The 72089-nt window shown below is 42.1% G+C and overlaps 1 protein-coding gene and 4 long non-coding RNA genes across 5 annotated transcripts; 2 read left to right on the top strand and 3 right to left on the bottom strand.

Annotated features, from left to right (window-relative positions):
• Positions 1 to 1157: 1157 nt before the first annotated feature.
• On the bottom strand, positions 1158 to 3828 carry LOC309700437. The gene is made up of 3 exons (XR_014274662.1): positions 3716 to 3828; positions 3278 to 3412; positions 1158 to 1962 (listed from the first exon to the last, which is right to left on the bottom strand). It is a non-coding gene; the product is annotated as an uncharacterized lncRNA (long non-coding RNA).
• Positions 3829 to 28892: 25064 nt separating this feature from the next.
• Positions 28893 to 36067, bottom strand: LOC309701478. The gene is made up of 2 exons (XR_014275006.1): positions 32666 to 36067; positions 28893 to 29778 (listed from the first exon to the last, which is right to left on the bottom strand). It is a non-coding gene; the product is annotated as an uncharacterized lncRNA (long non-coding RNA).
• On the top strand, positions 31717 to 37174 carry LOC309701477. The gene is made up of 3 exons (XR_014275005.1): positions 31717 to 31835; positions 36080 to 36137; positions 36323 to 37174. It is a non-coding gene; the product is annotated as an uncharacterized lncRNA (long non-coding RNA).
• Positions 37175 to 46768: 9594 nt separating this feature from the next.
• Positions 46769 to 53976, top strand: LOC309701276 (uncharacterized protein; the record flags this gene model as incomplete). The annotated part of the gene is made up of 4 exons (XM_082525369.1): positions 46769 to 47467; positions 52587 to 53163; positions 53545 to 53790; positions 53936 to 53976. The coding sequence occupies exons 1-4, from the start codon at positions 47438 to 47440 to the stop codon at positions 53974 to 53976; spliced, it is 894 nt and encodes a 297-aa protein (XP_082381495.1). The 5' UTR covers positions 46769 to 47437.
• A 6454-nt stretch (positions 53977 to 60430) lies between these two features.
• Positions 60431 to 71102, bottom strand: LOC309701638. Its single transcript, XR_014275194.1, has 3 exons — positions 70987 to 71102; positions 70577 to 70683; positions 60431 to 60505 (listed from the first exon to the last, which is right to left on the bottom strand). It is a non-coding gene; the product is annotated as an uncharacterized lncRNA (long non-coding RNA).
• Between the last annotated feature and the right edge of the window lie 987 nt (positions 71103 to 72089).

Raw genomic sequence — 72089 nt, 5'->3', positions numbered from 1 at the left:
TGTGTTCCCCAGCCCTCAGCTCAGTTAGCCGCCCGGCCTAAAGCCCAGTCGCCGCCTCCACCACCACCATCACTACACCCAGCCATTCAGGCTGCTACTCAGTCAGACATTCAACCCATAGCCCTGCCGTTAATACACTCTGTAGCTGAGCCACTAGCTGCCCGACCCGCAGCCACTTCAGCCACTCCTCCACCCGTTACACCTCCACTACAACCGTCACTGCAGTCTCTAGTGCAGTCTCCAGTGTCCCCAGTGCAGCATCCCTTAGCACAGTCATCCACTCAATCACCAGCTCCACTTTCCCCTCAACTATCATTACCACCTCTAGCTCAGTCTCCTGTGCACTCACCTCTGGTTCATTCTCCTGTGAAGTCATCAACTCCACTGCCTACTCCACTCTCACCACCTCCGTTACAACAGACATCAGTTCAGTCCCCTGTGCCAGTGCAGACGCCCTCAGTTCAGTCTCCCGTGCAGTTATCTACTTCACCACCATCAGTAGCTCAGCTCCCACTCTCATCCGCATCTCCAGTAGCTCAGCTCGCACCTGAACCATTGGCCCAGTCCCCGATAGCAATACGGTCTTCTGTTCGGCTTAACATTCAGCCAGGGGTCCCAAACCTCTCTGGCTCTACATCAGCTCCTGCTGGAAGCTCGGATGAGCTCATCCAGGACTCCGCGGCTCCCACGCCGCCATCTACCTCGTCCGCTGGGGGTTCCAGTGAGCCCGGCCAGCACCTCCTCGTCTCCGCTGAAGGGCCCGAGGGGCCCGTTCAGCCTCCTGTCTCCGCTGGAGGGTCCGAGGGGCCCGTTCAGCCTCACGCCGCATCAGCTGGAGGGCCCGAGGAGCCTGTCCAGCCGCCACCTGCGACCGCCTCGTCGTCGCCTGGTCCGGCTGCATCTGCCTGTGCTTCTGCTACGCCTGGGCCAGCCTCTGCCTCTGCTTCTGCTACGCCTGGTCCGGTCTCAGCCTCTGCTTCTGGTCCAGCTTTGGCTTCTGCTTCTGCTCCGCCTGGCCCAGCTTCGGCTTCAGCCTGTGCTCCCCCTGGTCCAGCCTCAGCCTCTGCAGCTCCGCCTGGTCCAGCCTCAGCCTCTGCAGCTCCGCCTGGTCCAGCCTCAGCCTCAGCCTCTGCAACCTCGTCTGGTCCGGCCAGCTCATGTGTGTTCAGTGAAATGTGTGTGATCATGAGACTAGTCATTGACATCGTCCAGACTGTAAAAGTATCACAGAAACACAGTCACCTTTGGCACTGCGTCACAAGCCAGCCATGGCTGATGACAGAATCACTGAACAAGTGGCAGCATGTTACTGTTACGACATGTTAATGCTTTGGACCACAAACTCAAAGCAACACGAGCTTCAGGAATCGTTCGATGTTCTGTGATTACTTTGCAGTTTTAGAGAGATTCAAATTCATTGTGTGTTTAGCTACAGGTTAACAGTCTTCACAGCTAAGTTTTGCTTCCACCAAAGAGAAAAGAAAAAATAATATTAGGGGCTTTCCTGAACATACTTAACACTAGTTGTTAGCCGTCTAAGACCAGAATGTCTCTTGCAAAGTGTACAGGTAAATTATTTTCACAATCAACTGCAACATATCTGTTAGTGAGGAGATTACCAGTATACTGGCATCTGGGTTTTCTGGCTCCCTCCTTCCTTAGTTCACACTTAACAACTTTGAACTTCTTGTGACTTTTTGTCATTTGAAGTGTTTCATCAAATATTCCCTCAACACAAATGTTTTTGATCTCACTTGGATTATCAAGGATGAACGTGTTGGTATCTTTACAGCTGTTGTCAACATTGTAGATCTGTTTCCTTCTTATAACCGTATCACAATCCATTGCAGTCATTTTGGCGTTTATGTGCTGTCTTCTAAACTGGCCATAGCGGGTTTCTTCAAGCGTTGAACTCTCAGTGGCAATGAGCAGCAAACAGATAAACAGGATCCTCATTATTACCTGGTGAAGAAAAAACAGAAACAATATTCTGATTGAGAATTTTATCCAGAAAAAGCACAAATTATTGCAACAAATATGTAATAAATTTGAGTCTACATGCTAACTTGTGGTTCCTAAAGTAGAATGGGAAGTGATAGGTTTGTAGCATAAACCACAGTTTACTACACAGCAAAAATCAAGACACAAGTAGGCAAAGTTCTTTGTGTTACTCATGCATGAGGGAGACCTGCCTGGAGCCAAGTGTCTCTCTGAAGAGGAGTGAACGCACCCCCCCTCTTCATGCTACACAGAGTTGTTACAGACCTCCTAGGATGAGACATTCTTTCAATCTACAAATGAATATATACTTCTAAGCATATATAAATATATATTTCTAAGCATAAATGACAATCCAACAATACAAATCTAACAGGAAGCAGAGGCTTCAACTATCACCCAGCCCTCTCCTGTTGAGCCTGCTCCTATTCTGGCTTCAAGCCCAGCAAGAAGCGTCGGATCAGCTGCTGAATGATTGCTTAGTTACTTTGCTTTTGTCTTTGGGTGCTCAGGGACTTCTCATACACTCCTTCCCCTTCATTCATATTCTACTGTTACATACACTATGTTGCCAAAAGATTCTGTTCCTCTGCTTTCACACACACATATAAACTTGAATTACATCCTATTATTAATCCATATGATGTCGGCCTCCCTGTAAATGCTTTCCACAGCGTTTAGGAGTGTATGGGGAATTTATGAGGTCAGCCACTGATCTCACACATTAACTTGCAGTCTCTGCTCTATTTATGAGCAGTTCTTTCAGGTTGAGATCAGGACTCTGTGCAGGCCAAACTCGCTCATCCAGGTCTTTATGGATCTTGTTTTGTGCACTGGTGTGCAGTGACGTTGGAACAGGAAGGGGCCATCCCCAAACTGTTCCCACAGACTATGGAGCATGAACGTATCATAAGTGTTTTGGTGTGTAGAAGCATTAAGAGTATCTTTTACTGGAACTAAGGGGCCGAGTCTTAAATTGCTGTTGAATCTAAATGTCTTATAGTGAGACACATTAGAATTTTGATTTTGTCTTTTCACAAACTGATCGCCAGCCAGAAATCTTTACATCACACAATGAAACAATTTGCAAGAACTTAAACGTCGACTCGGACATGAAATCATCATAAATGTAAACGCTGGAAGCTTTCCTCACATCTCCTCGTGTATTGTGGCTTGGTCTGTAATAACAAATCTGCACTGCGCATCTGAAAACGAATAAAACTCAACTCAAGAACCTCACGACCTTTGCTGCACTAAAAGGCATCCAGCATGAGATTACCTTATTTTTGCTTCACTGATGAGTGAATGAGTGGTTGTTGGTTGGTTGGTTGGTTGGTTGGTTGGTTGGTTGGTTAACCTGCAGCGGTTCAGGCACAAGTGGGTCGTGTGGAGCAGCAGGTGAAAGGCTCTGAAGCTGGCGAAAGATTACAATAAATCAAATACATGACTGAATAGGCAACATCTGATAGTCAGTGTGAATGAAAATGAAAGATTATCTAACATAAAGACTGGTCTCAAACTGTACATGCATGTAGCTTATGCAGGATTTGTGTGCTCACAGAACCCAGATAATGTCAGCATGTTTTTAAGCCCGTGTCTGGATTGTAAAAGTAGGTAAAGTGTGGCAGGAGCGAGGGTTGTTATACTTCCTTGGAGGTGTAGAACATGAGCCTGTTGAGAATTAAATATTTTTATTGCACAAACAAAACATTCTTACCAAATGAGGAGCGAAGACTCGAGATGAGCAGAGTGTAGCTGAGACACGCTGTTACGTTCAAGTCAGTCAAACTGGAACAAAGAACACTTGGTTCTTGTCACTTTCATTTTTATACATTTCAGCAGCACCGCCTTATGTAATCATTTAAATTATCACCTACATCACCAGTGCACCAGTTCTAAGAAAATGTACCACTTCTCTGTTTGTGTTTCAGAAACTTAATGCAACATGACCACAGCATCACGCAAATGTAGTTTGTCACTCATAGCTGGCTTTTCTACTGTTTTACGAAAAAAAAAGTTTTCTTGCATATTTGCAGGCCAAACAATCAGGTTGAACGATCAGGCTTGACGCCTCCATTTCTACCTGTTCATGTTTCCAAAGTAGAATCACTGTGGCGATCGCTTTAAAGGCTGCATGGCTTTCATTGTTACATTGTGTTCATACCTAAATACTAAGAGAAAGTTCATATGTGTGTCCTCATTAGGACCGGGATTTGTGTTGGTGTGTGGGACTGTTTCCTAAGGTTTATACTGTTACTGGTTATAATGTGACAATGTGTTTCAGCTATTTTACAGAGTAACACAAAAGTAGAATAGAATAGAATAATCCTTTAATTGTCCCACAAGGGGAAATTTGGTTGTAACAGCAGCCAAAAAGACAAACATACAAACAAACAGTACACAGGACACAGAACAGAAACATACACAATTTTTCTTACATATTTACATTAAGGACAATGGTTACTATAAACAGAGAGTACTGTACAGTTATTAAATTAAATAAAAATAATTACAGGTAAGAGGCAAACCAGGTTGTAGTGCGAATTGGTTAATTAACTAACTTATTGCAGTTACAGCATTGATGTAAACATCTATGTTTGTTGGGAGCAGTTCTGATTGTACAGTCTGACAGCTGCAGGGAGGAAGGACCTGCGGAAACGCTCCTTCATGCATCTAGGATGCAGCAGTCTGTCACTGAAGGAGCTCTGCAGTTCAGCAACATCTACATGCATGGGGTGGGAGACTCTGTCCATCAGAGATGTTATTTTGGCCAGAGTCCTTCTGTCTCCCACCACCTGCACTGGGTCCAGGGTGCATCCCAGAACAGAGCTGGCCTTCCTGATGAGTTTATCCAACCTCTTCCTCTCAGCTGCCGATAAACTGCTGCTCCAACATACCACACTGTAAAAGATGACAGATGTAATGAGTAAATAATGCATTGCAATACTTTTAAGAACACTGTTCTGTGTAATGCATTACTTTTTTGACTAGGTTCATGTTTCCCCAGTATTGAACTCTATAAGAACGGGCGATGCCTCCAACATGCACAAACATTTGACCCACAGCATGCAATTCATCTGCATGAATGTAATGCCTTTAATATGCTGCTTAGAGATGGTTGTAGATCTCAACGTGGAGCCAATTACAACCCAATAAGAATCAATAAGAGAATCATATTGATAAGTGATATTGAGAATGCCATCCCTACCTGCCTGTGTGTCACCCTACTTGCTCATAGGGGTTCATATAATTGTTGGGTCTTCTGTTGTCCTTGTATTACTGTAGGGTTTTATCGTACAATATAAAGCACATTTGTGATTTGGTTCTATAAAAATAAAGTTTAATTAAAAATAATATTTTTTCCGCTGTGCCTTGGCTCAGCCGGTTTCTCTTTTTGGTAATAACCTCTCCATCTCTGGAGAAAAACCCTTTCACGTGGTACTAAGTAGGCAGGGGTTTAAGGGTATCCCACAGAAAGCCTGTAAAGATTTGGATAGATGCACCTCTGCTTAGATTATATAGATTAGGTGTTGTTGTACCCCAGTTGCTTGGCACACACACAAAAAGAGGTGAAAAAGGTGAATCTCCAACATGAGCAGAAGAATTTTGCAGGGATCCAATAGCACATACAGTGGTCCCTCACTGTTTCGCTGATTTTTTCTTTTTTGTTGCATTTTTTATTTATTTTTTTAAGTGCATTGTATTCTGCGTCCTGACTGGCTGTAGACAATTAGACCATTGTCAATCAATCTCGTGTTGTGTCTCCTGTACAGTACAGAATGCGTTCAGCTGGTCAAATTTACATAAAGCTTCGATCGCTAGCAGTGTGACTCTGACGTGCTGTACTGTATGTTTGTAAGTTTTCTCCCCAACAAACACAACAATGTCGACAAAACATCGTCACCGGCGGGTGCCTTTGGTTTCCTTCTATAACACTGGACTTATTTTTCTACAAGACTTTGAGAGTGTTCAAACAAGAGAGAAAAGTGTGAAAATGTTCATGCCTGCCTGGGAAAAGTGTATAAAGTGTGTAGTGAGGGGTTTTACAGCCTTAAAACATCTATAATAATTGTAAAAAATAAAGTTGGCTACTTCATGGATTTCATCTATCAGTGACTCCTGCGATAAACCAGGGACCACTGTATATGGTCATTAATCACACCAGCACTCAAACCACTTTCTGAAACAGCAAGACTCTAATAATTTTCTTATCAGAGACATTACTCACTCTTAAATAAGCAAGCCTTGATACGTGCTTCATAAAAAACGTACTGGATTTCTCCACAAATGTTCAGTATGTCCCATCATTATTTATTTTCCTGTGTGCAGATCCCGTGGAGAAAACAATGTTGTGGTGAGCTGTTCAGGATTAATTCTAAAGTGTGTGAAGTGTGAAGTGGTTTGGATCTGTCAATGCCCTGTGGAATATCGCTCGCTATCATAATGAACAATAAGCTCATTTTTAACTTTGTTTCTTGAAAGGATATATTTTGCAAACTCTTGAGTCATGAGTTCTGTAGCTGCGTCTTTGGCTCAGTGAATTTGAATATCTTACTTTCACAGCTGTCTGTTGCTTATCTCTGCTCAGATATAGCGTTCTCATTTCTGGTTTTTTAATCAGTATAAAATGGTTTGTAAGGAACTTACAAAGCAGTTTCACCACTGAGCACCATATATGGTTAGTCTTTCTTTTACAGGCATTTATCAGAAATGCATCATCACTACCAGTATGAAGACAATGACTGCAGCGCTATTTGATCAGAATATGTTGTCTTTATATTGCTTGTTTTATGCTAGCATCTTCTTGCAATTGGGGCCTTCATTTGTTTCTCTATTTGGCTCCAGGAAGGAAACTATAAAATACTACAAGGTCAAATATCAACCATGGCTTTCGCTCTAGCATCCACATCACATAGACTATCTAGTCTTTTTATGCGGTACATGATCCCAGTTGTAGCAGAGTAACAAGCACATTACACATTTTAAGATTACTTTGATGCTTTTTTTTCTGATTTTGAAGTTTTCTCAGGTGTATGTTCAGGACAATTACTGGAAGCCACATTTCCTTACCCTTACCTCTAATGAATCTCTGTAGCCAATAAAGGCCCAAATACAGCTGCCCTCAGTTCTTATAACATACCAAAAGTTTGTCATGGCCTGAGGCATCTCATAGTAACGTGAAAGGTATCTTTCCGCATCCTTATGAGATGCTCCAGATTCCCATTTGAAAACAACCGAACGCTGCTCGCAGCAGTAACACACACTTGGAGCAGAGGCTCCTAACATTAACTCTATCCATAACTTTAACCTTAACCCTATCAGGTAGTGTTTTTCAAAGCGATTCATGATTAGAACAAAAAACACATTTACATGTATAGATTCATTCCAAACGGCTCTCATGCCTCCAAACGCATACTGATGACTTGTCACATAGCATCGTTACCTGTTGGGATGAGAACGTGTTGTTTCCAAAGCACCATAAATTGGGGTGTCTGTAGCTCAGGTAGGAAACCTACTAATCAGAAAGTTACTGGTTCAATCCCCCTCTGCTCCAGCCTGCATGCCAAATATCCTTGGGCAAGATGCAAACCCCAAGTTGCTCTCCGATGCATCCATCGGGAGGATGAATGTGTATTAATGTTAGATAGAAAGCACTTACAGAGAAAAAAAAGAAGTGATTGGGTGAATGAGGCAAGTTGTAGAGAGTAGAAAGGTTTTATATAAGAACCAGTTCATTTTTATATTTCAGATTTACTTTCAGTTTTCTACTTTTTACATGTAAGATTGATGTACATGTATCACACCTAACTCGGTGACAGCAAATTTGAACAACTGTAATCATTTTTTTCCGGCATCTGAAATATTAGTTTAGTTTGGGGTTGTTGTTTTTTTTGTTTCCTTTTGGCTCCTGATATTAGTCAACTACTATTTGTCAATGTTGAATAATGATAAATGAATTATCTACAGTTGCCTCAAAGCGGTGTATAATGCAATTTCACCAGCTGAGACCGCATCCTTTTTTTAGGTTTGATAGCATTTTTAGTAGATAATGGCAGATGGCTTGAGCATGAATTTAAGCTGCAGTTTGGGGAAGGTCACAGAGGGGACAGCCAGCGACTCCTAAGCTGTGCAGATCCCTGAGTGCTAATGAGAAGTAAACGAATTGGAAAAAGGAGGGAGTGCGGGGCTCAAAAGCAAGAACATACAGCTTGTAGTGCTGAGTGAAAACAAATATGTTCAAATTATACATTTTCACAATTTATTATCAAATGGTCAGAATTTCAAAGTAGTTTTACATGACGCCATGGACCTCCATCTCTCTGGCTCAAAGACAAAGGCCAAGAGCAAGAAAAAAACAAGAGGATGCAATGACAGAAGAAGCTGTGTCAACACACAGCTTCGATGGAAATGATGATGCAGCTTCAATAAGTGGTGCAAAAGTTAACATGAACGGTGCTCTGAGCTGAAACTGCTTTGCAGCTCCCAAAAAAGTTGATTCTGAAAACGTTACATCCAGATGAAGAGAATCAAAGTTTTCGTTACATGGATGATTGAGCAGCGTTTGATTAAATGAACAATAACTGCTCTTATTTCAATAAAGGAAAAAAATGAGTACAACATAATATCTGAACAGAGATATATCGGACCATGAAAGAACTTTCTGCAGCCATTAACAAACACCAGAATAAACACCCCGAGGCTGCTTTTATTGTTGCTGGCGACTTCAACCACACCAACTTAAAGACAGTCCTCCCCAGATTCCACCAACATGTCTCCTGCCACACCAGAGGAGACAAGACTTTAGACCATGTGTATTCCAACCTGGCTGGAGCCGTTTCTGGTCACCACCCAGAAACGGATCACCATGTACCCCAACCAGAAGCCTTGGATGAACCGGGATGTTCGTCTCCTCCTGAAGGCCCGCAACACCGCCTTTAGGTCAGGATATGCACACGCCTACAGCACAGCCAGGGCTAATCTAAAGAAGGGCATCAAAAAAGCCAAACACCATTATAAAAAGAAGGACACTTCTCCAACTCCAACCCCCGACGCATGTGGCAAGGACTCCAGACCATTACAGACTACAGGACCACCAAACCCTCCCCCGCATCCTCTGATGTCTCCTTCCTCAACGAGCTCAACAACTTTTATGCTCGTTTTGAGCGAGGGAACCCCACAACCACAACCAAAGCAGACATGACGCCAGACCACCAACCTCTGACTCTCTCCCCCACCGATGTAGGAGCGGTGCTGAGCAGGATCAATGTCCACAAGGCTGCAGGTCCCGATGGCATCCCCGGGCGTGTTCTCAGAGCGTGTTCTGGGGAGCTTGCAGGAGTGCTCACAGACATATTCAATCTGTCCTTGGCCCACGCTGTGGTACCGGCCTGCTTCAAATCCACCTCCATCGTCCCGATACCCAAAAACTCCAACCCATCTTGCCTCAATGACTACCGCCCAGTAGCACTCACCCCCATCATCACTAAGTGCTTAGAGCAGCTGGTCCTAGCACACTTCAAATCCTGTCTCCCCCCCACCCTGGACCCCCACCAATTCGCATACCGCCAGAACAGGAGCACAGACGATGCAGTCTCCATCGCACTGCACTCTGTCCTCTCACACCTGGACAACAACAACACCTACGCCAGAATGCTGTTTATAGACTTCAGTTCAGCATTCAATACAATCCACCCCTCACAACTCATCAAGAAACTGACAGACCTGGGCATCAGTTCCCTCATCTGCAAATGGTTACTGGACTTCCTGACCAACCGCCCCCAACATGTCCGGCTGGATAACCACTGCTCATCTACCATCACAATGAACACCGGTGTACCACAAGGCTGTGTGATGAGCCCTTTCCTCTACTCCCTCTTCACCCACGACTGCAGACCTGCTGATGGTTCCAACACCATCATTAAGTTTGCAGATGACACCACGGTGATTGGCCTCATCAGTGACAACGATGAGGCCGCCTACAGGGAGGAAGTGGATCGTCTGGCTGAGTGGTGCGACAGAAACAACCTGCTGCTTAACACCGAGAAGACCAAGGAGCTCATCGTGGACTACAGGAGGAATGCTGACCCACATCCACCCATCCACATTAAGGGGACGGCTGTGGAGCGTGTGAGCAGCTTCAAGTTCCTGGGAGTCCACATCTCCGAGGATCTCACCTGGACGACCAACTGCTCCAAGCTGGTCAAGAAGGCTCATCAGCGCCTCTTCTTCTTGAGGACTCTGAGGAAGAACCACCTGTCCTCAGACATCCTGGTGAACTTCTATCGCTGCACCATCGAGAGCATCCTGACCAACTGTATAACAGTCTGGTACGGGAACTGCTCTGCCTCGGACCGGAAGGCGTTGCAGAGGGTCGTGAAAACTGCCCAGCGCATCGCCGGAGCACCACTTCCTGCCATAAAAGACATCTACAGGAAGCGGTGTCTGAAAAGGGCTGGGAAAATCATCAAAGACCCCAGTCACCCATCACATGGACTCTTCACCCTCCTGCCCTCTGGGAGGCGCTACAGGAGCCTCCGGACTAAGACCACCAGGTACCGGAACAGCTTCTTCCCCACAGCTGTCAGACTCCTGAACTCTGCCTCCTGACATCTGACCCACGTTAACATATGGACTGAACATACACACACCCACAATGGACAACTGTACCCTCAAACACACAATAATAACATGGACTGAACCACCACTCACAACCACTAGCACTTTATATAGCCTCTGTAGAAACTATCTACACCCTCACTTATCTTAACTGCACTACTGTATAGCTCTGTGTAAATAATCATTCTGTACATTCGATAATCTTTAACCCTACAACTGTTTACAACTTGCATAGTTCCCATTTCTGTATAGCTGTATATCTCAGATTTCTGTAAAGTTATTTATTTCATATTCTGTATAGTTTTTCATATTTATATCCTGTTCATAGCCTGTACATAGCTTGTACTCACTACAGCCTGTACATACTTATAGTTATAGAATATTCACAACATACTTCATACCGTGTACATTATAACATACCATAATAGACCCATTTCTGTAATATACTTACATATCTATACTATTGCTAATATATATTGTAATATATCTATATCACTAAAGCACTTCTGGATGGATGCAAACTGCATTTCGTTGCCCTGTACCTGTGCATGTGCAATGACAATAAAGTTGAATTCTATTCTATTCTATTCTATTCTATATAACATGTGCTAAATTAACATTCACTGAGCCAGCCACTTGTTTGCATGAGATCTGAGACACTGGAAGCAGCAAAACAGCTTGTAACATGTTGTTATGTTTGATTCAGGTGGACTAAAGAGTCTAATATGGGTAAACTATTAATGATATCAATAAATGAAAGACTGCAGTCCACTTTAGCTAACTAAATAAGATCCAGAGGAGGCAGAGCATTAACAAGAACACTGTCAGTGTCTGTGTGTCATGGTTCTGGGTCTTTGTCCCAGTGTTTTGTGTTGGTGGACTTTTGAATGTTGCTTCATCATTATTGTTGTGTTCTTATACTGACTGAAGTTTCCTAGTTTACTTTTCCTGCATTCGTGAATTTTCTGATTATTGTTTTTTCTGTGTCTCCTGTGGATGTCAGTCTTGTTGTCACGTAATGTCTGTCATAGAGTTCGTCTCTGTGTTCTGTCCTCGGCGTCCCCTTAGTGTCCCCAGCCCGTCTTGTGTCTCCCTCTCTTTGTGTCTTAGTGCTGTCTCTGGGTTTTTGTCTCCTTTACCTGTTTCCAGTGTCCCTCTCTTTGTGTGTTGTCCTTGTCTCCTCAGTCCGTCGTGTGTTCCCATGTTTGTTTATTTCCATCCTAGTGTCAAGCTCATGTGTCCTTATCTCAGTCTCTGTGTTCGTGCTACTTCTTGTCTTATTTTGATAATCCTAGTCTGTGTTCCCATGTTTGTCCACTCCCGGATCACCCCTCAGTGTATATACTGTATCTGTTTTCCTCTGTCCTTTGTCAGAGTGCCTGTTCACCTACCCCCTGTGTCTCCATATTCCCAGTGTTCAAGGTTTCCGAGTGTTTTCCCAGTTTAGGTTTTCATGGTTGGTTCTGTTTGCTACTCAGCCAGAATAAACAGCTCGCTCTTTTTAAAAGTAGGCTCCAGAATGGATGATGGCATGTTCGCATGTCTTTATGCAACACTGAGTGTGCTGAACTAAAGGTAGGCCTAGTTTCATTTTCATGGTCATTATTATCAAGACAATGATTACGCCTTATTCTGATTATTTCTCCCTTTTGGAGGTGTAACGTTTACATGAGGGGTGTAGGAACATTTCCCCCTAAATATTTTTAGATACATTTTTGTTGAAGTCACAGTTTTTGTCGTATTGATGATGCAGCTAGAATAAGTGCTTTTAAATAAAAGAATAACCATTCAAAGTGCTCAGTGGTGAAACTGTAACTCTTTCAGAGTTTGACAGCTGGACAAGTGATGCCGTATTTAAAGAAACATGAGATGAGTGCAGCATATTATCTGAACAGAGATCATTCAATGAGCAAGAATAAACACTGAAAGAGAAACACTTCACTGTTGATTATCATATGAAGTCTAATGAAAGCTGTTAATCTGTTAATATCCTGTTAATCTGCAAATACAGAACATGCGACTTTAAAGCATCCAGCAAAGTGATAACTGTCCTCTGCCCACTAAGTAGTGACTCTACAAAAGATTATTTTCAATATCATCTTTATATTATATTTATATTATATTTAGTTATTCTCCAGCGCAACAATGTAAGGAGCTCTGTGATTGGTTAGGAAAGGACAGACTGGCCACCTGGATTTTTCTTCACTGCACATTGATCCATAGCTTTGCTCTGTAAAGGCTAACAAAGTGCTTTTGCTTTACAAAGACATTCAGCGTCGGTATTCACTCTTTTAAAATGCCACTGAACACTGGAGTGAAATGGAGCCCTGATCCTCAGAGTTTTATTGTTGCTAACATTTCTTATAGATAGCACAGATAGTGCCCCACTGCAGTAATCACTCATGTCTAGATATTCCTGTCAAAAAGGAGTTTTTCCTCCCCACTGTAACATGGCAAACATAGCAAACGGATAAACCAGCTGAAGCTTCAGACAGCCGTCAGACAGTGAAACACTGCCATCTGCTGGACTCCAATAACAAAGACGCTGCTTTGACGGGTGAGGGAGTTTCAACAAGTCTGCAACGACTCAAGCATCAAACTACAGAACTATTACAGCGGACATGGTGCTCTAATGACTGCTTCATTAACGCAGGTCAGAAAGGATCAAACATATCAATAAATTATAAAACACAAAACGTCTCTTATTGCCCAGGGCTCAGGAAGTGAGTGTGTTCCTTATAGCCTATTAAACCTTAGCAGGTTATTTTGATGTGTTACAGATGAAACAGCTATCCAGTAACATTTAGCTACAAAAATGCTTTTTTATAATTACTTTTTTACAGCTTCGCACTTTTACACAAGTTTTATCATCAGTGTCACAATGGCTGCTGCTAAAATTGAGTACAAGATATTTGTTGGCCTGATTAAAGGTCTTGATGCGTGCTCAATCATCCAGGGAAGTAAATCTCCAAAAGTTGATCCTGTTCTTCTGGACGTAGCGTTTTCAGTCAGAGAAACCAGCCGACTGAAGGAACAATGGGCTGGGAGGTCAGTTCCTTAATCATGATTATGCAAATTCTCATGACCATTGATCAACAACCACTGATCAATGGTCTTGAGTACCATTCACAGAACGGCTGCAATCACAGCATTGTAAGATGGTGACAGATGTACCCTTAGGCCCCCTCCTTGATTCAGAGAGGGTCTTTCCCTTTTCACGTAAATGGCCTCCTTGACTCCGCCCTCAAACCAGCGTTCATTGCAGTTATTGTTGACAATCACATTGTATCGTGTAACCATCCAGCTCACATATTCAATGTAAATGATTTGTTGAACTCAAGACATGATGAATGTTCCTGCATTAAAACACATCCAGCCTAGTGTTCTCACTCTCCCTAAATGGATCTGTTACATTAGTGATATGTGGGAGTTGTGTTTCAGTCTTTTCCACATGAGGACATTTACATTTAGTTTTTGCTTTACTGATGAGTGGCTGGTTAACCTGCAGTGGTTGAAGTATGTGTCGGTCGTCTGGAAGAGTAGGTGTAGAAGACGTCTTTAATGAATGTAATGCTCTGAAGGTGTCAGTGATTACTGTGAATTCATTATAAAAGTGGATTTCAGTGAATAAAGACAGGCCCTCATGGTGAAGCTCAGGAGTCCATAAAGTGTAACAGGAGAGCTGTGTCATACTTTCAGAGATTTTACATGAGCCAGTCTTTCAAAAAATACATAAATAAATAATTCATTCATTCATCCACAGGAAACACAATGCTCATATCTGAAAGTAAACTCTGATATATATCCCCGACTAGCGTTACTACTAAATAAAGGCTAAATAAATGACTAAATATATAAAGACACTCTCCAGAAGAAGAAGTTAAAGGGATTTTATTTATTGTACAAGCAATATCTTCATAAGAATTACAAATTCTGCAGACATATTACCTTCTTACTGAACCTGTATAACTCACACACAGACGTGTCTGCTGCTTATCTTTGTTCAAACATGATGTTTTATCTTCTCTTCAAAACACATTACTCATCTTTCTGGCATCGTGTTACATGAAAACACCTGCATTCTACCTGTGTCATTGTACCACAAAGACAATGATTGCAACACTGTGCTTGCAAAATAGAAGAAATAAGACGACCAGCAAATACATCAAAGATGGTAAAAGTGATTCCATCTTTGTGTCTCCTCCCATTGTTTCCCCAGTCTGTCTAGTTCCCATATTCCCAGGACACCGCTGGACAACAAGTGGGTATTCCAAGACTGAGAGACAGCCAGAGTTGGCAAAAGATCAGACATTCTTAAGTAGAAGTAAAAATACTATTGTTCCAGTGAAAGTTAAAGTACTGATTCAACTTCATTACTCAGCTAAAGCAAAAAAGTACAGGCTCGAAGCGCTTACAGAGAAAAGCATACAACAGAATGCTGATCGCGGCAGTAACACACACTTGGAGGAGAGGCTCCAGCCGTCCATTCCAGCCCTATCCCTAACATTAACTCTAACCATAACTTTAACCTTAACCCTATCAGGTCTTGTTTTACAAAGCGATTCATGATCAGAATAAAAAACACATTTACACATACCGATGATTTGTCACATAGCATCGTTACCTGTTGGGATGAGAACGTGTTGTTTCCAGAACACCACAAATTGGGGTGTCTGTAGCTCAGGTAGAGCAGGAAACCTACTAATCAGAAAGTTGCTGGTTCAATGCCCCTCTGCTCCAGCCTGCATGCCAAATATCCTTGGGCAAGATGCTAACCCCAAGTTGCTCTCCGATGCATCCATCGGGAGGATGAATGCGTATTAATGTTAGATAGAAAGCACTTACAGAGAAAAAGCATAGAAAAAAGTGAGTGCATGAATGAGGCAAGTTGTAGAGAGTAGAAAGGTTTTATACAAGAACCAGTTCATTTACCGTTATATTTTAGTTTTATTTTCAGTTCTGTACTTTTTACATGTAATATTGATTCATTAGATTGACTACATGTATTAGACCTAACTTGCTGACAGCAAATTTAAACGACCGTAATAATTTATTTTCAGCGTCTGAAATATTTATTTAGTTTGTTTTTTGTTTTCTTTTTGGCTCCTGATATTAGTCAACTACTATTTGTCAATGTTGAACTAATAATGAATCTAAGAACAGCTATTTGTCACGGTTGTCCAGCGTCAACCGTGGGGATGTGAGGAAGGAGGAGCCAGGCACGGAGCTCTGAATGCAAGCAGTGCGTTTATTTACAGTGAATGGAAAATAACAATAAATCCGCAGTGCGTTCCCGACTCCCGTGAAATGTCCTCTTCCCAGTGCTAGTGTTCCTTGTCTCCGCTCCTCAGTGTCTGAGCACCCCGTGCTCGCTGCCCTCTCGTCTCCACGCTTCTCCTGGGGAGATAACAAACAGGCAGCCGTAAGACACATACAATGCGGCAGACTATCCGTACTGACTGGCCGAGAGACTAACGTGAAGTCACGCAATGATCCAGCGTCAGAGAGAGCGCCGCCGCATTCTTAAGTAGCTCCTCCGACAAGGCTTGATCAGCTGTGTGATGGTCTTCAGGTGTGGCCAACCACCTGGCAGGGCCACACCCACCAGGCCTGAAGGTGCCTGTAAACAGGTGCTCTCAGAAACGCCGGCATCCACCCACACACACACACACACACACACACACACACACCTGCAAGCAGGGAGAAGGAGGGACAGCACACCAAAAACACACATGTCCATAACTGCTGGGTCGTTTAGACTCCTGAGCTGTGCACGAGGGGTCGACCACCCACTGGAAGGCCGGGCACTAGTTTTCAACCGTAATATACCTGATGTGCTCAGGTAACCTGTAGCGCCATGAAACCTCTGTCACACCAGGGCGCATAAAAAATGATGCTTTAAGAGACTGATGGGATCGGGCAGCAGGGAAAACATCCACAAAATGCTACCTTCAGTTTTTAAGTAGAGTCATTACATGCTTGTTAAAAGCAAACTCTCATATAGTTTTTAATGTGCTTCTTTCATTACAATGACTAGATAAAGAATGTGGCACTGTCTCTATTTAACACTGGCTACCCCAAAATGTTTCCAAACCTTCAACCGTAACTTTCACTGAGAGATTTTTAGATACGGTTATTGAAGCTGTGGGGTTAATTTTTTAAGTAACACGAGACGAGAGGCAGCAGCATACACACAGAGCATCAGTGATAGAAAGCTAGGCTAACATAGGGTAGCTACCTGTTCAAGGAGAAACATGTATAGGCCCATCTCAAGTGCCAGTGAACATCTAAATGATTCAGGGAAGACTTTGGAGAAAGTGCTGTGGGGAGATGAAACGAAATTATGTGGCTTTAACTGACCTTTTGAAATAGGAGTGTGATGCAAAAAATAGCATCCCTGCAGTCAAGCAGAGAGATGGAAACATTATGATGTGGGCTACAGGACGACTTAGTCGGGGTTCCAAACAGTCAGGAAATGTGACATCGTCAGACTGCAGGCCACGGATTGGCTTGTCAGTCGCGGCACTCAATGAGTCATGAGACGGTGTCTTTCACTAAAATCAAAACTGCAGTTTTTTTAAAACCCTGCAACAAGGCAAATAGCTGCACAACACCGTGGTTTCCAAGTGTGACAAAAAGCCACAGATACATCATCGCTGCGACGTCTTCCTTTGTTGTGGCATTCGTGTTGCTCATAAATGACAACATGGACATCGGGCCGCACTCAGACGAGGACCCGGTGCATCGTCTGTCTCATCTCAGCCAGTTTACTTACAAACTCTTTAAGTTTGAATTTTAAAGCCGACAATGTGCACAGGGCAGTGATATTTCAAATGAAGGTAAACTATTCCAATCTCTGCAGCCCCAATTGTGTATCTCACACACACTAAGTTCTCCTCCTGCCTTCAGCCCAACCGTTGAGCGCGATGACAAATAGAGCCGCAGAATTTTGCTGCTGTGTAATTAAATTGAGACGTGGGGTCAAAATTCCCACCTAGATTGAGTGAGATGAAATAGAAATCGGCTCTCCTCTAACTGACTTTATAGAAATAATTACATCAGCTGCATTTATAACTGTTATTAAATAACAGCAGCACACGAGAACTAAAGTGTAATCCCAGCACATTTCGCTTCGCTTGCACTGATTCTTTAGAGATGACGACCGTGGTGGGTAATTAAGGGCAAACAATATACAAGTGGCGTGAAAAATGGAGGCTGCATTACCTTTCCAAAGCTTCCTTTCCCGATGGCCCGCAGTATCTGGAAGTGGTCAAAGTTTACTGTGGAGAAAATGAGAAGCAGTTAGTGAGAACGTGTCAGTTTGAGCTGAGCTATAAAACAGGGAACATGACATGTACAGCACTGTGCAAAAGTCTTGAGCCATCCCTCATTTGCTTCCAGGGATCCGGACTTCCCTGTAATCTTTAACGTGGTATTAAGGAATAGCTCTCCAGGCTTTTTAAAGTGTTTCTGATTTTTAATCCAGGGCTTGTATTTGACCACTTTTTGTCTGTTAAGACCCTTCACACTAATCTCTGAAACATTCAAACATAAACAGACACCTAAGTCACGGAAAGGACCACAAAACTTAACAAAGAACCAATTTTAAATTGTATCTGTACACATTTACTTGCAGCCTATTGCAAAAAAACAAAAGCCCACATCATTTGTTCTCACTTCTTTAGTTGAAGAATGCAGTTAATAACACCGTTAACACAGACTGACCTGGCAAAACACGAAAAAATAAGGGGGTGGTTCAAGACTTTTGATCGGTACTGTATGACAAATGCAAATGTGCACTTCACAATGTATCGCTGCACTTCGGCAGTACTGTGAAGATTAAATGTTTTTTCCTTCCCGATGCATGTGAAAGGTTAAGACTTACATCTCCAAATGTACTGGAACTGATTTGAACCAGAGGACTCAGCCACACTGTTACTATGTACTGCATAAACACGTTTACCGATGAAGGTAAATCAGACGCTGTCCTGACTGTGTGGCTAAATTTTGTGCTGAAAGCATCAAATCAATTGAATATGATTAACTTGCTATGAGAGGTTTTTACTCCAAGTGTGACTTTTTCTGGCTTCATACACCTTTCAGGGTCAAATTCAAGCACTTTGTAAGCACGTTTAATGTCCATTTTCAACATTTTCCAGCACATTACCATAAAAAGGATGCATATTTCACTTCGCATCACCTGAGTAAGACCACGTGAAAGGCCAAATTAATAAGTCTTCTCATCAGATATTGATGCTTCTTTCTTATGTGACACAAAAGACAGGAGGAGACAGATCTTTGCTTGTGTTGTTTTTTAAGTTCATTCATTCAAAACTAACTGTAAGACGCTTAACTACATTGCAGTCTGTGTTATTGTTGTAGACCTAATTATCACCTTTAAAGTGTTTGTGCTAATAACATCATGTAGAGTAAGACAGGCATAGAGAACAGCACTGACTGGGAGAGGCTTTGAACACATGACATACTCAGATCAATTCAACACTTTAGACTTTAAAAATGCACAAGCGTCTTTCAAAAACCCATTTATTTAATCTATCATCATTGATATTATTATGTACAGTTAGAATGTACTGTTCATCTCCCTTAAATAAACAGGCAGCCTTAAAGTGTGAAATAGTCACTTGTCTACTGTCTCAGTGGCTGATAGTGCCCCACAGGCCTCAATGTCAGCTCGAAGCCATTATGTTTCAATTGTTTAATGAGAAACAGATTTTGAATGAAAGCGAGGAAACTTCGCTAGCACAAAAAGTGCCTATTCTTTCTTCCCATATGGTTCAGTCATATTACCGTCATTTCCCCCTAAGCTGTTCCCAAAGACACCAGGTTAATACTTGAAAAGGCTGCAGCGATACACAAAAATATCATCAATATTCTGTTTACTTGGTGACAACGTCGCTTTTAGCCTTCAATCAGAAAGCCTGACGTTGGCTAGTTAAGCATCGGGCTAACGTTTAACGCTTTCACTTGAGGGAAGTAACTCGTATTACTGCTACTGCTGTGTAATCTTGGTTCAATTCACAGCATATTCTACAAGTTACCCTGCAATAACTAACTGTTAGAATAGCGCCACCGTATTGTATCGCACTGAGTGCACTTCAATCCTTTATCCCGCGAGTTTGCTAGCTAGCAAAATAATAATACCAATTTTAAACAAATAACATGTGTAACGTACACACTCGAGAAAATTATTTACTAGTACTTACGCAAACTCCCCCGTTGTGAAAACGTACAAATCCTTCTTGTATTTTTCGTTTTCCAGCAAACACTCATTAAAACGGCCTCCAGGCACATTAGCGCACTCACCCCCGACTGATCAGGGAGGGGGTGGGGGGTCACACACTGAAACAGACTAACGTGCAGAGGTACAGCCCAGGCAGACAAATGTTGCTTTTAGACTTTGCGACTCGTTTTATTTCTCTATCTGATAAGAAAACTATTCAATCAGATAGTTCTTTGTGGTGAATGAAATACGGTTACAGTTTCAAGAAGTTTTAAGCACCAAATCCGAAATCCAAGCACTGCAATATTAAAATCCAATTCAATTTCTTGTTTGCTCCGAAATCTACGACATGACTATATACAGAAAAGCTTGACGTGGTATGCAAAAAAAAACCCCGAAGACAATACAAATACAAATACATGAACAAAAAATGTTTTAACTGTCAGTTATGTCATTTTAAAATTTTCCAAAACTAACATTTTCTTTGATTGACTGATATTAAATTGATTAGGGTCAAGTTTAGTGTGAACAATATTACACAAACAAGCACGTGTGTGCGCATGCGCACATATTAGAATCCCTTCGATCGCTTCTCATATGTGCGCATGCGCACATATTAGAATCGCTTCGATCGCTTGTGACGTGATAACTTTGCTTTGATCCTTTCTGACGTCATAACTTTGCTTTGATCCAAAACCTATAAATAGAAGCGCTCACCTGTTACTTTATGCTTAACGGACGTTGACCTGCAGCAACTAAAACCCTTTTGAGAAGCTTTGAGAGCAATTTACGAGAGAAACCAAAACAAGTTCAGTTTTGTTTCTCACCAATTCACAGCGCAAACAGACACATTACACCATGTCAGCCAACCCATCCTTCGGCTCAGATGAGCTTGGAATATCTAAAGGGACCATTTTGGGAGATCACCACATGGTGGAGGCTTTCCTTGGAGAAGGAAGCTTTGGTGTTGTAACCAGATGTCGCGATACAAAAAACAACAAAACTGTTGCTGTTAAAGTCAACAAGAGCGACCCTGAAATTCTGCTCCAGGCAAAACTGGAAATTTTCATCCTGGAGCAGCTACGACGCTTGGATCCAGACAGGTGCAACATTGTCGAATGGAACGGCTATTTCCTCGATGGAGAGCGCATTTGCCTGAATTTTGAACTCCTCGATCAAAGCCTGTCAGACTACATAGGGGACCGGAATAACCGAGGTCTCCCAATGAGAGAAATCAGGCCAATTTTGCATCAGCTTGCAAATGCTCTATTCCACCTGGGTTCTGTGGGAATAGTGCATGCTGACCTCAAACCTGTCAACATCATGGTTGTGAACCGCAGTGAGTCTCAAGTCAGAGTCAAACTTATAGACTTTGGCATCGCATGTAACACCTCTGCAGTGATTCCTGGTGACTGTGTGGGGACAATTGGTTATTGTGCACCTGAGATTATGCTTGGCACTCCATATGATGAAGCAATTGACATGTGGTCTCTAGGGCTGGTAGCTGTGGAGCTTGCTACAGGGGTGCCTCTCTATCCTGGGGAAGACGATTATGACGTTTTGAAATTCATAATTGAAACCCAGGGTCAGCTACCAGATCATCTCCTAGAGTCTGGCTTGTACACTGACAGCTATTTCATCGAGGATAACCACAAGGAACAGCGCTGGACATTTAAGACCCCAGAACAATTTCAATACGAGACAGATTATCGATCCAAGGAAACTCGATCGATAAAACTTAAGTGTCTCGATGACCTCGAACAACTGCTGAAAGTTAGGCGAGGACCGGAAAATGGCCAAACATTATTTGTAAGGCTAATCAAAGAAATGTTGGCCTTGGATGCAAATCAGCGCATAACACCCTCGGAGGTTCTGAAGCATCCCTTTTTCCACCTTGGCCTCTCAAGGAGAACCCCCTGCACTGACATGAATAGTACAGGGGGAGAACTCCTTGTGCTCTCTCAGCAGCCTTCAAGCTGGAAAAGTCATGGATCGCAAAAATTCAGCTGCAGTTTCCAAAACTCAGTTGAATTTCCTCAAAAAGGAGACATCAACACCTCAGCCAACCCATCTGCCTCTGAAGATGATCTTCAAATAACGGAAGGGACCATTTTAGGAGATCACCACGTGGTAGAGGCCTTCCTTGGAGAAGGAGGCTTTGGTTTGGTAACCAGATGTCGCGATACAAAAAATAACAAAACTGTTGCTATTAAAGTCAACAAGAGCGACCCTGAAATTCTGCTCCAGGCAAAACTGGAAATTTTCATCCTGGAGCAGCTACGACGCTTGGATCCAGACAGGTGCAACATTGTGGAATGGAACGACTATTTCCTCGATGGACAGCGCATTTGCTTGAATTTCGAACTGCTCGACCAAAGCCTGTGGGACTACATTGGGGACCGGAATAACCGAGGTCTCCCAATGAGAGAACTCAGGCCAATTTTGCATCAGCTTGCAAATGCTCTGTTCCACCTGGGTTCTGTGGGAATAGTGCATGCTGACCTCAAACCTGGAAACATCATGGTGCTGAACCGCAGTGAGTCTCCCGTCAAAGTCAAACTCATAGACTTTGGCCTCGCATGTCCTGCTTCTGCAGTGATTCCTGGTGACCGTGTGGGGACAATTGGTTATTGTGCACCTGAGGTTATGCTTGGCATTCCATACCACGAAGCAATCGACATGTGGTCTCTGGGGCTGGTAGCTGTGGAGCTTGCTACAGGGGTGCCTCTCTATCCTGGGGAAGACGATTATGATGTTTTAAAATTCATAATTGAAACCCAGGGTCAGCTACCAGATCATCTCCTAGAGTCTGGCTTGTACACTGACTGCTACTTCATCGAGGATAACTACAACAAACAGCGCTGGACATTTAAGACCCAAGAACAATTTCAATACGAGACACATTATCGATCAAAGGAAACTCGATATATAAAACTTAAGTGTCTCGATGACCTCGAAAAACTGCTGAAAGTTAGGCGAGGACCGGAAAATGGCCAAACATTATTTGTAAGGCTAATCAAAGAAATGTTGGCCTTGGATGCAAATCTGCGCATAACACCCTCGGAGGTTCTGAAGCATCCCTTTTTCCACCCTGGCCTCTCAAGGAGAACCCCCTGCACTGACATGAATAGTACAGGGGGACAAAACCTTGTGCTCTCTCAGCAGCAATCATCGTTTGGGTGGCCAGAATTCTAGGGGAGCTAGAAATTCTTGTGGAAAAAAAGCCCAAAACAATAACATCAACAAAAACAACCAATGAATGTGGTCTTAAACTTGGGCACAATTTGGCTTGAAATCCATCAACTAATCTCTCAATATTCAAAGCGGAGCAGCAGACAACTTACCATCACATCAGTCCTTCAATCAGACCTACAACAAACGTCTTCAGTCTCTCACCCCAACCGGTCGCAGCAGATGGCCGCCCCGACCTGAGCCTGGTTCTGCCGGAGGTTTCTTCCTGTAAAAAGGGAGTTTTTCCTTCCCACTGTCGCCAAAGTGCTTGCTCATAGGGGGTCATATGATTGTTGGGTTCTCTGTATGTATTATTGTAGGGTCTACCTTACAATAATACATACAGCCTTGAAGTGACTGGTGATGTGATTTGCTGCTGAATCAATTCGGAACTAATTGGAAATCTGGATATTAATTAAATAAACCTGCTTTGAGCATCAATTAATTGTTGTTTGAAATTCTTTATAAATATATAAATATAGTGCCACTCTTCTACTGTTTAAATTGCAACTGTTTAAAACTGACTAATTTATTCATACACTTGAGCATAAACACATGCACAGTAAATGGCCTGTATTTGTACAGCGCTTTACTTAGTGCCCAAGGACCCCAAAGAGCTTTACACTACATTCAGTCATTCACACATTCACACACACATTCACACACTGGTAATGGCAGCTACATTGTAGCCACAGCTGCCCTGGGGCGCACTGACAGAACATTGCAGAACCTTCAGCACCTCGTATGAAAAATATTTGACTGTGTGTATGCTTTTAGCGCTGTTTGGATTTGAGAAAATCTAAAATAAATTGAAATTTGTCTTTAGAAATTGTTTTATACATTTCAGTGGTATATTATGCATACAATAGGACATCTATTTAGATTTACATCTTCCACAGAAAAAACTCCACATTACTGAAACTTAGTATACTGGACTTTGTTGTTGTCCCACACAGGTTCAATTTCGAGTGGTAGATGGCTCAGTGCTCAACCAAGATTTTATGATAGTGGGCACAATGAGGTAGATAAGCTGCTTGTAAACAGTACTTTTATGCTCTCTTTTTCCATTTGGATAAGAAAGAAAGAACCAGGAAACAAAGGCAAACAAATAATCTCTGCCTTTATCCCAGATTCACATTATAGGAACAGCTGCTCAATGACCACTGTAGTCTTTGCTTACTGCACTTTTATCTACATCTATGCAAAGTGATCCACTACACCTACTTTTACAGTTAAATCCTTTTATGAGCACTCATGCCATTTTAATCTGAGTTTCTACTCAAATACAATCAGTAAAGAAAAACACAGTCTGTGACGTTTGTTTTGAAGGAAAAGGTATTCCCTGCAAATGTTTATCTGTGTGAGACTATTCAGAAAACAGTAATTTTCAGCTACTGTATAGCTCTGTGTAAATAATCATTCTGTACATTCGATAATCTTTAATCCTACAACTGTTTACAACTTGCATAGTTCCCATTTCTGTATAGCTGTATATCCCAGATTCTGTAAAGTTATTTATTTCATATTCTGTATAGTTTTTCATATTTATATCCTGTTCATAGCCTGTACATAGCTTGTACTCACTACAGTCTGTACATACTTATAGTTATAGAATATTCACAACATACTTCATACCGTGTACATTATAACATACCATAATAGACCCATTTCTGTAATATACTCACATATCTATATTATTGCTAATATATATTGTAATATATCTATATCACTAAAGAACTTCTGGATGGATGCAAACTGCATTTCGTTGCCCTGTACCTGTGCATGTGCAATGACAATAAAGTTGAATTCTATTCTATTCTATTGTATTTTGTTTTATAGGTGAGACACTTGGCCTCTTTTTTCCTTGTTCTACGTTTGTCTTTTGTCCGATTACTCTGGAACACAAGATGGAAAACTGATATTCTCATGTTAAAAATATAGAAAAAGGATTTTATCACCCATAAATGTTAACTTCTCATGCCTCTTAGCACAAGCAGGAGCAGAAGCGCCCTCTGCAGTTTGTGTGTGGAAGTGCAAAAGCTTACAGCACCTGGTATTCCCAGGCGGTCTCCCATCCAAGTACTGACCAGGCCCGACCCTGCTTAGCTTCCGAGATCAGACGAGATCGGGCGTGTTCAGGGTGGTATGGCCGTAAGCGAAAGCAAAGCTGTGAAAAAGACCTTTTATTGGTGGCAAATGTCTCACAGTTTGATCTATATTATTGTGCTAAACTTCATATGTTACAGCGACAACATGCAAACCTTCGTTATTAACTGCAGCTTCAAATTGAGCTGCAAAAATGCTTTTCCCGCAGTAACATCACGATAAGAAGACATGTTCGTTGATTACAGCACAGTGTTAAAGTGACAGAGAGCACACGGTGTGTTGGGTCGATTTGGAAGTCCAACATTTTTGTCGTTTGGACATTTTAACTTAAATATAGAAAACAAAAACGTAAGCGTGTATGTGTCATTACAGCATGTATAAAAACGCCGTTTCTGAGCTGACCTTTCTCTTGCGGCCATACCACCCTGAACGCGCCCGATCTCGTCTGATCTCGGAAGCTAAGCAGGGTCGGGCCTGGTCAGTACTTGGATGGGAGACGGCCTGGGAATACCAGGTGCTGTAAGCTTTTGCACTTCCACACACAAACTGCAGAGGGCGCTACTGTTTAGTAAGAAACTTCATGACCTCTCTTCTAATTTTTTGCTTGTGTACCGTTAAAAAATTAAAACAACAATCATCTCTGCAGCTTATTGGAGACACCTTTGTGATTCTGTTGTAGAGCAGAGCAGAGGCAGACATTTGATACACCCGGGGCTTAGCCCTAAAGGGTAGTATGCATCTGGGACTTGGGGGGTGGGGGGGAAGAAATGACTGAAAGATTAATTGGCTCTGTTTTGAGTTCATATTCATATAGGGAAAAATATATCACATGTGCAGGACACCTTAAAGTAGTTTTTTAATTAAGCAGCAAGGCAGAACGAAGTCGGGGCTGTATCAAGACACGAGGACTAAACCCCAATTCAACCAGACCCAGAACTGATCCGGAATTAAAACAGGACTACAACAGTTCAGAAGCAGGACTACTTAGGATTTAACCAAGACAGAACCAGAATCAGAGCTAGATGATAGTAGCACTAAAAATCATCATAGACCTGCACTACACTTATTTTTTAATTCTACCAAAGTCCACTATTTAGATTCAGAAAAGTTTAGATAATTATTCAGCCTTGTTGTGCAAACAAGCCTGCAAAACTTAATAAATATAGAATTTGAAAAATAACAAACCTAAAAAGAAACACTAGGTACGAGATACATGAGGACCTATGATACGCTGATACTTTTGGTAAACAACCATTTGACTAACATGTGTGTCTCACCTGCTCTTGTTCATCTCTGTTCTGTCCTCTCTCTCTCCCTCTTTGTGCTGACAATCAAACCAAACACCAACATCATCAAATATACAGTTGAAACCAGATATTTACACATTCTTCAGATAAAAACAAAAACACTTTTTTAATTGTAACATCAAATCAGACTAAATGTTTATTTTTTATGTTGATAAATATAAAAAACATATTTGTTAACTTTAAGAGTAAAGAGAGAAACTGTCTGTATTTCTTAATTGTAAATGGCACCAAATTGTATTCAAACTGAGCCACACTTATGGAGCTCCACAGTTCTTTTCCAGGTGTTTTGGTTGACATCTCTTGATGTTCCCATGTCACAGAAACAGGCTCTGTGTTTTGCCTTATATGCATCCACAGCTGTGCCACCAACCTATCAGAAGCTTCTTCAGCTCAGAATGGAATCGTCTGGAGTTTTCTTATTAATTAACAATAAACTTAGTGTATATGTGCTCCTAAATTTGGTGAAAGTGATAAAAAAGAGACAGCGCTCTCTCTTTAACTAATTCAAAAGATATTTCAATATTTATTTATGCAAAACAAAACAAGTTTACTCTAAATTGATGTTGTACAGTAAAAAAATGTTCTTGTGTTTTCCATAAAGTGTATGTAAATATCTGGTTTCAACTGTGAATGTACTGCTGTGTATTGAAATTCCTTTTGTTTTGCATAGAAATATACTGAACAACATCCAAAGCATAATATATAAAATAACATCTACCAGAGTTTTTCTTTGAAAGAAGCTCCTTATGTCCAGTCTTGTATATCAGTGCATAACTGAAACCGATTTATTTAGCCGTGGAGGGAAACAACTGAAAATATGAAATAAACACACATGTAAGCTGAGACTCTCTAAAGAAACAGCATTGTTGTTGTTCGGCTTTTCATTTCACCTTTTGTTGATTCACTTGAAGAGCAAGTAACGTAATATGGGTCAAGTGATCAGTTTGATATCAATCTTTTGTGATGCACCGTCATATTTACATTATTTGTACAGTACGAATGATTTCCTTTGGAACCTGGTCAAACTTCAGTTCTCTGTCTGCCTCGCTGCGCTTCTCCAACAGCGCACTCGCAGGCAGCAGCTGCCCCGCCCCCTCGCTCAGTGCCTGAGCTGGGATCATACCAATATTAAGGGGAAAAGTTCACAGCAAATGTCTTTAGTGGCAGGAAGGATCGATTCTTCACCAATAGTGAATGACTTTTTAGCCTTAGCAATACGGTTAGCCACCAAGTATGATGCTCTCAGTGCACTTGTATTTGTTGTTGTGGAGGCCCTCAGTAATGGCTTCTGTCCCTGTTGTTCCTGCTTTTTTCTTTTAAACTAGTCCAAAGGCTTGTTTTTTAATGTCTCCAAGTGACGAAGCAGTTTTGAAGGCTTCATTGCCTCATTGGAGAGCTGGTCTCCACATATATTATGCAGAGCGGGCTTGGTGCATGGGAATCACTTGTTGCAATATATCCACTTGTTGTCTGTTAAATGCAGCTTTGTTTTTCTTAGTAGTTGTCATAGACTCTTCTTCTGTCTCCTCACTGGGCCTTTTTTCCTTTGCAAAGAAACCCTCCAAAGACATCTGTTTTTTACTAATTTTGCTAGTTTGTGGGTTTAATATTAACTAATGTATCTTGACATGCGTCAAGAGTCAGTCATAGACTGAAGTAACTGAGAGAATTCAGTCTTTTTCCAAATAAAACACTGTTCAGAGTCGGATAATAAATAAAACGGAAATAATGTAAGTTATTTATTTTTTCTGTGCGGTACGAGCTTCAACTCTCTTGACCCGGTACCAAACGACTCAAGGCCTGGTACCGGTCCGTGGCCCGGGGGTTGGGGACCGCTGCTATAGACTACAGTGTACGCTCTACACCTACTTACTGGTTTTTGTTGCACCAGTCTGCATCTCCCAATTACTTTGTGTGTTTCGCTTACAGCTCCGCACCACCCAGGCGGCAAAAAATGTGCATGTTCTTTGTGATCTCGTAACCAATGCCCTCTGCCGTCAAAGTCGAGAATTAGTTAATGGGCATCATGTGACTAGTGGAAGCCAGATCCTTTTATTTAGCAAAATTGGGGTTATTAGTTAAATGTTATTGTTGAGGGGCACAGACAGCACATGTACACAGATTAAAAAATAGTAATGCCTCAAGAACAGGGCTCTTGGGACGTCCAAGAGGAAAGGGGCAAATGCTCAAGCCCCCTCCGTTATGGCAACGACGTTTAGACGTTTAGAAAAGTCTTAGAAATGAATCGCATGCCAAAATGAAAACAAAAAAATTGGATGACATTAAAAACAAAAGAAACAAGAGACAGGGCGCTGAATAAGAACTTGTCAGCTTGTGAGTCTTGTAACTGGTGATGCTCCAAATGTTAAAAAATAAATATATAAAAACCAACAAACACCAAAAAGTGACTTTTATTATATGCTTATTCTGTGATCAGATAAAAAATATTTTATTAGAAGCAAGCTGGATCTAAGAGATTATTTCTACACAGCATCCTACAGTCAGTACAATTAATATGTCGGTATTGGTGGGATGAATATAAAATTCCCTCATCAGAAGGAAATAATAGTTTTATGTTATTTCATGTAACATGTGAAGAAATAGAGGTTGATCACATGTTAAAAAATGTATATACTTATTGCTAAGACAGACTCAAATAAAAACTTATAATGAAGAAGACGTTTCCAGCGACGTTTAGTTAGAGCTGATGATAAATGTTGCTCTTTTGTTATCTCAGAAATGTATATTTGTGGGTACAGAAGTAGAGCGCATGGGGATTTTTCCTATAGTTGCATTATTGGATTCAAAGGTCATTTCATCACCACAATAGTGCACAGGTAACTTTCCTTCACATTTGACCACAACTATTCTGTTAGTGAGAAGTGTGCCTTTATACTGACACTTGGGTTTCCTGGCTCCATTGTTCTTTAGGTCACATCTAACAATGCGAAACTTTGCTACACTCTTTGTCGTGCCATTCGTCTGATCATATCTTCCTTGACCGTTACAAATGGCTTTGACCTGTTTGTAATCACTGAGGATGAATGTGTTAACATCCTTACATTTGTTTCGATCAGCATATATTTTCTTTTTTTTCATTTCTGTATCACATTTTTTCACGCTCATCTTGGCATCTACATGCTGTCGTCTAAACTTTTCATAATTTGTTTCATTCAGTCGCTTCTCAATTCGGTTGGGTTGAAGATTGGCTGGTTTTGAGAGTCCAGTAACAAAGGGCAGCACAAGCAGCAAACAGGTAAACATGATCCTCATTGTTTCCTGGAGAGAGAAAAACAGGAACATTTTCCAGATCAAGAATTTAATGCAACAAAAGCGTCATCACTGTAGTGGCAGAAGTAAGTATTTGATCCCCTGCTGAATTTGTAAATTTGTTCCCTTATAAAGAAATAAACAGTCTCTATTTTTTGTGGATGTTTTATTTTACTGGAGAGAGACAAGAACACCAACAGAAACAAAACACAGTACATGATTTATTTTCACTGATTTGCATATAATTGAGTGAAGTAAGTTTTTGATCCTCGACAACCCAACAAGAGTTCTGGTTCCCACAGACTGGATTACAGTCAATCAATCAGTCCATTACAGATACTCCCAATCTCAGTTTATTATGTGTATAAAGCACACCTGTCCACAGTACCAAGTTCTTCCATTCCAACTCCATCTCCACCACCATGGGCAAGATTGAAGAAGTGTAAAAGGATTAGTTACTGAGGTCTACTCGGGCAAGGGACCTCAGGGACAAGAAAAATCATGGTCAAGACCAAAGACCTCTTATCTTGCTCCATGTAATATCTTGGCTCATGGGGTGAGGATAATCATGAGAAAGGTGTTGGATCAGCCCAAAACTACAGGCCAGTCTTAAGTTTGCCAGTAAACATCTAAATGATTGAGAGAAGGTTTGGGGGGAAATGCTGTGGTCATTTGAAATCAAAAACTCTGTGGCATGAACTGAGCCCACTGTGTTTGGAGGAAGAGAAATGCTGAGTGTAACCCACAGAACACCATCCCCACTGTCAAGCACAGAAGTGGAAACATTATACTGTGGGGCGCCTCGCCACATTGAGGCGGCCAGTAGATGGAGCCATGTACTGCAAAATCTTGGACAAGAACCACTTTCTCTCAGGCAGAAGACTGAAGATGTGTCATCGATCTTCCAGCATGACAATGGCCTAAAACATACCACTGATGCATACTTTAGGTGTGGCTAAAGAAGAAGCACAAGGACATGGAGTGGGGCTAAGGCAGTCTCCAAACCTCAGTCCTGAAGAAAATCTGTGGAGGGAGCTGAAGCTTAAAGTTACCAAACAGCAGCAAAGAAATCTAAAGAATTTAGAGAGTTTGTGGAAGGAGGAGTGGAAAAAAATCCCTCCTGAGATGTGAGCAAACCCAGTGACCAACTACAAGAAACATATTACCGCAGTGCTGGGCAATAAGGGTTTCTCCACCAAGTACTAAGTTGTGTTTGAGATCAAATACTTACTTCACTCAGTGACATATAAATCAATTCATTTATTTTAGCAAATATATTTTTTATTGAATTTTGGTTGATATTCTGTCTCATTACATCAAAATGAAAATACTTAAAAAAATTAGAGACTGATCATTTAATATAAGTGAACAAACTTACAAACTCAGCAGGGGATCAAATGATTATTTCCCCCCAGATAATAGCTTCTTTTTATGACCAGCTTTTTTCTTTTTTGTCTTTTTGAAAAGCTGCTGGCCAACAAAGTTTTATTCATAGATGTTTTTTGCATTAGATAAATTTGCAAACTGAACTCCACGCTTCCAGAACCTCTCAGTTTCTTTGGCAGAGTTTACTTTTCATTTTTAATGGCTTGTTGTTTTTTTTATTGACTTATATAGAAACCCACACAAGTTTAACTTTAAAAACAACTTATGTAACAAAAAAATGAACCAACTTAATGGATCAACATAAATAAAAGGATAATTTCAGTGTTTTTCATCTATTCTTTATGGAGTTTTTCCAAAACATTTTCAAACGTTCAGATCTGTCTTTTATTTTCTTGTTTTAACATTATACATGGTGAACTAAAAACCCTGGAACATGGTTTGAAACATTGAAGGCAGCATGTTTCGCTTTTTGGCAGCTTTTATTTTGAAACTGCAACACTAAGCAGTACTTCTCCACACCTGTGGTGCACGCGCTGCGCAGACCCCGTCGGGCATGCGCGGCAGAGGAGGGGGCTGACTTGAGCAGAAAGCGCGGAGAGACAAGTCGAAAGGAAAAGACAGACGATCTCTGATAAAGCAAAGCAGACAGAAAGAATTTACCTGAGCTCTCTGCTGGACAGGTAATTACCGCAGTTTGGTTTAATATTTTGTTTTAAACAGTGTAACTACGAAGCGAACATAAATACAGGTGATATATTTTCATACAGTTATGTTCCAGTCGGGTTAATGTTTGTGTGTCCTCACCGTAAAGACTGCAGGTTATTGGAAAGTGCCTGAAAATATGTCTGCAAAGCACCCCTCAGTTGAAATATTAATTTTGGCTCGCTATCTACTCTAGAAAATAATTTGCGCGTCTACGTCGCCATTTACGGTTCAATGTGTGGCCGTAAGCAAGGAATTCCTGGTGCTTGAGGGTCATCTAGTAAACGCCAACCATCATTTAAAAATAACCAAAAACAGCTGTCGTTACTTTAATGTAGTCTTTTAAATCATTAAATGATAAAATAAAGAAAATCAAAATCAATATAACAGCTTCAAAAAATTCAACATCTAAACCAGTCATTTTTTTTCTTCAGTAAATATTTTGAAACTTATCAGAGGCACTGGAGGACATGTTGAACAATAATATTGTGTACGTTTTTTAGAGTATTACTGGATATTTTTAAAACAGGCAATTTTAATCATTTACTTACATATGGTAGATATGGTAAACAAGTGAAAATGAACAACAAATTAAGTAATTTAAATAAATTTGATGATTTGTTAACTCTCAGTTGATGAGTTCATGAGGTGTATCTAAAGGCAACTTCTCTACTTGCATCCACACATTGAACCTTACAGAGGGAAACGGTCATTGCACTCAGTCATGACAACATTCTTGTTAAATGTAATTATTATATTAGAAAGTTATGAAACTTTTAAGCAAACTTTTCCAAATGAGGACACTTACCGTATTTTTTGCTTTACTGATCAGTGGTTGGTTGATTAACCTGCAGGAGTTCAGGCACGAGTCAGTCGTCTGGAACAGCAGGTGGTGAAGATGTCTTCAGTAAATGAAATGCTCTAAAGGGGGAATTAAAATTGAACATTATTTGAACATAAATAAAAAAAGATAGGCCTCTGCCTGTGCATGCACATTTCTTATTCACGATATTCATGGTCACAGAACCCAGATGATGCATGTTTTAAAGCCCATATCTGGTTAGTGAATGTGAGTATAAGTGTGGCAGGAGATCGAGTTATTCAAAATAAGCCTGTTGTCTATAAAAGATTTTAAATATACAAATAAAAAGTTCTTACCAAACGAGGAGTCAAGATGAGCAGAGACCAGGTCTAGTGCAGCTCAGCTGTTAGTAAATTCTACCTGAGCAGGTTGGAGCTCATTTGTGTCACAGACAAGTAAAACTTTGGGGGCTTCAGCTTTTAAACATTTCAGCAGCCCCACCTTAAATTAACTAGCATCAGTGTCTACATCACCAGCCCACCAGTTAGCACTGCTCTGTTTGTGGTTCAGAACATGCTGCAAACATGATGTGAGGACCAGTGACAACAGCTGCAGATGCAGGTTGTCTTTCATAGCTCGCGTTACAACAATTGCAGCTATTTTTTTTTCAATTCAATAAACCACATGTTTTAAAAATAAGTAAATAAAAAAATATTGACATTTGTGAAAAAAGTGCAGAAACTGCCTTTTGGCTTAGTTTTTGTTAAGGCAAGGCAAGTTTATTTGTATAGCACAATTCAACAACAAGGTGATTCAAAGTGCTTTACAGAGACATTAGAAACAAGAACAAATAAAAAGCATGATTTAAAATTGATTAAAACAAGCAAATAAACTAACTAACTAATTAACAAACAAACAAAACAGTATATAAAATCAAAACAGATAAAATCAGAACAGTAGATAAAATCAGTAGTTAAATGTAAGTTTTGAAATTTAAGCTTAAAGTGTGGATTTGGTGTTTTATTCAAATGCAGCTGAGAACAGGTGAGTCTTCAACCTGGATTTAAATAAACTGAGTGTTTCAGCTGATCTGAGGCTTTCTGGGAGTTTGTTCCAGATATAAGGAGCATAAAAGCTGAATGCAGCTTCTCCGTGTCTGGTTCTGACTCTGGGAACTGATAAAAGACCGGATCCAGATGACCTGAGGGATCTGGATGGTTCATACTGGGTCAGGAGGTCATTGATGTATTTTGGTCCTAAACCATTCAGAGCTTTATAGGCCAGCATCAGAACTTTAAAGTCTATCCTCTGACGGACAGGCAGCCAGTGTAAGGACCTCAGAGCTGGACTGATGTGGTCCACTTTTTTGGTCTTAGTGAGGACTCGAGCAGCAGAGTTCTGAATGAGCTGTAGTTGTCTGACTGATTTTTTTAGGTAGACCTGTAAAGATGCTGTTACAGTAATCAAGCCTACTAAAGATGAATGCATGGACTAGTTTTTCCAGGTCCTGTTGAGACATCAGATCTTTTATCCTTGATATATTCTTGAGGTGATAGTAAGCTGATTTTGTTATTGTCTTAATGTGTTTTTCTAAGTTTAGGTCTGCATCCATCACTACACCCAAATTTCTCGCCTGGTTTGTGGTTTTTAGATGTATAGATTGAAGTTCTCTGGTGACCTGTAATCGTTTTTCTTTGGCGCCAAAGACTATTACCTCAGTTTTGTTTTTGTTTAGCTGGAGAAAATTGTGGCACAACCAGTCATTGATTTCCTCAATGCATTTACCAAGAGCCTGTACAGGGCCTCGGTCTCCTGGTGACATTGTGATATATATTTGTGTGTCATCTGCATAGCTGTGATAGTTTATTTTGTTGTTGTTTATAATCTGTGCCAGTGGGAGCATGTAGATGTTAAACAGAAGGGGTCCCAAGATGGAACCTTGGGGAACTCCACATGTGATACTTGTCTGCTCAGATGTGAAGTTACCTATTGATACAAAGTATTTCCTGTTTTCTACGTATGTTTTGAACCAGTTTAGTACAGTTCCTGAAAGACCTGTCCAGTTCTCCAGTCGTTTGAGTAATATGTTGTGGTCAACTGTATCAAATGCTGCACTGAGATCCAGTAAAACTAGGACTGACATTTTTCCACTGTCTGTATTCAGACATATGTCATTAAACACTTTGGTCAGAGCGGTTTCAGTGCTGTGGTTCTGTCTAAAACCTGACTGGAAGGCATCGTAGCAATTATTCTGTTTTAAGAAGTAACTGAGCTGTTGAGAAACTGCTTTTTCAATGATCTTACTTAAAAACGGGAGATTTGAGATCGGCCTGTAGTTGTTCATTTGTGTCTTGTCAAGATTGTCCTTTTTCAGTATAGGTTTGATTACAGCAGTTTTTAGTGATTCTGGAAACACACCTGATAATAAAGAAAAGTTGACGATCTGTAACAGGTCTGACTCTAAAGTCTTTGAGACCTTTTTGAAAAAACTTGTTGGCAGGACATCTAAACAGCAGGAGGAGGAGTTCAGTTTACCTAAGATGTCCTCCAGGTCTTTGCTGTTAATAGGTTGAAACTGTTTCATGGTGTTTAAACAGTTTTTTGGTGGACACAGTACATATCCTGGATCTGCTGTTGATGTACCAATTGCTTGTCTAATTTTTTGGATTTTTTCAGTGAAGAATTTGGCAAAGTCATTGCAGGCCATGGTCGAATGAAGTTCAGCTGCCACTGACACAGGAGGGTTTGTTAGCCTGTCAACTGTAGAAAATAAGACCCGAGCATTATGGCTGTTTTTAGTGATGATGTCAGAGAAGTAGGACCTCCTTGCATTCCTCAGTTGTAAATTATAATTGTGAAGTTTCTCTTTATAAATGTCATAATGAACCTGGAGGTTTGTTTTTCTCCATCTGCGCTCAGCTTTCCTACACTCTCTTTTTTCTTTTTTCACCAGTGTGGAGTTTCTCCATGGAGACTTTTTCCTTCCAGAGATAACCTTCACCTTAATGGGAGCAATAGTGTCCATTACATTTAACATGTTAGCATTGAAGCTATTGACGCGCTCATTGACTGAACCTTTGGACAGGTCAGGTGTTAATGGGAAGACCTGGTTAAAAATTGCACTACTGTGTTCAGTTATACACCGTTTTGTGATCACTGTTGTTGATATATTTGTGTGGGCTGAGATTTTACTTTCAAAGAAAACACAGTAATGATCAGACAGGCCCACATCAGACACAGTAACCTTTGAAATGCTCAGGCCTTAAGTAAATAATGGCACGGTGTAATATATCACGTGTTGTTATTCCCCTGATGTTGTATACACCTAATTTTAAAGTGGGCACTAAGACTCTATTGTAGAGTCTGACAGCAGCTGGAAAGATATCATCTGAAATTTCTCCTCGCACACTGTTGTTGCAGCAGCGTGTCACTGTAGGAGCTGCTCAGTGCTGCTAGGATGACCTGCATGTGGTGGGAGGTGGGTTTTTGTTTTATTTTTAATATCCTGTCCTATCTGCCAGCTTTTGCAATCAGAATTGTGACCTGAATGCATTGTGGTGCAGAACACATTTTGCTTTTGCAAGATCAGCTACTTAGAATCTCTATAGGCTCCTCTTGTTCATGTGACTATGTTATCTGTTTATTTATTCATTTCTATTTCAGTTATTACACTGGTATAGTATGACTATGTCACCTGCAGCCTCCAGCAGTACCAGTTACCTGAGACCACACATCTCAGCGACGTGTGCGTGCCCATCCCAGCAGGGGAAAGAGGGAAGCCCCAGCTGTCCCAGCAGAACACACCATAAAAGATGATTGATGTCACCCCAGAGTCATAGACGGTCTTCAGAAACTCCAAAACAATTGAATCTAGCCTTCTAGGTGTCCATCAGGTGTGATGTCAGAGCCACCAGCCTGCAGCTGTTGTTCATTTACATCTGCCTAATTTATCATTTATCCTCAGCACAATTTTCAGTTCCCTTGCCTGAAACTGGATAACATGTAAAGTCTAAATTCAAACAAAGGTTGGGGAAACCTGCACTGAGCCGAGACAGAAGAAGTCTGAAGTCGAACTCGGATGAGTGACAGAGCGTTCCTGCTACTGAAAACTCTACGTCCAGATGAACAAAATGAACTTTTCGGGGCAGGTCCCCAGATGTTTTCTCTTCTCAGAATCCTCTTCACAGATCGTATCTCTTTTATCTGACATACAGTCATGTGGAAAAGAGTGTTTTCATGGGAATCTATAGAGTACTCTGAAAAACTAAGCACTGTACATGAGTGAGTAGCTTGCAGAGCCACCTTTTAGCAGCAGTAGCGTCACCAAATTGTTTCTATATGACTCTTAGTCTCCATTCGCCTGACGTTTCTTTACATCGTTTTGTCAGTTCATTGAGGTTTGTGGTATTGTTTATGTAAAGCCCTCTTAATTTCCCAGCACTGTTTTTCAGGTTGAGGTGTGGACTGTGACCTGGTCATTGCAACACCTTGATTCTGTTCTGTAGCTCTGCTGATGTGCTTGGGATCTTTGTCCTGCTGCATTACCAAAACTCAGTTTTGACTGTAGACTACTTGGTATACAAGGGAATTCATGGAAAACTCAATGACTGCAAGGGCCCAGGTTCTGTAGCTGCAAGACAAGCTCAAATCATCACCCCTTCACCACCGTGATATATATATATATATATATATATATATATATATATATATATATATATATATATATATATATATATATATATATATAGAGAGAGAGAGATATAGATATATGGATATATATAGAGAGAGAGAGATATAGATATATGGATATATATAGAGAGAGAGAGATATAGATATATGGAGATATATAGAGAGAGATATATAGATATATATATATAGAGATAGATATAGATATATAGAGATAGATATATATAGATATATATATATAGATATATAGAGATAGATATATATAGATATATATAGATATATATATATATATATATATATATATATATATATATATATATATATATATATAGATATATATATATATATATATATATATATATATATATATATAGATATATATATATATATATATATATATATATATAGATATATATATATATATAGATATAGATATATATATATATATACATATATACAAAAAACTTGAATCTTACAGTGTTTATTTATCGGATAAAATAAGTTAAATGTCACCGTTATTATTGTCCAGCCGGAAACAGGCCAGGGGTGTCCAAATTCAGAGTCTGCGTCCACCTGAGGACCCGGCCTTCGTGGTCTAAGTGGGCTGGGTCCTCCAAAAGCCGGGCAGACCGGAAATGAGCAACTGTGAAATTGGACGGTCTAGCCTTCAGAATTACGTCACGAGCTCTCTCGGTGGAGTGAAACTCAGGTGTCTGCTCCTTGCTATCTAAAATATAACCGGACGCTGGCGTAAATTTTCGACCATCTCACACTTCTGTTTAATCAGTTTTCTGTTTGACGTTTATTCAGCTGTGTGAAAACCCCGGAGGAATCCTCCCGAGGGATTAATAAAGTTTTATTTAATCTAGTCTAATCTAATAACTTTAATCTCAGCCAAACCGATTTACTCACGAACAAATAAAACCCAATAACAAAAACATGTTTCAGTTATTTAAGTGACTTATATATCATGTTTAACCTGAGTAGCGAAAGACCGCGGGGGTTTGAAAACGATGTTCCAGGAGTTTGCTGTTCTCCCCGGCTCAGATATTTGAAGTTTACACAGCTATATTGTCGCCTGAAAATATGTTAAAAGTTTATTTTGTGACCCAGAAAGAGTAATAAGAGTAAAATTAAAACTAAGTAGCTGCAGTAGTAGTATCCATTGTTGGAAACTGGAATTGGCTGGGCCAATCTGGGATATGGTTTTTCAATTTTGTTGTCCGGGTGGAAAATCGGGAGAAATTGGGGAGAATGGTGGCTCCGGGAGACTTTTGGTAGCGGCACTGAAATTCGGGATTCTCCCGGAAAAATCGGGAGGGTTGGCATGTATGCATGTGAATCAACATTGCAGTTATTGTTGACAGCAGGCCTAAAATTTTATGATATTGGATCATGAAACTGTCCTCAGATATTAAATGTAAATGATTTGTTGCTGCCACAGGATTAGTCTTTCCTGCTTTGGTTTTGATGGAGCTGATGATCTGTAGGAACAATGATATTCTCCTCAGAGAGGTGCAGTATAAAACAGGACTTTCCTGCATTAAAAGACATCCAGCGTAGTGTTCTTACTCTACCTAAATGGATCTGTTACATTAGTAATATATGGGAGTTGTATTTAAGTCCTTTCCACATGAGGACACTTACCTTATTTTGTGCTTTACTGATGAGTGGTTGGTTAATCTGCAGTGGTTGAGGTATGTGTCGGTCGTCTGGAAGAGAAGGTGAGAAGACGTCTTTAATGAATGTAATGCTCTGAAGGTGTCAGTGATTACTGTGAATTCATAGTAAAACTGGATTTCAATGAAAAGTTTATTTAAATTTGAGCATAAATCCATAAATTTGGTGTGTATAAATATACATAATATAAATAAAAAATTCTTACCAATTGAGGAGTGAAGACTTGATGAGCAGAGATCACGTCTGGTGCAGCTTCTGTCACAGAAGCAGAAGAACTGACACTTGGCTCTGGAGGCTTCAGTTTTTATACATTTTAAGTAGCTCCAAAAATAATCAAGACCTACGTCACTAGTGCACCAATTGTAACACACTTCTCTTTTTGTGGTTCAGAAAAACATTGCAAATATGAGGAGAAATGACCACAATAGCATGCAGATGTGCTTTGTTATTCACAGCTGAGTCCTGCAAGCAGTTCCTGTGGCCAAACTATTGACAATGTCTTTAAATTATTTTTCTTTACATAAATAAACTGAGTGCACCTAAGAATTGCAGACAATTGCTTTTCAGTTTTACATTTCAAATAAGGATCCAAATGCAGACACAACAGAGAAAAGGGAAGAAAAAGTTTATTTAATTAAAACAAAAGTCAAGGCTCAACACAGGCAGGAGAAAAACTAAATATACCAAAATTAAATAAGGACATGGAAAAAAAGCACACAAGGGACTGGAGATGCAACTTCACATGGCAGAAATTTCTTATTGAAAACAAATTTTAAAAGACTCCTAAAATGTAAAATAAAGACACTGAAATCATCAAATAAGAACCTCCAGCAGGTTAAGTCTCAAACACAACTGAAGATGAACACACCAGACCCCCAGGGGCTCTTACTGTTACAGTCCACCCTTTTTGTTCAGTTCAGGAAATCCTGTATTATCCAGTTCTGTATTTCATAGCATTACCAGGCCACTTTCCCTGTAAGAATCCATTATGGTGGTCAGAGGGCCCGATGGCGCCAGTGTCCGGCAGCCTCGCCTCTGTCAGTGCGCCCTAGGGTGGATGTGGCTAAAATGTAGCTTGCCATCACCAGTGTGTGAATGTGTGTGTGAATGTGTGTGTGAATGTGTGAATGACTGGATGTGTAAAGCGCTTTGGGGACCTTAGGGACTAGTAAAGCGCTATACAAATACAGACCATTTACCATTTTCTCTCTTCACTCCCAGCCAGTTGTCAGTCAGAGGAGCACATGTGCCATCTCTTACACTTTGTTCAAAGCCAGATAGTTGGACACAAAAGAAACCTTTGATAATAACCAAACATAATATCTGTGTACTAATAAGCAAACACAATGATCTTTCTTTTACTTTTTACACATGAACACAAACCTGACGAAACAAAGCAAAGATGAAAACCAGCCCAAAGTGACTTTAAAGCGATTGCCACAGTGATTCTACCATAGAAACCTGTACAGGTAGAAACAGAGGCTGCAGTCTGACTGCCCATAACTGTCTTTCCTTAGGGATTATTCAACTATTCTGATTCTGACTGATTGTTACCTGTTGAGGGTCAGGGTCTGGCTGGTTGGTCGGAGTCAGCATGCACTCAGCTGTATCATCACTCTTCTTTGTTAGCTCTTTACGTTAGCATGTTGTCTGTGCTGTTGGTTTGATTTTGTTTTGTCTGTCTGCCTGACATGCAGATTACCGAAGATCATTTCTGAAGCAACAATTAACAACATCGTCTGTGAAGGTTCTCAGTCATCCAGGTCATTGTAGTCAAAGGAGCTTGCAAAGAAAAGCGTCTGGACTTCTTTAAGTTGCTTGAAGACGTTTCACCTCTCATTCGAGAAGCTTCTTCAGTTCTAAGGTCAAATGGTGGAGAGTCCCAGATATAAACCTAGTGGGAGTTTCCCCCCACAGAGGGACAAAAGGACCCCCTGATGATCCTCTAATCGCCTGAGCCAAGGTGTGAAACTGGGTGTGGGTCCCAATCAGCCAGAGTTTCGGGTGTGTTCATTCTCCAAGCATGACATCCCGGTGTACTTCAGACCCAGCAACACGCTCAGACAAAAACTGGTTCACCCGAAAGACAAAACGCCAAAACACAAACTTAACAATGTGGTGTATGCTGTACAGTGCAGCGAGGAATGCCCAGACCTCTACATTGGAGAGACCAAACAGCCACTTCACAAGCGCATGGCACAACACAGAAGAGCCACCTCCACAGGACAAGACTCAGCAGTCCATCTGCATCTTAAGGATAAAGGACACTCTTTCGAGGATGCCAATGTTCACATTTTGGACAGAGAGGACAGATGGTTTGAAAGAGGAGTGAAAGAAGCCATCTATGTCCACTGTGAGCGACCATCTTTGAACAGAGGCGGGGCTTTACGACACCAACTCTCTGCCATCTATAATCCAGTTTTGAGATCCCTTCCCAGACGCCTTAACGCCCACTCACATCCTGGGCCATCTGACCTCAGGAATTCGCATGATAAGGTGGGGCCAGGTTTCACAATGAACACACCCGAAACTCTGGCTGATTGGGACCCACACCCAGTTTCACACCTTGGCTCAGGCGATTAGAGGATCATCAGGGGGTCCTTTTGTCCCTCTGTGGGGGGAAACTCCCGCTAGGTTTAAATCTGGGACTCTCCACCATTTGACCTTAGAACTGAAGAAGCTTCTCAGATGAGAGGTGAAACGTCTTCAAGCAACTTAAAGAAGTCCAGACGCTTTTCTTTGCAAGCTCCTTTGAATTAACAACATCATTGTAACAGTAACGTAATTAGCAAATTTAATACAGGATTGAGTTAGATTACTGCATTATTAAAAAATGTAATGAGATTACAGTAACAGTTTGTAACACATTCCTTGTGCTCAGGACATCTTTAACATGAGTTTTCAGGGGACAAAGACACAAACAAAACAAACATATGACACACAAATAGTCAGGTCTGTTTTTTACAGATGCAGAGCAACACTAACATCTGCATTCACTTCTACTCAGTGAGCAATACACATATTATTAAAGTTATATGAAATTATGAACTTCTTTACCTTTTGTGACACTAATTCTGTCAGAAAACAGTGGAACGTTTAGATCAACAATTTAATTCTGAAATCCTAATCTTTGAAAAGCAACACTGTTAAATCATTGAAAAGATTTAATTGTGCATGTCAATACAAATGTGACCTAGGGGTTTGACTGTCTGGTTATAGCTACATGGGTTTCTTTTAGCTTGCAGGTCTTTCACAGAAGAACAAAAAACACCCCCGAAGGCTCAAGATTTCTGATGGTCAGTGCAACCTCACACACTAAGTTCGTCTAACCATCAGATTTCAAACAATTAAAACACAGTAATAATAATAATCAAAGTGTTTTTATTGAGTTTTCAGAAAGCATATCATTCATACAGAAAAGCTCGAACTCAAGTCCTACCACACAGTGTAAGACAAAACTATACCCAGACAGAGGAAGAAAAGAAAAGGGGGAAGAAGAAAAAAAAAAAGAAGAAAAAAAAAAAGAAAGAAAAAAAAGGGGGGGGGGGGGAATTGCCAGTTATGGAGTGGAAGGAAAATTAAAACACAGTAAGTTATTGTTTTGTATGTGTCATGATGATAGATTCATTTACGGGTATCACAATGCTCATATCTGAAAGTAAACTGTGATATATATCCCCAACTAAGGTTACTACTAAATGAAGGATCTGTCACGGAGCAGTCGTAGTGTGCTGTGGAGCAGGCAGGATGGAGGACGCACACACAGGACTCGTAACCAAGAGGTTAACTTAAAGTGCAGTTTATTCACCGGGATGACTCATCAGAGAAATAAACATTACTGAAACAACCAAAATCATGAACATGAAACTAGACTGGACACTGGAACCTAAACATAGAGAACCCATAGGAACAGGACTAAGCGCATGAACAACTGCCAAACACAGCACAGGGAGGACATGAACATCAACTGCCAAACACAGCACAGGGAAAACACAGGGCTTAAATACACACTGGGATAACGAGGGCATGAGACACAGAAGGGGAGCACAGCTGGGAGTAATCTGACATGACGAGAGCAAGGGAAGCAAAACTCAATACACTGACATAAGACAACGACTTTCAAAGTAAAACAGGAAACAAAACAGATGCCGACATAATTTAGGGATACAGCAACCATAGAACACAGAACAGAAATAAAAAAGACTAGAAAAGATAAGCGATGACAAAAATTCAATAATGATACAAAACTGAAAACATTGGGTCACCAACCCAGGACCGTGACAGGATCGCCCCAAAATGACTAAATATATAAAGGCACTTTCCAGAAGAAGAAGTTAAAAAGATTTTATTTATTGTACAAGCAATATCTGCACAGGAATTACAAATTCTGCAGACATATTACCTTCTTACTGAACCTGAATAACTCACACACAGACGTGTCTGCTGCTTATTTTTGTTAAAACATGATTTTTTATCTTCTCTTCAAATCACATTAGGCATCTTTAGGGCATCAGTTTGACCACTGAAGAACATACATGCTTTATCTTACATGAAAAAGTCTGTATTATGCCTGTGTCATTGTACCACAAAGACAATGATTGCAACACTGTGCTTGCAAAATAGAAGAAATAAGATGACCAGCAAATACATAAAAGATGGTAAAAGTGATCCCTGTTTAGTTTCTTGTCTGCTATCAGTGTTGGGGAGTAACAGAATACATGTACCAGAGTTACATATTTAAAATACAAAATATGAGTAACTGTATTCCGTTACAGTTACAGTTTAAAAACTGTAACGGACTGTGAGCTCAGGAGTCGCTGACAGTCCCCTCTGAGGCCTTCCCAAAATTGCAGCCTAAATTCATGCTCAAGCCATCTGCCATTATCTACAAGAAATGCTGTGAAACCTAAAATGAGGATGTGGTCTCTGTCAGAATTAATAATTTAAGATTGTCATTTGTGCTAAGATATATACAACCATTTCTTCTATGTGTCCTAATATGGTTGTCATTGTGCAGAAAGAGCTCGATCAGCTTTAGTTCCATTACTTGCGTGTGTGCTGATTAAAATAAAAATGTACCTTTGTGCAGACAGGAAGCAGCCTCGACGCAATCATTTCCCATTGTAGCTTTAGAAACCAGACTGTTCTGTTCTATTAAAGTGCAAGACTTCACACCTTTAAATGTTCAATAATGTACAAATAAACAATTACAGTCAGTGAGTTAGGTCTGATACATGTAGTCAATCTAATGAATCAATATTAAATATAAAAAGTACAGAACTGAAAATAAAATGAACATGTAATGGTAAATGAACTGGTTCTCATATAAAACTTTTCTACTCTCTACAACTTGCCTCATTCACCCAAGTACTTTTCTCTATGCTTTTCTCTGTAAGCGCTTCGAGCCTGTACTTTTTTGCTTTAACTTGAGTAATGAAGTTGAATCAGTACTTTAACTTTCACTGGAGTATTTTTTAACAGTAGTATTTGTTCTTCTACTTAAGTACAGAATGTCTGTTCTTTTACCAACTCTGGCTGTCTCTCAGTCTCGGAACACCCACTTGTTGTCCAGCGGTGTCCTGGGAATATGGGAACTAGACAGACTGGGGAAACAATGGGAGGAGACACAAAGATGGAAACAGTTAAGGGACACGAGACATGGAGGGAGAGAGCGAGAGAGAAGGAACAAGAGACAGAGGGACAAACAGAGAGAGCAAGAGACATGAAGGTGGAAGAGAGGGAAGAGAAAGAGGCAAGACGGACTGGGGAACATACATGAATGCACACGACAGACAGAGGGGACATGGAATGAAACACAAGGAGGGGAATATGTAAAAAGAAAAATTAGACATGACAAACACAGAGAGGCAGCGAGGTACACAGATGATGAAGACACAAAGAGAACCTAATAGACAGTGTTGGGAAGGTTACTTTTAAAATGTATTCCACTACAGATTACAGAATACATGCCCCAAAATGTATTTTGTAACATATTCCAAATACGTTACTCAATGAGAGTAACGTATTCTGAATACTTTGGATTACTTAATATATTATCATGCTTTTTACAACTACATGAATGTACTATTGCTGTGTGACTTATTACTATTACTGAAGGTTACTCTCCATACCAATACCAACTAGATTTTTAAATCTTAATATAAAATGAGTAACAGTAGGTGCACATTAGGTAAGGCTGCACTTTTTGCAGCGATCTCGTATGGGAGTGTTCAGTCTGACGTCACTAGCCGTGTCTGGGTCTAAACTCCGCTGCAGGCCCATATATCAAACGATCACTATGGCATTACTGAGAGTTGAAAAACTGTCTAAAGTCTTTCATCTTTAATAAAATGATCAGTGTTCTGCTCTACCAGGTGTAACAATTGAGTTTAACATCCAGGCATCCATGAAAACGGAATTTATGACATTTAACGGAGTTAGAAGTTAGCAGGAAGTTAGCTCGCTAGCTTCTATCTAAATACAATATAGCATGTCCTGACTGCGGGGTTTTGGAAACAAATGAAAACGTACAGCTCTGTTATCACTTCCAGCATAAATGAAGACAGAAAACTAAACAGCAGTGATGTTTGTAGGGTTACTGAAGTTGGGCTAGCTGGTATATAATGATGTGCTACGTGACCGCTAGCGACAGAGCTATGTAGCATAACATAAACAAGCTTTTTTTCCACTCGATAAAAGTTAACGTGAGTGTTCTCGGTGGTCAGGAACAAATGTAATCGCATGGCAGAATGCTGTAAAAGGGCCAAACTTCAGCCAAGAGAACAACTGAGATAATCCATCCACAATACGAGGTTAGTCATTCATATACTGCTGCATGGGCTGGGCTGTAGTTACATCCTAAGGTTTTAAAAACTGAGCTTAAATAAATGATTAGCGGTAATAAAAGCCGAGGGAGGTCAACAGTGATCACTGACTGTTTTAGGAGCTTTTTGAGATCAAATAGAAGAAAATGCAAAACATTAAACATGTTAACAACACAAAAGCCATATTAAACGCAGACTACTTTAGACCCGGAAGTAGGATTCGTCGCGTCATCACTGAACAACCGGATAGAAAACTATTCCGCGCGTATATAAAACAGGTCCGCGGCTCCAAACAGTAGTAAAGGGACCTCTGACTAATCCGTCGGTTTCGGTGTCGGGCTCGTAGCTGAAAACTAGCTTTGCTTTGTTGTCTGGGTCAAGTTTGCTAGCGAGAGACAGAGAGAGGCGTTGAAAAGCTGAGGCTACATTCTTTAGGGCTATACCTGTAACACTTTGCCTATTGCCTTCATATTAAATCATTTTTTGAATAATAATTGTTAGGTTTATATTGTTGATTGTCATTTATGCTTAGAAATATGCACTCATATGTGCTTAGAGTCTTATAATCGATTGCATATTGATAGTATGTCTGATCCTTAGCAGTCTGCAAAGACTGTGTGCCTCCCAGAGCACTCTGGCATACACACACATCTTAAGGTCATGAGAGAGGTCGTGCCTTCTCTTACTGATTTGTGGTATAGGAGGACACCTACTCTGTATCTGTTTAATAAGTATAAGAGCCCTTTGTTTAGAAGGACCGCTGGACGCCTGGCACCAGCTTTAAGGAGTCTTCACAGGATCACATCTTGACCACACACACACACACACACACACACACGACACACAAACAAGGTACTCTTTGTTTATATGTATACACCTATGTAAGACGTCATATGTTAATGATTCTTATGCATAGTCATATAACCGCAATAAAGAGCAGTGTTACGAGGGAGCAGACGAGAGTGGCTGGGGTTCGAGCGTCAGGAACAGCGCTCGTCACAGTTCTCTCCCTCGTGCACGAGATCAAACAAAGAGCTCTGGTTGGTGTTCAATGCTTTTTGCTGTTGTAGTATAATTGTCTCGTTACAGCGGTGGGTCTGTGCTAGACAGACCCATCAATAATTTTAAAAAAGTTTTCTATGGGCAGAAATCTGTGCCATCAGAAACTGAATTTGAATAAGTTCAATTTGAATTTGAATTGCTCAGATTGAATCTGAATTGTAACTTGAATAAATGCTTTTGAAAACTGAATTTGAATTAGTCTAATTTGAAATTGAATTTATGGTTTGAAAATGATCATCACTAAATTGAAATTGAATTTTATATTTTGAAAATGAATTGATTTGCTTTGAAACTGCATTTTATCCTTTAAAAATTCAGCTCTCGAATAATTTCAGTTTCACTTCTCACCATTCAGTTTCAGTTCTACAATTCAATTTCAGTTCCAAAATTCAGTTTTTTGGAACTTACATCCGGTTCCGGTTCAAGCGCAGATTAATAGAACTACGTTTTACTAGCGGACCGAAAGTGTTACCGACGGGAATCTACAGCGTCTTGAGCTGAATTAAGACTTCAGAAGTCATTCGTCATGTCGAATGACCAGCGAATAAACTCTCAGGTTGGTAATAAATGTATTACATGTATAAGAACAAGCGTCATGTTAACAAATGATAGCCGTATGGTAACTTTTATGCTTATTGTAGCTGTTAGCTAAAAATGCTAATTTAGCGTAGTTTGCCCTGAATTCAGCTTTGACAAACAAATATGATCGACTGTTTCTAGTAGAATTCCAAAGTTGTCATCTTGTACCCTCTCAGAGTACCCCCTCTGTATGCTTGCAGAGACCCTACAGTAGGGAAACACGCAAAACGGTGTCCAAACCTTTGTATTTTAGCTTTATTTATGTCTTACACAGCATCCCAACTCTTTAGCTAAAGTGAATAGTTAGTCTAATTCATTAGTGCAGCCAAATATCCTTGGGCAAGATACTAACCCCAAGTTGCTCTCCGATGCATCCATCGGGAGGATGAATGCGTATTAATGTTAGATAGAAAGCACTTACAGAGAAAAAAAAGAAGTGATTGGGTGAATGAGGCAAGTTGTAGAGAGTAGAAAGGTTTTATATAAGAATCAGTTCATTTTTATATTTCAGATTTATTTTCAGTTTTCTACTTTTTATATGTAATATTGATGTACATGTATCACACCTAACTCGGTGACAGCAAATTTGAACAACTGTAATCATTTCTTTCCGGCATCTGAAATATTAGTTTAGTTTGGGGTTGTTGTTTTTTTTGTTTCCTTTTGGCTCCTGATATTAGTCAACTACTATTTGTCAATGTTGAATAATGATAAATGAATTATCTACAGTTGCCTCAAAGCGGTTTATAATGCAATTTCACCAGCTGAGACCACATCCTCTTTTTAGGTTTGATAGCATTTTTAGTAGATAATGGCAGATGGCTTGAGCATGAATTTAAGCTGCAGTTTAGGGAAGGTCACAGAGGGGACAGCCAGCGACTCCTGAGCTGTGCAGATCGCCGAGTGCTAATGAGAAGTAAACGAATTGGAAAAAGGAGGGAGTGCGGGGCTCAAAAGCAAGAACATACAGCCTGTAGTGCTGAGTGAAAACAAATATGTTCAAATTATACATTTTCACAATTTATTATCAAATGGTCAGAATTTCAAAGTAGTTTTACATGACGCCATGGACCTCCATCTCTCTGGCTCAAAGACAAAGGCCAAGAGCAAGAAAAAAACAAGAGGATGCAATGAAGAAGCTGTGTCAACACACAGCTTCGATGGAAATGATGATGCAGCTTCAATAAGTGGTGCAAAAGTGAACATGAACGGTGCTCTGAGCTGAAACTGCTTTGCAGCTCCCAAAATGTTGATTCTGAAAACGTTACATCCAGATGAAGAGAATCAAAGTTTTCGTTATATGGATGATTGAGCAGCGTTTGATTAAATGAACAATAACTGCTGTTATTTGAATAGAGGAAAAAAATGAGTACAACATAATATCTGAACAGAGATATAACATGTGCTAAATTAACATTCACTGAGCCAGCCACTTGCTTGCATGAGATCTGAGACACTCGAAGCAGTAAAACAGCTTGTAACATGTTGTTATGTTTGATTCAGGTGGACTGAAAGAGTCTAATACGGGTAAACTATTAATGATATCAATAAATGAAAGACTGCAGTCCACTTTAGCTAACTAAATAAGATCCAGAGGAGGCAGAGCATTAACAAGAACACTGTCAGTGTCTGTGTGTCATGGTTCTGGGTCTTTGTCTCAGTTTTGTGTTGGTGGACTTTTGAATGTTGCTTCATCATTATTGTTGTGTTCTTATACTGACTGAAGTTTCCTAGTTTACTTTTCCTGCATTCGTGAATTTTCTGATTATTGTTTTTTTCAGTGTCTCCTGTGGATGTCAGTCTTGTTGTCACGTAACGTCTGTCATAGAGTTCGTCTCTGTGTTCTGTCCTCAGCGTCCCCTTAGTGTCCCCAGCCCGTCTTGTGTCTCCCTCTCTTTGTGTCTTAGAGCTGTCTCTGGGTTTTGTCTCCTTTACCTGTTTCCAGTGTCCCTCTCTTTGTGTTTTGTGCTTGTCTTCTCAGTCCGTCGTGTGTTCCCATGTTTGTTTATTTCCATCCTAGTGTCAAGCTCATGTGTCCTTATCTCAGTCTCTGTGTTCGTGCTACTTCTTGTCTTATTTTGATAATCCTAGTCTGTGTTCCCATGTTTGTCCACTCCCTGATCACCCCTCAGTGTATATACTGTCTCTGTTTTCCTCTGTCCTTTGTCAGAGTGTCTGTTCACCTACCCCCTGTGTCTCCATATTCCCAGTGTTCAAGGTTTCCGAGTGTTTTCCCAGTTTAGGTTTTCATGGTTGGTTCTGTTTGCTACTCAGCCAGAATAAACAGCTCGCTCTTTTTAAAAGTAGGCTCCAGAATGGATGATGGCATGTTCGCATGTCTTTATGCAACACTGAGTGTGCTGAACTAAAGGTAGGCCTAGTTTCATTTTCATGGTCATTATTATCAAGACAATGATTACGCCTTATTCTGATTATTTCTCCCTTTTGGAGGTGTAACGTTTACATGAGGGGTGTAGGAACATTTCCCCCTAAATATTTTTAGATAAACTTTTGCTAAAGTCACAGTTTTTGTCGTATTGATGATGCAGCTAGAATAAGTGCTTTTAAATAAAAGAATAATCATTCAAAGTGCTCAGTGGTGAAACTGTAACTCTTTCAGAGTTTGACAGCTGGACAAGTGATGCCGTATTTAAAGAAACATGAGATGAGTGAAGCATATTATCTGAACAGAGATCATTCAATGAGCAAGAATAAACACTGAAAGAGAAACACTTCACTGTTGATTATCATATGAAGTCTAATGAAAGCTGTTAATCTGTTAATATCCTGTTAATCTGCATACAGCAAATACAGAACATGCGACTTTAAAGCATCCAGCAAAGTGATAACTGTCCTCTGCCCACTAAGTAGTGACTCTACAAAAGATTATTTTCAATATCATCTTTATATTATATTTAGTTATTCTCCAGCGCAACAATGTAAGGAGCTCTGTGATTGGTTAGGAAAGGACAGACTGGCCACCTGGATTTTTCTTCACTGCACATTGATCCATAGCTTTGCTCTGTAAAGGCTAACAAAGTGCTTTTGCTTTACAAAGACATTCAGCGTCGGTATTGTCACGGTCCTGGGTCTTATGACCCAGTGTTTTGAGTTTCAGTTCATTTGTTACCATGCCTAGGTGATTCTAGTTCTTATTAATTCCCCCTCGTGTTTCCAACCCATGTTAAGTCTCCCCTGCTCTTCATGTGTTTCATGTCTGTGTTTTACGTTGTCAAGTTCTGGTTGTCATGTCTGCGTCTCATTATGTTTCCTGTTTTATTGTGAAGAGGTCTGGTGTTTCTGGGTTCATCGTGTTCAGTTTACTCTTCCACTGTGACGTCGTTAATGTCACGTGTCAGCTGTTTCTCTATGTGTTGCCACTTTCCTCATTATCCTCCTGTGTCTATTTAGTCCGTGTGCTTTCAGTCATTCGTTGTCAGGTCGTCTGCTCATCCATGTCTCATCTCCAGGTATCTCTGTCAGTTCACTATGGTTAAGGTTTTTCATGTTTTGTTATTAGTTCACCCAGTTTAGGTTATTGTTTAGTTTTCACCGATGCCCTATTATTTTGTACCCTCGTTGCTAGCCTCAATAAACGGCTTGTTTTGTTAATCCACACCACGTTTTGGTCTGCGTTTGAGTCCTCCTCTGCAACACATACGGTCTGCCCCAGCCAGACCGTGACAGTACGACCTGAACATACTATGGACTCAGCAGACCGCGAGCTCTATGAGCTTCGGGAGGCAGCCTTCGCCCAACTGGAGGAAGAGCTCCGTTGGAAGCCGTGGCGTACTCCCGATTACGAGTGCATTTTCCACGGGACTCGGCTAGCTCTCAGAGGTCCCAAGAGCTGCCAAAAGTCCCCGCCTGTTGCGCTGCCTGCATCCAAGCCTCGCTCGCTTCAGGTGGGAGTCCTCCGTGTGGCTTCAGGCGCTCACGCTCCAGCCTCGGTGTCACCGTTCTGTGCACCAGGGGCTCAGTCGCTCGCTCCGCCAGCTTCCTCTGTTCGCAGGAAGCGGCGCGCCCGCCGCCATAAACTGGACATCGCTAAGCAACTCACGGTGGTGAGTGACAATGACTCCTATTCTCATGTCCCGTCTGACAGTAAAAGTAACATCCTCACCTCTGATCCGTGGGGAACTTCCCTTATGGATGATGACGTGGACTGGGAACAGTTATTTTGCTTTGCTCCCTCTGAACAGGGTGAGATCAAATACAATACCCGCTCGCCTAAGTCCGCACATGCGGTTAAAGGAAAAACTGTGAACACTTCTACCAGGTCTACAACACTCAGTTCAGGTTCTGTCAGTTCAGGTTTTGTTAAGTCTGGTTCAGTCATTACCAAGTCAGCTTACTCTAAGACCGTTAACCCAAGGACTTCAAAGACTGTTAATACCAAGACTGTAAAACATGAAGTGGACGGCGGGTTCATTTTTGATAGATCTGTTTTTGTCGACCCAGTTCATGTTGACCCTGAGCCTGTTAATTCTAAGACTGGTTTTTCTGAGCCTGCTCCTTTGCCTGTTCGTGTTTCTGCTGCCAGGGCAGCTCGGGCCCAGCGTACCCCTGCACCCGTAACAGTTTCTCGGGTGGGGGAGGCTGAGGCCCAGTTGGTCCCTGCTCTGGTTTCCAGGCCGGCTGAGGCTCTGTCCATTTCTGCACCCGTATCAGCTCCTCGGGTGGGAAGGGCAGTTGCCCAGCCGTTGCCGGTGCCTGTCCCGGCTTCCGGGGTGAGGGGGGCTGTGAACCAGTCCACCCCTGCACCCATGCCAGTCCCCAAGGTGAGGTCAGCCAGGATACAGCCCGTCTCCGCACCCGTACCTACTCCTCGGGTGGGAGTGGCTAGTGTCCAGCAGGTGCCTGCACCCGTTCCTGTTTCTACTGAAGGCTCAGGAGAATTCAGTCCACAACCAACACCATCACTACTGCATGCTTTTCAGTCTATAGCTCAGTGGTTAGCTCTGTTAGCAGCCCAGTCTGTAGTACACTTTCCTGTGCTTCCGTTAACTCAGCCCTTAGCCCACTGTGCAGCTCAGCCAGCTCCCCATTGTTCAGCTCAGTCATTTGTTCCATCACCCACTCAGCCTTCTGTTCAGCCAGTACTCTCTGCACCTACTGGTCCTGCCGCTGCTTCAGCTGGAGGGCCCGAGGAGCCCGTCCAGCCTCATGCCTCGTCAGCTGGAGGGCCCGAGGAGCCCGTCCAGCCTCATGCCTCGTCAGCTGGAGGGCCCGAGGAGCCCGTCCAGCCTCCTGTCTCCGCTGGAGCGCCCGAGGAGCCCGTCCAGCCTCCTGTCTCCGCTGGAGGGCCCGAGGAGCCCGTCCAGCCTCCTGTCTCCGCTGGAGGGCCCGAGGAGCCCGTCCAGCCTCATGCCTCGTCAGCTGGAGGGCCCGAGGAGCCCGTCCAGCCTCCTGTCTCCGCTGGAGGGCCCGAGGAGCCCGTCCAGCCTCCTGTCTCCGCTGGAGGGCCCGAGGGGCCCGTCCAGCCTCCTGTCTCCGCTAGAGGGTCCGAGGGGCCCGTTCAGCCACCAGCTGCTCCACCAGCAGCCTCATCCACGCCAGCTGCGGCCTCCGTGTCTCCGCCCACGCCGTTGCCTGGTCTGGCTTCTGCCTGTGCTACGCCTGGTCCGGCTTCATCGTCTGCGCCTGGTCCGGCCTCTGCTTCGGCTACGCCTGGTCCGGCCTCTGCTTCTGCATCGCCTGGTCCAGCTTCTGCCTCTGCTTCTGCTTCGCCTGGTCCAGCTTCTGCCTCTGCCTCTGCTTCGCCTGGTCCAGCTTCTGCCTCTGCTTCGCCTGGTCCAGCTTCGGTTTCTGCTTCTGCTTCGCCTGGTCCAGCCTCAGCATCAGCTCCTGCTTCGCTATCGTCAGGTCCAGCATCGGCCTCTGTTCCTGCTTCGCCTGGTCCAGCTTCTGCCTCTGCTTCGCCTGGTCCGGCTTCGGCCTCTGCTTCTGCTTCGCCTGGTCCGGCTTCGGCCTCAGCTTCTGCTTCGCCTGGTCCGGCCTCGGCTTCTGCTTCGCCCTCGCCTGGTCCAGCTTCGGCCTCTGTTTCTGTGTCAGCCTCGCCTGGTCCCGCGGCTGTTTTGCCGCCGCCCAAGCCACGTTTTGCCCCTCGGAATTGCCGGCCGCTTTCCGGGCCGTCAGCTGGACTTCGTTGCCATCGGGGTCGGCCGCCTGAACTGATGAACTGTGACCTGCTGTGCTCTCGACCTCCGGGTCGGGCCCCTGAACCTTTGACCTCTGACCTGCTGTGCTCTCGACCTCCGGGTCGGCCCCCTGAGCTCATGGATTTTGGACTGCTGGACCGTTGGCCTCCTGGTCGGCCACCTGAACTTTTGAACTTTCTTTTGTTTTGCTGTCAACCTCCGGGGCGGCCACCTGAACTGCTTCGCCATTCGCTCCTGTGCTTGTGTTGGACATTTTGGGTTTTTTTGGCCTTGTTTCTGACTAGATGCCCTAAGGCCGTCCCTACCCCCATATCAACCACAATAGCGAAGGCAGAACTAAACCATGACCCCCCACCCCCACTAGGTGATGAAGCCAATCAAAGTAGTCCAGAGGGATTGATCAAATGTGATGGCAGAGGCTGTATCAAGACTAATGTGATCTATTAGATGGTTTTTATATTGGTTAGAATTAAGATTATTTTTATTTTTCCAGTTCATGAGGACCATTTTCTTGGCAATGCATAGGGCCGTAAAAACAACGTGGGCTGTGTTTATTTCTGCAGTGACTTCATCCAAGTCACTTCATCCCCTTTAGTTGCAAGCATACTAAAGGGGAGGCTGGAATGTTACATTTCCGACACTTTGATAAGTCTTCACATATCTCACGCCAAAACTTCTGAACTGGTGGACAGAACCAAAGAGCGTGGATGTAATTGTCCGAGCAGTTGTTGGAAGACGTATAGCCGATCTTGAACATCCTATGACCAGTATAGTGCACTCTGTGTAATATTTTGTATTGTATTAATGGCAAACTGGGATTTCTGATCCATTGAAAGGTTTTTAAGCATATCTGAGACCAAAGGTTTTGGTCTAAGCTGATTGATAAATCTGCTCCCCATTTTGCAATCGGAAGGGATATTGATTCATCTACTTTAGAAAGTGTTCTGTATATTTTAGACAATAATTTGGGGGGGGTTAGATTAAAAAAATTGTACCACACTTGGTGGTGTTTGTAATTCAGCTTCACTGGGATTAAATTCCTTTTTTTTTTTACTATGGATTTAATTTGTTGATATTCCAAGAAAATTTTCTTGTTGATCCCATATTGTGTAACTAGTCTGTCAAACAAAATAAAGTCTGTTCCTTCCAATATATGTTCCAAGTTTTTAATTCCTTTATAACTCCAAACTGGCAAGTTTATTATGTTATTGTTTTGTAATATGTCCGGATTGTTCCAGATAGGTGTACGTTTGCATGGGATTAATGAAGACTGTTACATACACAGGTACAGGGCAACGAAATGCAGTTTGCATCCATCCAGAAGTGCTTTAGTGATATAGATATATTACAATATATATTAGCAATAATATAGATATGTGAGTATATTACAGAAATGGGTCTATTATGGTATGTTACAATGTACACAGATTGAAGTATGTTGTGAATATTCTATAACTATAAGTATGTACAGGATATGAACAGGATATAAATATGAAAAACTATACAGAATATGAAATAAATAACTACAGAAATCTGAGATATACAGCTATACAGAAATGGGAACTATGCAAGTTGTAAACAGTTGTAGGGTTAAAAATTATCGAATGTACAGAATGATTATTTACACAGAGCTATACAGTAGTGCAGTTAAGATAAGTGAGATATAATTCCTACAGAGGCTATATAAAGTGCTATGTGATGTGAGTGTGCTCAGTTTACGTTTCCCCTGTCTCGTCAGCTGTGATTTCTCCCAGGTGTGTTCCCCTCCTGTCTCTCATCCCTTGATTACTGCCATCTGTGTATTTAAGCCCTGTGTTTCTCTGTGTCAGTGTCGCGTCGTACCCTCAACTTGCTGTGTGTTTGTAATGTCCTGTCCTCCAGCACCTCGGTTTAGAGTTTTGTTTTTGTAAGTTTTATTTCGTGAATCATTCCTCCAGCAATAAAGCTGCGTTTTCAGTTTATTCCCATCTCCAAGAGTCCTGCAATTTTGGGTCCACCACTTCTGCTTGCCTGCCACACAGCCAACCATGACACAGTTTGGTAATGAAGTACTTAAACTACCACCTCACTGATTAGTTATTGCAGAGTGAGCTCAATTCAATTAATCGGGTCACAGTAGTTTAGCACTTCTACAGCAATCATGTAACCAGCATGACTGAGGAGGACACTGGGTGGACGGGCTTTGCAGGTCAGACTTTGAAACTAAAAAGAAGTCATTCATTAGCGTGTACAACTATTTTTAAAGCATGAGCCTAAAATTGCAAAACGAGTGCATATGTGTTGATGTTTGCGTTCACACTCAATGAATCTGAATCTTCTATTGTCATTATGCTAAAAGCAGTGAAAATATGCTGTCCCATTCAGTGCAAATAAAGAATCTGTGTTTACTGACAGGACAAAGCACTGAACATGATTTCATCTGTTAAACTGCAGCTATACAACTTCTATTTCAGGAAAAGTAAACTAAAAACTAAAACATTTTTCTTCAGCTGTGATGGTCCTGAGTCCTGAGATTTTAGACCAGTGGAATTTAAAGTATCTTTTTAAGTTCATTGCTGCCTCTAACCATGACTGTCTTCATCAGTTTTAATGTCACTGTGACTCATATTCAAGCATTTTTGCTTGTCGCCTCTCCACTGCTGTATTCAGAATCAGAATACTTTATTAGTCCCTAAGGAAATTATTGCAAGATGGCAAAAATACCACATGGTGACTCTGCTTATTTATATGTATACTCAATCATTTGCATCACTGTATTGACACCAATAAACTATACCAACAACTATACCCACATGACCTCGTAGAGCTAAACCTTGCAACACTAAGTATTTGATGGAGCCTATAATCTTCAGTAATCCATACCTTGCTTCCTCCTGTTTTCTGGCAACAGCTGAAGAAAGCTGTGAAGCTACAGTGTTCCCACTTTGAGCACAGATGTTCATGGCATGGATATGTAACTGACTTTTTGCATGTCCTGAGAACCTGAAGAGAGCCTTTATCCAATTTCTAAAGCCTACATTCACAAAGGCAGGGTCACACTTGCTTGGATTGACTGATTTGAATAACTTTGACACAGTGAAAACACAGCACCCCTTGTAAAGTGGCACTGTAATGCAACCAAGGAAAAGTTGCGCTACTATAAACCTAGGATCAGGTTGTGCAGGCTTTGTGCAGGTGATGATGTCTGAAACAAAATCCTTTTCTGTCCCTGTCATCTGTGGGTGACTGGTTCCTGACACGGGGCTCAAGTCCTTTTGGTAAACATGACAAGAAAACCTGTCACTCTCTGAGGGCCAGGGCAACAGCCAGGCCCTCAGAGAGGAAACCACACAAACCAAATCAGTGTTCTGACAGTGTGTGTTTGCATGCACAATTATTTTTGTTGATTTTTATGTCTGTTTCCTGGACATCCGTCCCTCCTGTGCAGCTGCCTTCTGTGTTTTCGCTCCCTCTCTTTGGTCATCTGACCCACTGTCACCTTTTCTCTCCCCTCAAGTCTATATACAGCACAATGCCCCCAACCAAACACACACACAAACACACCACTGCCATCATCAGTAAGCCCCCTTCCCCACATATACAGCACAGTGTTAACATCAAAGTTTGCTGTGATTTATGGTGGCAGACGTCAACGAATAGGGCAAATATTTCCTTTTCCTTACATTGCAATTATTTTACATTCAGTATTTCAGATTTTTTGCAGACAAGCTAAAGAACAGCGAACCAGATGTTTCTGTTAATCCTTAACTCACCGTTTCTGTCATAGACTACCTCTGTTTGTAACAAACAAACCTACAACCACGCACCGTCATTCACCGTATGTCGGTGTGTGCAGGCGTGTGCTCTGAACCTTACTGCCTATGCTCTGAACTATCAGCAGCCAGCTGTCAATGACAGAGTTAAGCAGGAGGGATGGCAGATAGGTAAACAATGCCAAAACGTGTGACTGTATTGTAGCAAACAGCTCCTTAAGTTACAATTCAGTGAAACGGACATTGGTCCTACACAGTAGGCTACATCACTGGCAGCCTCTGGCTTTTCCTCACAGGAGACCAACTCCAGTCAACATATCATCACCTAACTTAACAACATGGGTATTTACCTCCTTTTAATCAGGACTTCTTTTCTTTTTACAAGCGGTTGGTCTGAACCAACAATTAAATAGTGTTGTCTGTCCGCATCTTTTCATGTCTGATGTCTCAGTTCAGTTAGCAAGTTTTTAGTTAGCACCAGCGACTGTGCTAACAAACATACAGCAAATAGGTTTGGTAGAGAAAGCCGGTCGTATTATTAAACATGCAACTTTTTTGCTGGTAATAATTGAAATGATTAAAGAAAATCAACAAGCTATTTATGCAAGATAATTCATAATTTATGGGGGGGGGTGTCATAAAGACTTGTCTAAAGGGATGTCTAAAGAGTATTCAGTAGAAAACAAAGCAAGCAACATGTAAAACTAAAACTAAAAAAAACCAAAAACCACCATGTTAATAATTTTACTTTCTTTTTACGAATCAAATCAAATACCCCCCTAACACCCCTGGAAATTACGCGCCTGGATGTGTGACAAGTTCATCTACTAGTAGGCTATGGCACTTGGCCACAGGTGACAGTAGTGGACTGACCTCCATTTGAGACTGCTCCAGCTGCTGTGATGGTCAGTAGAACTGCTACAAATTGAAGATCATATGCAAGTTTTGGAAATTAAATCATGAATATTCCTAACTTGGATTTAGAACAAAAGATTTCTAACTCTCCTCCACGCTCAAAAACAGATGACAAACCAACAGACACACATGAGTCACTCATAAGGTCGACTCAATCACACTGGCTCTGTTTGTTACTAACCACAACCTCGTGCATGGGAGTAACACCAGGTAAACTCACGACACTTTTAAATATTTTGTTAAGGTAACCTCATAAATGTCACAGATGAAATATTTCGTGTTTATTTGCTGGTTTGTCGGTAGCGGCTCCTTAAAAGCAAGTCTACCACACATCTATTCGACCAGCACCAGTGGATCTGCGACGCCAGTTAATCTGGAACACCAACTTAAAGTCTCTACTGGTTCCTGCAGAATTGTTGTTGGTTTGTGTGTTCGACTGGTGACTGGAAAGTCGCAGCCACTTGTGAGCAGCGACCGTGAATGAAATGTGTAATGATGCTGGAAAGCATGCAGTTCTATTATATTCTGTTTTACTTTTTTATCGCCTTTTGCTGGACTTCAATAAAACTTAAGCAGGCCCTTTTACTGGAGTATTTTTTTAACACTAGTGTCTCTACTTCTACTGAAGGACAGAATGTCTGTACCTTCACCAGACAGATGACAGATGATGAAGAGATAAATGGAAGTATCCAGGAACTATTGTATTATTTAGCGTTATGTCTGCCACTTACCATAGTAGAACTTTATGGAGGCAAAACTGAGCACAGCATTTATTTGGATACAAAAAGTGATCTATAATATTCACACTGTAAAGCTAATTTAACTATTCAATATAAGTTCTTTTGTGAATAACTGATCACAGCTTGAACAATATTTTGATATGAAGACAAATATTCAACAAAGGCAGTGCCATTTTTTAATTGCTGATGATGGACTAAATGGGAAAAATGCACTGGTATAATTTTATTATGTTAATTTGTTATTTTTTTGATAATGTTATAAATTCAAGCAATGTGTGCATTGAACCCAGAGAGAAAACACTGAGAACAGCTGTACACAAACTACCATGCGCCAACTCGATTACATTTTTTATTATTATGTATGTATTTATTATGTACCAGCTCAGGTAGTATAAAGAAAAATGACGTGTAACCAGATGGTTTTTTTAGTAACTTTTTTTATTGCTCAAACACAAGAAACATGCTTTGAAAAACAAAATTGCTGGGCAGCACACAGCCCTGGAGTGCTGCTAAAAACAAAGAAAGAAATTAAAAAGTGGCTAACGCGTGTTCAGGTTGTTTACTAAGCTCCAAAAGAAATGACAGAGTCAAAGGTAAAAAGACAAAAAAGCGACAGTCTTCCTCCTGCTGTGACTGACAGAGAAACAGCCCATGTGTGTTCAGTGAAATGTGTGTGATCATGAGACTAGTCATTGACATCCCCCAGACTGTAAAAGTATCACAGAAACACAGTCACCTTTGGCACTGCGTCACAAGCCAGCCATGGCTGATGACAGAATCACTGAACAAGTGGCAGCATGTTACTGTTACGACATGTTAATGCTTTGGACCACAAACTCAAAGCAACACGAGCTTCAGGAATCGTTCGATGTTCTGTGATTACTTTGCAGTTTTAGAGAGATTCAAATTCATTGTTTAGCTACAGGTTAACAGTCTTCACAGCTAAGTTTTGCTTCCACCAAAGAGAAAAAATAATATTACGGGCTTTCCTGAACATACTTAACACTAGTTGTTAGCCGTCTAAGACCAGAATGTCTCTTGCAAAGTGTACAGGTAAATTATTTTCACAATCAACTGCAACATATCTGTTAGTGAGGAGATTACCAGTATACTGGCATCTGGGTTTTCTGGCTCCCTCATTCTTTAGTTCACACTTAACAACTTTGAACTTCTTGTGACTTTTTGTCATTTGAAGTGTTTCATCAAATTTTCCCTCAACACAAATGTTTTTGATCTCACTTGGATTATCAAGGATGAACGTGTTGGTATCTTTACAGCTGTTGTCAACATTGTAGATCTGTTTACTTTTTATAACCTTATCACAATCCTTTGCAGTCATGCTGGTGTCTATGTGTTGTCTTCTAAACTTGCCATAGCGGGTTTCTTCAAGCGTTGAACTCTCAGAGGCAATGAGCAGCAAACAGATAAACAGGATCCTCATTATTACCTGGTGAAGAAAAAACAGAAACAATATTCTGATTGAGAATTTTATCCAGAAAAAGCACAAATTATTGCAACAAATATGTAATAAATTTGAGTCTACATGCTAACTTGTGGTTCCTAAAGTAGAATGGGAAGTGATAGGCTTGTAGCATAAACCTGTTCGCTGGAACGTTCAAGACAGTTTACTACACAGCAAAAAGTAAGACACAAGTAGGCAAAGTTCTTTGTGTTACTCATGCATGAGGGAGGCCTGCCTATGTAGCTGAGATATAATGTACGAATTGTGAACATTCTCAAAACTGTATTGTACATCGGTTATGTTTTTTTATTGTGTGAACTTAATTTTTGTGGAACTAAGGTTCCGTGTGTCATTGTTGAAGTGGGACATTAATCAGTGTAACGCCACCTGCGGCCACGTTGCGGGTGTGGGGTTTCCTAGCCAGAGCTGTACGGACTCCACACTGGTGAGGCACGCTTTCTGTAGCTCTTCTCCCTGTACTAAATTATCCATCTAAATTCGGTGTATTTGTCTTTGTTAAGTATTGGCTCCTATGGTTAAAAGCTCTCAAAGTGTTTTCAATCGCTTTGAGTGAGAAAAATGATATTTGGAACTGTGCTTTATCTGTTATATCATCCGTTTATGTGGAACTGACTTGTGTTAAACAGGGTGAGGAGAAGCCTGCTGCCGCTGTGTGACACTGATTTCGCTGCTACACTTTGTCTTATAGGTATGTGTAAATATGTAGTTTTCGTTTTATGTGTGTAATGAGCTCATGTCCCGAGGCTGCGCTCTGAATAGTATCTCCAGCCATGTTGGGAAGAGTTAAAAAGTTGTTTGAATATGTATTATGTAATTGACCTATTTCAATGGGAATTTGAATGTTATACGTTATTGTTAGTGATTTCATAATTGTCTCTGTTTTGCCCCACTGTAATATTTGATTTTGAAATGGCGGTTGTGAAAATTGTTATTTTGATAAGTTGTATTTTCTTTTATATGATGCAAGCAGAGCTGTACGGACTCCACACTGGGTGAGGAGAAGCCTGCTGCCGCTGTGTGACACTGATTTCGCTGCTACACTTTGTCTTATAGAAATAAACCCAGTTTTCAGCCAGTCCGTGTCTGTCGTCACAACGCAGTCGACCATTTCACATCTGCTACATAAAAGTGGTGCCGTGACCCGGATGCATCTGATCAGCTGCTGCCGATCGCTGAGGTTGAGCTGAACACTTCTGACACCTGTAATATAAGTAAAATTATTCTGTGGGTCAGCAAAAAATTTCCAGTGTTCTGTTAGCAGGCATTTCTCCCAGTTACACCTGTTAGAGTCTAACTGAGCCGTGTTTACTTGTGTTGTATTTTTCTGAGTGATAGGTATTTTTGTATTCCTTTTGTTTCCGATCCTCTTTGTAGTTATTGCTAACCTCCTGTAAGCAACATGGCTGGTAGGGGCAAAGACTCCTTTAACCTTTTCACGCCAGTCGCTGGGAGAGGTTGGAGACTGTCTGGGGCAGATGAAGTGAGAGACAGGTCTATAATGTCGCGTGATGAGCCAGCAGAGTCCGATGACATTATTCGAAATAAAGCTCATGAGCGCCAGTCCTCAACCCCTGCTTTGAGCGACGACAGCACACACAAAGAGCTACGTGAGCTCATTGGTGAATTGGGAACCCAGATAGGTGAATCAATCGCTAGCCGGTTACTATCCAGTCAAGTCCCACTTGCTCCAAACCAGACAGCTCCAGCCGAGTCCCCCAAAGTTAAGAGCCCTGACACCACTCTCGACCTCTCCAAAGTGAACTTAGTGGTCCGACAAGATATCAAAGACCCACCTATGTACAGAGGTGATGATGCAGATAAGTACTCTGTTCATGAGTGGATAGACATGATGGAAGTGTACTTAGAGAAGAGAGGGTTGTCTAGAGCCGTGCAGGTGGATGAAGTCTTAAACCACCTCCTCGGCAGAGCTAAAAACATTGTTAAGGTGGGTTTGAAAAGTAACTCATATTCTGGTGTAGTGACCAACCCTGAGACCATCTATGCCATACTCAGGCGTTATTTTAGTGATAGTCCTGGCTCCTGTCAACCACTGGCTGACTTCTATGCCACCCAAGCAGTTGCAAAAGAGACCCCAGTAGACTATTGGGTGAGGCTTAATATCGCTGCTGAGGCAGCTGACAAGCATTTACAGCGTCAGGGAGGCAAAATGGAGAACATGGAGGCAGAGATAGCCATGATGTTTATCAGAAATTGTCCTGATCCCAGCCTCGCCTGTGTTTTCAAATGTAAGCCCATCAGTAAATGGACAGTAATGGAGGTTCAGGAAGCCATTGATGAACACCAAAGAGAGTGTCATGCAAAAAAGAAGAGCCTGGGCTCTGCCAGACCACATCCCCTCCTCGTGGCCACTGCGACAACCACAAGCGAGTCGCCTGAGTTCGAACTGAACCATGCCCAAGTAGGTACAGTAAAATGTTCCCAGGACAGCCCGGTTAAGGCTACTGGAGCTGCCGCTTCAGACCCAAGTGCTCTAGACCGCGTGCTCAGTATGCTGGAGAGGGTGTTAGAGCGCTCCAACCAGCCTGTCCACCCCGTAATTAGACCACAGCCTCTAGCCTCAGCCAGGTTCCCTTCGTGCCAGGTTTATGGCAATAGCTCACATTCCACACGCACTCACTGCATGAGAGAGAGGAGATGTCTAGGTTGCCTGGAGGTTGGGCATCAGAGGAAAGACTGCCCCAGAGCAGCTGAGCCCATTACCCAGCAAAATAATCCCGAGGGAAACTAGGGTGCTTGCACTTGAGAGGGGACAGTGTGAGCGAAGAGTGTGAAACCCTCAATCCCAGTGATGACATACAGACTGTATACAAAGAAAGCCTGAAGTGTGCCCCACCTGGTACTGTTGTACTTTCCCCGAATATAGTAAGACTTGATGAGGCAGACAGCCTATTTTACACGAATGCATTGGTGAATGACAAAGTCTCTTTGCAGGCCCTTCTTGATGCAGGTTCCATGGCGTGTACCTTGAGCGAAGAGGCGGAGCGAGAGTTAAAGAGCGCTGGGGTCGCATTGGAATTAAGCGACACTCGTACCGACATTGTGCTAGTGGGCTGTGGTGGAGTTCAGGTTAAACCCAAGAGTATATGCGAGTTGAAGATGGAAGTGTATGATTGTACGTTCAGAGTGCCTGCCCTAGTGGTCCCCGGTCAGAAAGATCAGTTGATTTTAGGGACAAATGTTATCAAACACCTCCTCAGACACTTCAGGCTGTCCCCCCATTTCTGGCAAGTCCTGAGCAAACCCGAATCAGCAGAAGCGCCTGAAATAGTGCAGTTTCTGAATATGCTGTCTGGCATTAACCGGTGGAGGGGTGACAAAATGCCAGATGTCATTGGCACTGTCAAACTAGCTCAGGCAGTGACTCTACTCCCCAAGCAAGAGCACCTTGTATGGGGCAGACTGCCAGCGTCATCACCCCTTTCTGAGGGCAGCGCCATTCTGGTTGAACCACCAAAATCGCAAACTCATAAAAAAGGTGTCATTGTCTGTAGAACTGTGGTTTCTATGAGTGGCGATAGGTGGGTCCCTGTTCGAATCCTGAATACATGTGATAAGCCTATCACATTGAGACGAAACGCTAAGGTAGCAGATGCTTCCGCTTGTGTAGCTGTTGAAGATCTCGAAGTGGCTTCTGACCAAAACCCAAGTGAGACCCTTAGGGTCCAGAGCCAGACAGTGTGTAGCGACGCACAGAGTAGCCCTCCCTCCTGCCCTAGCCTGCGTGACAGCTTGCAGAAGATGGGGTTGGAGGACCTAGACCTCGACTCTTGTGAAGTCTCAGACCACTGGAAGGCTCAGGTACTGCAACTGATCCACAGGTATGAGGATGTCTTTTCCAAGGGTAAGCTGGACTGTGGACTGGCAAAGGATTTTGTCCATCGCATCCATCTGTCTGACGACAGGCCGTTCAGACTTCCCTATCGGCGCGTCCCTCCAGGGCAGTACCACAAGTTGCGACAGGTGCTCACAGAGATGGAGGAGCGAGAGCTGATCCGCAAATCCAACAGTGAGTGGGCGTCCCCACTGGTACTGGTGTGGAAGAAGAATGGAGATCTCAGAATATGCGTGGACTACCGCTGGTTGAACGCACGCACAGTCAAGGATGCCCATCCCTTGCCCCACCAGTCAGACTGTCTGGCAGCCCTGGGAGGTAACGCAATTTTCAGTGCCATGGATCTCACCTCTGGCTTCTACAATATTGAGATGGCAGAGGAGGACAAAAAGCTAACGGCCTTCACAACACCAATGGGGCTCTACGAGTTTAACAGACTCCCCCAAGGCCTGTGCAACAGTCCGGCGAGCTTCATGCGTCTCATGATGGGCATATTTGGCGACCAGAATTTCCTAACCCTGCTGTGCTACCTGGACGACCTGCTTGTTTATGCACCCAATGAAGCAGAGGCTCTCAGGAGGTTGGAGATTGTGTTTAGCAGACTACGTGCCCATGGACTGAAGCTGGCCCACAAAAAATGTCATCTGCTCCGAAGGAGTGTGAGATTTCTGGGCCATGTTGTGACTGAAGGCGGGGTTTCGACCGATCCTGACAAGGTTAAGGCGATCACCGCTATCTCAGAGGCTGATCTCATGATGGAGGATGGGGTTACGCCATCCCAGAAGAAGATAAAGTCGTTTCTGGGTATGGTAATGTATTACCAACACTTCATACAGGACTGTTCTAAGATTGCCAGACCCCTTTTTACCCTGACTGCCGCTCCTAAAGGAAAGAAAGTAAATGCCCGAGGTGCTGCTTCTTTCCGGAGGCTCAGCCCAAGTGATTGGAAGAAGGAGCATGTTGACTCGTTTGAACACTTGAAGGCTGCACTCCTTGACTCCGTTGTGCTTGCTCACCCTGATTTCAACAAACCATTTATCTTGTCGACAGACGCTTCACAGGACGGCTTGGGTGCTGTGCTGTCACAAGTCCAAGAGGGCGAGAGTAAAGCACGTCCCGTTGCATTTGCCAGCAAGGCCCTCGCCCGTGCACAGAGAAACTATCCCGCCCATCGCCTTGAGTTTCTGGCGCTAAAGTGGTCTGTCTGTGACAAATTCAGCCACTGGTTGAAGGGGCATAGCTTTACCGTCTGGACAGACAATAACCCCCTAACATATATTCTCACGAAGCCCAAGCTTGATGCATGTGAACAGAGGTGGGTGTCAAAGCTGTCCCCCTACAACTTCAGCATCAAGTACATTCCTGGCAGTAAAAATGTCGTTGCAGATGCACTGAGCAGGCAGCCATTCGTTCACAACCGTGTTAGTCAGAGACTCATGACTGAACCCTATGCAACCCTGTTAGAGGAGTCGCAACAGGTCAAAGAAATCTCGGTTCAGGATGCATTCAGGCTCAGTGCCAGCCACCAAAGTGTTGAGTGTTTGGCCCCTGCAGAGAGCCTGGGGTGTTGTTCCCTGACTAACGATGAAGTTTCCGCAGTCTTCACAGGCCACGCTGAGTGGGACCAAGGCTCAAAACAGAGAGCAATCTCCTGGTTGACTCAAGGGCTAGATCGGCTTCCCTCACTGGGCCAGAACACCTTGTCTGCCTTCTCGCTCCAGGAGCTACAGGAGGAGCAGAGAGCAGATGTAACACTGTCTCAAGTCATTCCGTTCGTCGTACATCACGAAGAGAAAGAGCTCACTTGTCGCACAGAGCGCAAAAGACGATGAAACAGTGGGAAAAGTTGAAAGTGTTGGATGGTATCCTGTACAGAGTGAGCAAAGACCCGCTCACTGGCAAAAAGCGCCATCCACATTAATCAGTCAAGTCCTGTCAGGTGTCCATGATGATGCTGGCCATCAGGGCCAAAGCAGAACTCTGTACCTAGCCAGGCAGAGATTTTTCTGGATCAACATGGAGCATGACATTCGCGAGCATGTCAAGTGCTGTAAACGTTGTGTCGTCAGCAAGACACTCGAGCCTGAGGGGAGGGCCCCTCTTGAAAGCATTAAAACTACCGGTCCTCTTGAGCTCGTCTGCATAGACTTCTGGTCCGCAGAGGATCACAGGGGCAAGAGTGTGGATGTTCTAGTAGTGACTGACCATTTCACCAAGCTGGCCCATGCTTTCCAGTGCTCAGGTCAGACGGCAAAACAAGTTGCGCGCCAGTTGTGGGACAGATATTTCTGTGTCTATGGCTTCCCTCAAAGGATCCATTCAGACCAGGGCGCCAATTTTGAGAGTGAGTTGATCCAAGAGCCGCTGCAAGTGGCCGGGGTGCAGAAGTCAAGAACAACACCTTACCACCCTATGGGTAACGGTCACACCGAAAGGTTTAACAGGACCTTGGGAAATATGATCAGAGCCCTACCTCCGAGGGAGAAGCACAAATGGCCTCAGATGTTGCAGACACTGACCTTTGTCTACAACTGCACCGCTCATGAGTCCACTGGTTACGCACCGTTCTTCCTAATGTACGGGCGTGTCCCCAGGTTACCAGTGGATGTCATGTTTCACAATGTTGCAAGGGACAATGATGTAACAGACTATGACAGTTATGTAAAAAGGATGAGAGATGACCTCAGAGAAGCACTCGCATTGGCCCAGACTAACACCGGAGCTAGTCAGCAGCGTCAAGCAGACCTGTACAACAAAAAGCAGAAAGGTGTTGACATTGAGGAAGGAGATCGTGTCCTTTTGGCAAACAAGGGCGAACGGGGTCGTAGGAAGTTAGCTGATAGGTGGGAGTCGACCATCTACACTGTGATCTCCAAGAACCCCACATGCCACACGTATTGCATCAGGAACGTCAAGAGTGGACAGGAGAAAGTTGTCCATAGGAACTTGCTTTTGCAGGCTAATTTCCTGCCCATTGAGTCCGAGGGCGAACTAGAGATGTCTTTTGCCAGTGAATCAGAACTCGGCCAGGAGCAGAGTCAATCTGATGGAGAATCCCCTGTCGCTGATCCTGAGGACGATCGTACTGAACGCACAGCCCGTTGGGTGGCTCAGATGACGGATGACTGTGTCCCGGCTCCTAGAGGACCCCAAGAGTGTGACAGTATTGGAGACGGTGTCTGTGCGCAGTTGGATGATGAGGAGCATCAGGACAGTGACAGTGCCAGTAGTGAAGTAGCTGCTTACCCTGAAGTAGATGATGACAACAACAGCAGGGCTTGCACTACCCCAGTTGAGGAGGGAACACTACCAAGTATCAGTTACCCTGAAAGTCAGCCAGTCAGCGAGGTTGGGAGCCTCGTGAAACATGGTGGTGTACCCCCAAGTAATGCAGCAGGCCAGATCAGGACGAGAGTGGGTCGAATAGTGAAGCCTGTGAATAGGCTAATCCAGACTATGAAGCGAAGAAACCTACAAACAGGCAATGTAGTGAGCAGCTTTGCCAAGAACTTGTTTCTGTGAGGGCTACTTGTTTTATATGTTGGGTGATTTTCATGTCAGATGTTAACACCTATTTTGAGATTGTCTTCAGCTCAGAGTACTATTCATCATATAGTAGCTGTCACCGTGTTGTTTGTTCAGGATAGTGTATAAGGCACTTTCTCTTGCGAGTAAACATTAGGGTGTCTGGCCAACTTTCTTCTGTTTACTTTCCCCATGAGTTGGGAACCATATTTGTTGCACGTATCACCGGGTAGTGAATTTCCAGATCACTGACAGTTACGAATTGTTATATGCGACGCTCAGTTGCTCACCCTTACCTAACGGGTTTTGAGAAGTTCAGGGGGGAGTATGTAGCTGAGATATAATGTACGAATTGTGAACATTCTCAAAACTGTATTGTACATCGGTTATGTTTTTTTATTGTGTGAACTTAATTTTTGTGGAACTAAGGTTCCGTGTGTCATTGTTGAAGTGGGGCATTAATCAGTGTAACGCCACCTGCGGCCACGTTGCAGGTGTGGGGTTTCCTAGCCAGAGCTGTACGGACTCCACACTGGTGAGGCACGCTTTCTGTAGCTCTTCTCCCTGTACTAAATTATCCATCTAAATTCGGTGTATTTGTCTTTGTTAAGTATTGGCTCCTATGGTTAAAAGCTCTCAAAGTGTTTTCAATCGCTTTGAGTGAGAAAAATGATATTTGGAACTGCGCTTTATCTGTTATATCATCCGTTTATGTGGAACTGACTTGTGTTAAACAGGGTGAGGAGAAGCCTGCTGCCGCTGTGTGACACTGATTTCGCTGCTACACTTTGTCTTATAGGTATGTGTAAATATGTAGTTTTCGTTTTATGTGTGTAATGAGCTCATGTCCCGAGGCTGCGCTCTGAATAGTATCTCCAGCCATGTTGGGAAGAGTTAAAAAGTTGTTTGAATATGTATTATGTAATTGACCTATTTCAATGGGAATTTGAATGTTATACGTTATTGTTAGTGATTTCATAATTATCTCTGTTTTGCCCCACTGTAATATTTGATTTTGAAATGGCGGTTGTGAAAATTGTTATTTTGATAAGTTGTATTTTCTTTTATATGATGCAAGCAGAGCTGTACGGACTCCACACTGGGTGAGGAGAAGCCTGCTGCCGCTGTGTGACACTGATTTCGCTGCTACACTTTGTCTTATAGAAATAAACCCAGTTTCCAGCCAGTCCGTGTCTGTCGTCACAACGCAGTCGACCATTTCACATCTGCTACACCTGGAGCCAAGTGTCGTTCCACCCGCTTGACCTCCGTCAGACTCTCAGCCAGGTTCCCCATAGCACTCCTTTTATTGTGGTTACATGAATATGCATAGGGTCATTAACATATGAGGTTTCATATAGGTATACATGTGGACAAAGAATAAATTGTCTGTGTGTGTGTGTGTATGTGTGTGTGTGGGGTCAAGATGTGACCCTGTGAAGACTCCCCAAAGCTGGTGCCAGGAGTCAAGCGGTCCATCTGAACAAAAGGCTCTTACACTCATACAGATATACATGTGTTTGCTATACCATATATCAGCAAGAGAAGATACGACCTCTCCTAGGAGGTGTGTGACCTATGCCAGAACCCTCTGAAGAGGAGTGAACGCACCCCCCTCTTCATGCTACACAGAGTTGTTACAGACCTCCTAGGATGAGACATTCTTTCAATCTACAAATGAATATATACTTCTAAGCATATATAAATATATATTTCTAAGCATAAATGACAATCCAACAATACAAATCTAACAGGAAGCAGAGGCTTCAACTATCACCCAGCCCTCTCCTGTTGAGCCTGCTCCTATTCTGGCTTCAAGCCCAGCAAGAAGCGTCGGATCAGCTGCTGAATGATTGCTTAGTTACTTTGCTTTTGTCTTTGGGTGCTCAGGGACTTCTCATACACTCCTTCCCCTTCATTCATATTCTACTGTTACATACACTATGTTGCCAAAAGATTCTGTTCCTCTGCTTTCACACACACATATAAACTTGAATTACATCCTATTTTTAATCCATATGATGTCGACCTCCCTGTAAATGCTTTCCACAGCGTTTAGGAGTGTATGGGGAATTTATGAGGTCAGCCACTGATCTCACACATTAACTTGCAGTCTCTGCTCTATTTATGAGCAGTTCTTTCAGGTTGAGATCAGGACTCTGTGCAGGCCAAACTCGCTCATCCATGTCTTTATGGATCTTGTTTTGTGCACTGGTGTGCAGTGACATTGGAACAGGAAGGGGCCATCCCCAAACTGTTCCCACAGACTATGGAGCATGAACGTATCATAAGTGTTTTGGTGTGTAGAAGCATTAAGAGTATCTTTTACTGGAACTAAGGGGCCGAGTCTTAAATTGCTGTTGAATCTAAATGTCTTATAGTGAGACACATTAGAATTTTGATTTTGTCTTTTCACAAACTGATCGCCAGCCAGAAATCTTTACATCACACAATGAAACAATTTGCAAGAACTTAAACGTCGACTCGGACATGAAATCATCATAAATGTAAACGCTGGAAGCTTTCCTCACATCTCCTCGTGTATTGTGGCTTGGTCTGTAATAACAAATCTGCACTGCACATCTGAAAACGAATAAAACTCAACTCAAGAACCTCACGACCTTTGCTGCACTAAAAGGCATCCAGCATGAGATTACCTTATTTTTGCTTCACTGATGAGTGAATGAGTGGTTGTTGGTTGGTTAACCTGCAGCGGTTCAGGCACAAGTGGGTCGTGTGGAGCAGCAGGTGAAAGGCTCTGAAGCTGGCGAAAGATTACAATAAATCAAATACATGACTGAATAGGCAACATCTGATAGTCAGTGTGAATGAAAATGAAAGATTATCTAACATAAAGACTGGTCTCAAACTGTACATGCATGTAGCTTATGCAGGATTTGTGTGCTCACAGAACCCAGATAATGTCAGCATGTTTTTAAGCCCGTGTCTGGATTGTAAAAGTAGGTAAAGTGTGGCAGGAGCGAGGGTTGTTATACTTCCTTGGAGGTGTAGAACATGAGCCTGTTGAGAATTAAATATTTTTATTGTACAAACAAAACATTCTTACCAAATGAGGAGCGAAGACTCGAGATGAGCAGAGTGTAGCTGAGACACGCTGTTACGTTCAAGTCAGTCAAACTGGAACAAAGAACACTTGGTTCTTGTCACTTTCATTTTTATACATTTCAGCAGCACCGCCTTATGTAATCATTTAAATTATCACCCGCATCACCAGTGCACCAGTTCTAAGAAAATGTACCACTTCTCTGTTTGTGTTTCAGAAACTTAATACTACATGACCACAGCATCACGCAAATTTTGTCACTCATAGCTGGCTTTTCTACTGTTTTACGAAAAAAAAAGTTTTCTTGCATATTTGCAGGCCAAACAATCAGGTTGAACGATCAGGCTTGACGCCTCCATTTCTACCTGTTCGTGTTTCCAAAGTAGAATCACTGTGGCGATCGCTTTAAAGGCTGGCTTTCATTGTTACATTGTGTTCATACCTAAATACTAAGAGAAAGTTCATATGTGTGTCCTCATTAGGACCGGGATTTGTGTTGGTGTGTGGGACTGTTTCCTAAGGTTTATACTGTTACTGGTTATAATGTGACAATGTGTTTCAGCTATTTTACAGAGTAACACAAAAGTAGAATAAAATAGAATAATCCTTTAATTGTCCCACAAGGGGAAATTTGGTTGTAACAGCAGCCAAAAAGACAAATATACAAACAAACAGTACACAGGACACAGAACAGAAACATACACAATTTTTCTTACATATTTACATTAAGGACAATGGTTACTATAAACAGAGAGTACTGTACAGTTATTAAATTAAATAAAAATAATTACAGGTAAGAGGCAAACCAGGTTGTAGTGCGAATTGGTTAATTAACTAACTTATTGCAGTTACAGCATTGATGTAAACATCTATGTTTGTTGGGAGCAGTTCTGATTGTACAGTCTGACAGCTGCAGGGAGGAAGGACCTGCGGAAACGCTCCTTCATGCATCTAGGATGCAGCAGTCTCTCACTGAAGGAGCTCTGCAGTTCAGCAACATCTACATGCATGGGGTGGGAGACTCTGTCCATCAGAGATGTTATTTTGGCCAGAGTCCTTCTGTCTCCCACCACCTGCACTGGGTCCAGGGTGCATCCCAGAACAGA

The sequence above is a fragment of the Aulonocara stuartgranti genome (genome assembly GCF_965226115.1).
Source record: "Aulonocara stuartgranti genome assembly, chromosome: 23".
In the NCBI taxonomy this organism is placed as follows: Eukaryota; Metazoa; Chordata; class Actinopteri; order Cichliformes; family Cichlidae; genus Aulonocara; species Aulonocara stuartgranti.
Note: the sequence above shows the minus strand (reverse complement) of the source record. Positions and strands in the feature narration are given on the sequence as shown.